General features: G+C 37.1%; 1 pseudogene; it reads left to right on the plus strand.

Annotated features, from left to right (window-relative positions):
- Nucleotides 1-3,817: 3,817 nt before the first annotated feature.
- Nucleotides 3,818-59,609, plus strand: LOC125153726 (triosephosphate isomerase-like; annotated as a pseudogene).
- Nucleotides 59,610-72,089: the final 12,480 nt, after the last annotated feature.

A 72,089-nucleotide genomic window follows, 5' to 3' on the forward strand; every position in this document is an offset into this window, starting at 1 on the left:
TTATCAAAAACAATTAAAATGCTCTGCATATAAATCCATGCTAGAAAAATGTATAAAAGCATTATTGTTGACTATATTATGAAGTTTGAATTTTAACATAAATTCTCACAACTGTCTAACGTCACAAATAAGCTTTTCCTTTCCTTGTTGATTCAGCTTTACTTCATTCATATGCAGGGTGGTATGGATTATAATTTGATAAGCAAGAAACCCACCTGGCTTTTAAAGAAAATATACTAACTTGAACATAACAAGCAGAGAGTCATCTTATGATGATAAGAGATCTCTGGGTCTTCTATCTTTCATAGACATGAAGCAGACAGAGAAAGTTATTCAGCTCTAAACACAGGCCAGAAGGCAAAGCCAATAGCCATGGTAAATCACTCTCAGGCAACTGATCTGGCTTTAATCAAGGAATTGATGAGTGTTTAGCTGTATTTCTGAGTTGTAATAGATCCTCGATTGCTATGAGCCTTCCTTACCCCTTCCTCCCCTTTTCTCCCTTTTTTTAGAGGTAAAATATACCTCACATAAAATTTACCATCTCACCCATTTTAACTGTACAGTTTAACGGTATTAAATACATTCATATTGTGCAACTATCACCACCATCCAGCTTTAGAACTTGTCTCGTCTTGTAAAACTGAAACACTATACCCATTAAACAATAACTCTTTAATCTCCCTTCCCTCAGCGCATGGCAGCCTCCATTCTACTTTGTGTCTCTATGATTTTTGACTATTCTGAGTACTTCACTTAATTGGAAGAATAAAATATTTGTCTTTTGTAACTGGCATATTTCACTTAGTACAGTGTTCTGTAGGTTCATCCATGTTGTAGCATGTTAGAATCTCCTTCCTGTTTGAGTCTAAATAATATTCCATTGTATTTATATATTATATTTTCTCTATTCATCCATTGATGAGTACTTGAGTTGCTTTCATGTTTAAGCTACTGTAACTAATGCTGCTATGAACATGGATGTACACATATCTCTTAAAGACCTTGCTTTGTATTCTTTTTGGTATATACTTGGAAGTGGAATTACTAGATCATATAGTAATTCTATTTTAAACTTTTTGAGGAACCATCATACTGTTTTCCACAGCAGCTATACATTTTCACCAACAGTGCACAAGGCCAGTTTCTCTACATCCTTGTCAACACTTGTTATTTTTTTGAGTTTTTTTTTGTTTGTTTTTAATGGTAGCTATCCTAAAGTGTATGAGGTGGTAGTATCTCATTGTAATTTTCATTTGTATTTCCCTAATGATTAGCGATGTTAATCATCTTTTCATGTCTTATAGTTCTTTGTGTATTTTCTTTAGAGAAATGTCTATTCAAGTTCTTTGCCTGTTTCCAAATTGGGTTTTTGTTGTTGTTGAGTTTTGGGAGTTATCTATATATTCTGGATATTAATAAATTATCAGATATATGTTTTGTAAATATTATATCCCATTCTTTGGGCTTCTTTTGTAATCTGATAGTGTCTTTAAATGTACATAATTTTTAAATTTTCATGAAGTCTAATTTTCTGTTTTTTATTTTGTTGCCTGTACCTTTGGTGTCATATTCAAGAAATCATTGCCAAATCCAATGCCGTGAAGTTTTTCCCCTGTGTTTTCTTCTAAGAGTTTCATAGGGCAAGGGCTTGCAACAGGGGGGTGGTACAGCAAAAATGGCCACCTGCCTCTTTGTCTACATCTTTGTGATTAGAAGCCGCAGTCAGCAATCAGAGCACAGATCCCTGATATTTGGAAGACAGGGTCCTTTTTACCCACTGTGGTTTTTGGAAACTGTGTATTAGCTGTTCCTGGAATGCCTGCATGGCTGCCTGTTATGTGGCTGGGGAATAGGCACCAGGTTCCTGTTATTGTGCCAAGAGCTGAAATTGACCAAAATTAACCACAGTTGACCTTCTAAGCCTTTTTGTAGATTGCAAACCCTCCTGGTCTCTAGGGTCCCAAAATAGTTGCATCAGACATATTTTGCTAGTGCTATTGTAGTCTAGGTGGGGACACAGGTTCCTGGTGCTTCCTATTCCACTATACTCCCAGAATCCTCTTGGAATTAATATGCCTTTATGATCAATCTCCTAAAGCAGTTGTTTGGACATAGGCCAACCTTAAAATATGCATGTTAACAGAGGCTGTTAACATGGGCTAGAAAAGTGTGAATAGATCTTGGGAGGTTTTAGCAAGTTCCCTTTTGGTTCGATATTAAAAATTATTTTGATATGACTGACTTTTATGTGTAATGATGTTATAATAGTTTCCTTTGTCCGATATGACATTTAACCAATAAGTAGTTGTATTTATCAATCTGCAGAAGAGAATCTATAATATCTAGTCATTTAAACCTAAAAATAGGTGATAGTAATTGGTTCATAATTTGCTTATTTGGTGACAAGGTCTAAATCAAGCATAACTTCTCACTTTGTAGCAAATCATGTCATTGGTCAGGGCAAATTTCCTCTGTTTAAAAAAATCATTTACCCCATTTTATCTTCAATTTCCATCCTATGTTCTCACCCTGTTTGAGAACATCCTACTGTTTGTATTTGTTCTTTTAAAAATTATGTGTATTGTTGTGGGGATTTTTAGCTTACATAAATTGTATCATTATATAGGTCTAATTTTCTTATTTTCTTCTATTTAGCATTACATTTTAAGATCTCTGTTACTTTTTAAATTCCTATTCAATATTTCCCCTGTTGCCAGACAGTGGTTTATAATAGGCATATGTACACTTTATCTGTCCTCTTCCCAGTGGTGGACTCACAGATCTCCTATTCCTTATCGTTGCAAACAGTCTTTGCATACCTTCTCTTGTGGATTGGATCATAAATTTTATTTAGCATAAAACAGTGCTGTTAAAACTGGATTTGAGATAATCTAACTTCATATATGTAACTCTAAAGACTCACATCCTATGCTTCTCCCTGGGAATTTAAATTAAAGGCCAGAGGAAGAAACCTTTTAGTCCCAAATTAAGGGGCCACTGATTTTCCCACAGACTTACTAATGAAGTGAATCAAGCCATTATAGTGTGGTTTAAATTCTGTGTGAATATCAAGTATTGTTTAAATAGTCATTAAAAAATACTTATGGAAAGAAAAATTCTCCCATGGAAGTGTATGAAAATTGTTGCTATCATTATAAAGTCATTCAAAAGGAGCATATTATTTGCTATGCAGTCTATCATAAATTCTGACTTTTCAAAATAATTTTAAGTACTATGAAAGAATTGCCATTTTCTTCCCTCTAATCTTGAATCTTGGCATCTTTGCCAATTCTTCTGAACTGAATCGAGGTTATAATCCCCAAATAACACCATCCATCAAATTTTCAGACTAGTGGCTAACATGAATATGTACACTTGAACTACTGGTCAACGTTTTGTACTAGTTTTAGGCTAATTCAAACTTAAATATCTAATACAATATAAATCACTTTCTTCCTATGAACAATGATTAAACATATTGAATTTCAATACTTTTTCTTTTTCTCCTTTTAGACATTTAGGAACTTAAAATTCTTTGAAATCAATTTTAAGATTTTTAAGATTAATTTTGAAATAATAATAATAATAATAATAATAATAAAATTAAGGCCTTATTTCAAGCCAAGAGTTTAGTATCACAGATTAAAAGTTGTCACAAATTACTTGAGCTTTTTTTTCATTGAGGTTTAGGGTCTTATCCCCACTCTGGAATCTAAGTGAGCTTGGTGACTTTTCTGATCAGTACAGTATGACAATGTGACCTTGTGTCTCTTTCCAAGCCTAGCTTTTAAGAAACTGGTAGTTTCCAATGATAATGTCGTGGAATGCTCGTTGTGAGTGCAAAAAGCTTCCATGTAAGAAGACTTTGCTGGAGATTCATGCTATGAAGAAACTCATTGGGCCACCTGGAGACCCGTATGGATGTCTGGTTAGCCCCTGGCTATCCCAGCCATTTCAGTACAGGTGTCAGACATGTGAGTGAAGAAACCTTGCCCTCTTTCCCTATAATCAAATGAGAGATCCCAAAGAAGAGCCACTTCAATTGAACTCAGTCAACTCACAGAACAATATGAGAGAAATAATTGTTTTAAGCTATTAAGTTTTGGAGATGACTCATATTCAGTACTGGATAATAGGAACACTTGATCTCCAAATAGTTGCTCAGGCTTATGGGATGTTATGGGTAATTGTATTAAAACAAAATGTGTCAATGGGACCATGTGGACTTTCTTCTTACTAAAATAGTTTATTTCTATCTATGATAACAGGGGCAAAAAGCAGGAAATAATAAGTAGTTGCTAAATGTTTAGGGATTGGACTGAGTTTGAAACTAATCATTGCAGGGACCTATTGGCCAAAGAATTCCAGAAATAGAGACAAATGTATTTGCAACTGTGGATGAATCTGATGAACCTGAAAATGATTCTGTTGTTATAATGCTGGAGAATGTATCTCTTAGGAATTCTTTCATCATTCCCCAGAAAACAGTTAGCATTTCTCTGTGGGACCATATATACCTGGGAAATTTTTGTTTTGTGAGATGAATCTTTATTCATTTCTCCATCTGGGACTGTGTATATATTATCAGAATGTATGAAAACTTACCATGCATATTTGTGTACTTTCATATGTCCTACCTTTGTGTCCTAAATCTGTATTGAACAGACCTGTGATCTACCTAGATAGCTGACACTCAGTATCTTACTCTGTAAAATGAAGATAATGACTGTAATGAGTTTATAAGTCTGTATTGTGAAGAACAAATAGAGAACGCATGAAAAACCCATGGCAATGTCTGGAAGATATTAGATGCCTGATGCCCAATTTATTAATATTAATTTAATTATCACCATATAAATCATAAGAATGGAAATAAAAGGTAGCAGCAAGAAAGATTGTTTACAAACAGATTAAGTCTCTATTTTCTCTATTTTTGAGCAAAGGGTCCAGTAGAATCCCAGTCCTTCCCAGTCCTTCCCACTGCTATTTGCAGATGATTAAAAAAATATTTTCTTGAGTACGTAGTAAATATTTGGATGCCAGTGTAAAATGTTCTCTGTGTATTTCTTTAATTTTAAATAGAATACTTTTGTATTTTGGAAGAATGTATGCCTTGCAGTTTGGGCCAGGTAGTGAAAGACTGTAAGTCCTCAGATGATACTTAAAGAATTTATTGCCTAAGGTTGAACTGAGTATGGAACAGTACAGGCTGAGTTGAGATGACTCCCTTCCTGGGGAAAAAAAGATGAAATAAGATACAAAATTCGTCATGATCTGGAGATTTTTTTTTTACCTCTTATTCATTAAGTCTCCCCATTGCTTGCCTTAGAGTCCTCATTTTCTGTGTGTGGTTACGTATATTTGTTGGGCTGCCTCATCTCTGGGAAGCTGCACGTCCCTTCCTCCTGCCAGGGTCCCTCACCCCTAACCCTTTATCTGACTAATGAGCAACATGTATTTTTCTAATCTGAGAATAGAAATCACTTTGGAAAGTCTGCTCAGATGCACTAAAAAGTTAGATGTCTCCTTTCTTAATGTTTGTGTGACTGCCTGAATTTTGCTCAATCTAACCCCTGTCCTACTCTACTGAAAAATGCAACGCCTTTGTCTCTTCCAGTAGATGGTAAGCTCCTTAAGGGAGCTTGTTTTCGCTGGTGTGTACCTTGTGTGGCATTAAAGAAAGAAAGTACTCAGTAAATATTTGTTGAGTTAAGGAATAAGAAGATGCTAAAGTCAGAGGGTCAATTCTTGAGGCTGATCAGGAGAAAAAGAGCATGGTGCCACAGAAATTATAACTTGTGGCTTCAGCCCTGTCTTGTTTAACCACCTTTTGGAGGCTAGTTGAGTTTTCAAAAAATTTTCTTCCCATTTACTTTGCTTTTGTGTTTCCATATATATCTAGTTTATATCATATTTTACTTATGGGCCTGAGCCCCCTCTTTGTTAAAACATTGACCTGTTTTTATTTTCTAACCCCAAAGATTGAATTTATTTTTGCAGTAATAGTGGTGGCATTTGGATCACCTTTGCAAATGTGGATGTTCCCTTAACACACATTAAGACCTTATCACACTCTATAGTATTCCAAAAAGGGAGGTGAACTGTTTTCAAAGGTAATAAATAGCTTTAACAACAAAGGATGTAAACACCTCATGAAACAAAAAATCTCTAGTCATATGAATGACTTGTGGCTAAACATTTCAACAGGATCAGCCTTTGTTTCTTTGATCTTTAGGTTTTTACTTTTGAATGTCCACACCTGGCAAATGCAGTAAAATACACAGCATCTGGATTACAGAATGCAAATAACATCCATTCAGGCAAACCTTTAAGAATAGCTGCCTTGGTATCTGCATCATGCTTTGGAAATAAATTGATTTGGACTGCAGTAGGAACTTTATATAATTTTATATGATTTTCAACTTTAACTTTTTTGGGGGGATAGACCTATTATGCCTCCCTCTTTGGTACTGAATAGGTCTTTTTACTATTCTCAATCTCATTTTAATACGAATGATATTAATCTAGTATTTTACTAAGAAGGACAAGTTTTCCTTCTTAAGTGTACCTTTTTGCTTTGCTTTAAACAGACTTCTGAAATGCAGGAGAGAATCATTCCCTGGCAAGATTCTTAGAAATTTCCTTTATATTATTTATTGTCTTTAAGTTTTAGGTAGCTTGGAAGAATGTAAAAATTTCAAACAAGATTTTTTTCCAATTGTACATCATCATGACTTCCTTTTTATCAAAACTTTTATGGAAGCAGGGATAGGAAATGTGTAGGGATTGGCAAAAAATAGAGGAAGGCAAACATTAATTATTGTGTATAATTGAGTAATATGCCTTAGAGGGGAAATGTTTCTGGGACAGGTTTTATGTTAAATAGACAGCCATGTGACTTAGTGCTCCAAGAAAACTTGTATATTATGTTCTCTTTAAGTGGATTGTTAAACTTGCTTTTAGATATAGTAAAAGTGATTCTAGGTTACTTAAGCAATTTATAATAATTTTAAGGTCTTTTTACTGAAAGCAATTTGGTTATTATATATTTATATGTGGCTGATGCAGTTGGGTTATGGTTTTTAATTTCTGTAACCTGGCCATTGTTCATAGAAGGTATGCTAAGAATATGTTGTATTCAAAGTGTATAAAATTAAATACAATTAATATCTATTCATTCAGACAATGCTTTCGTTCTTTTAATTTTTTTTCCCTATCCTATCCATCTAAATATCCAGATGTTTGGTGTTACATGTGATTGTATGAAAGCTCTGATCTGAAATCCTATGGCTTACTGGATTACCCTTTACCCACATGGTTTAAATTAATAATAAAAAAATGAACCAGGGCAATCTTGCAACAAAAGAACAAGACTTTATTGTATAACAGAATTGCAGATGTGGAAAGGTGCTCATAATAGAGACAGAATATTTCTGTTTCATAGAGCATCTGGAATGCCACAAGATCTCTATGTTATCAGGAGCTAATGTTAGACAGCCTTGGTTTGTGATTAATTTAATATTCAGAGAAACTTTTTTTTAAAGCTTTATGCCATTCATCATCATAATGTCATTTTTGCAATCCTAAAATGATTTACAAAGTCAACTCTCCCCCCTAATTTCTAAAACAATATTAAGACATCAAAAAGTTTCAGATAGAAACTTCAAAGGGCAGCCAAATCAGAGATTTCTGGCTAAGACAGTTTAGATCATTTAATATCCTCTGGTTTCCCTAGGATTAAATTACAGCTTATAGAATTCTTGGAATCTAGCTAAGGAAGTATTATATAATACTGCATGGCAATTTTGGGGAGGCTGGCAAAAGACTGTACAAAGAAGGAGATGCCATCTTTTCAATTTATCAACCTTTCAGTGAGTGCTTGTGAAATGTTAGAGGTATGAGAAGTTACCCCAGTGTGAATATGAAGCTCTAATAACCAAAGACATGTTTGTGTGTAAGCTTGGGATGACATTCGTGTGGCGACACTTACTTTCTTCTTTGTTGAGTTGTCACATTGCAATGGAGCTTAGGTTCAAGGAGTGAAATTATGAATCATGAATGGATATCTGAGGCAGGAACTGATAATAGGAATTCATTCTGGCACAGCCACAAAGACAGTGTTTCCAGTCACTGTGGTTTTCTAGGGACAGCAGTGACTGCCGGTTGCTTGTGTAGTGCCACGATGAGGCAGGCCAGAATCACACCACACATCATTCCGGCTGTAGGAACGATCCTGTACGTAACCACTAGGTCTCTCTGAGGAAATTTAGCATGTTCCAAAAGAACCGCATTCAGCTTGAAGTTGAGCTGGTAGAGGAGAAGGTCTGTGAAACAAATGTTAGTTCTCTGACTAAACCAAAATATAAGTGATTGTTACAGGAAATGACCTGTTACAAAGGACTTTTCCATCCCAAACACACACATGCTGCCAGAAAGATGAGCGTGTGGTACACTGTGATGTGCATAAAAGCAAGCTCAATCACTTTCAGGATAATGTATTTTTAAACAAATTTTGGCACCTTGGACTACCCTGTTGGCCTGATAGTAGGTTTGTTCCTATGCCTTGGCAACAAATTGTACAAACAAAATGAACTGAAGTTTTCATAATTGAGAGAGGGAAGCAACAACAGAAAAGATAGAAATTAGAGAACAATATTTACAGAAAAATTACTTTTCACAATCTTAAGTTGGTCTTCAAAATATAAATGTGTACCTGTGATTCCTAACTTCACTGTTTTGTCCATGTGCACAAGATCATCAGTACCCTTAAGCCACAAGCATATGATTTAAGTGCGAGATCTGCTTAAGCATTTAATGTATTGAAACCATAGTCTTAGGAAACCAGAGTTCACTTTGTAGATATATTTCAATTTAGCATAACTAAGTAGATCCAAACCCTTATTAGTTCAAGCTGCATTTTATACTGTTCCTAACATGTGTTGATCTTCCCAATGTATTTTATTTGCGCTTCACATTCTAAATTTAATAATGTATTCTATCAGAATGTGGTTACTCCATTGTGAAGAACAAAACTCTCTATTTGCTTAAGCGTAAAGTCTTGCACAAATTCCTTGATGTCATATTTTTGCAGCCATTTTCTTTCTTGGATTCTGCTAGGTAGTTACTTAGGATTTCTTTGTGTGTAATATGTCGAAAATAAAGGAAACCATAGCAGCACATTCAAAATTTCAGTAGCCATGACCATTACGTCAGTATCACTTCACACATTCATTGCATAATATTTGTTTGTCTATCCTCATTTAAAAATTTTTTTTAACTGTTTATTTATTTTTGAGAGAGAGAGAGGGAGAGACAGAATGTGAGCAGGGGAGGGGCAGAGAGCGAGGGAGACACAGAATCGGAAGCAGGCTCCAGGCTCCGAGCTGTCAGCACAGAGCCCGATGCGGGGCATGAACTCATGACTGTGAGATCATGACCTGTGCCGAAGTTGGACACTTTACCGTCAGAGCCACCCAGGGATCCCTGTCTATCTTCATTTTAAAGATAAATGAAAGTTGATAAAGAGGGAGTAGGTAAAGGATAAAAGGACAAATATGATTACAAAGCAGTGTTAGAGACACACAAAATATCAAAATGGGGTTAAAAGACTCAGTGCAGGAGAGATGGCTACTGAGCTATGCTTGGAGCTATGTGTTATGCTTTGCCTAAAAACATTAAAATTGGGGTAATAAATAATGGTGGATAGAAAAGAAGAGTGCATTTAAACTGCATGTGATTTCAGGGAGTTCGTGAATGATACAGTGGTATCCTTTTGCCTTTAGATTGATTATCCTGCCGTCATTTTTATTTATTTATTTATTTATTTTAAATTTTTTTTTCAATGTTTATTTATTTTTGGGACAGAGAGAGACAGAGCATGAACGGGGGAGGGGCAGAGAGAGAGGGAGACACAGAATCGGAAACAGGCTCCAGGCTCTGAGCCATCAGCCCAGAGCCCGACGCGGGGCTCGAACTCCCGGACCGCGAGATCGTGACCTGGCTGAAGTCGGACGCTTAACCGACTGCGCCACCCAGGCGCCCCACCTGCCGTCATTTTTAATGTATCTGCCAGGATCTGGATTATTTAGTATTATTTAAAAAATCCATTTTCCTCTCTGTTGAGGTCACACACTAATGGTCAATGGGGACCAAGCAGGTAGAGAAAGAGGTAAATGTGTCCTATTTGGGATTATATATATATATGTGTATGTGTATATATATGTATATGTATATATATATACATATATGTGTGTGTGTATATATATATATATATATTTATTTATTTAACATTTATTCATTTTTGAGAGACAGAGAATAAGTGGGAAAGGGGCAGAGAGAGGGAGACACAGATTCTGAATCAGGTTCCAGGCTCCCAGCTGCCAGCACAGAGCCCGACGCGGGGCTCGAACTCACGAACTGTGAGATCATGACCTGAGCTGAAGTCGGACGCTCAACCGACTAAACCACCCAGGTGCCCCATGGGATTATATATTTTTAAACAAGATTTTGGAATTCTTGGATTTGGAAAGACTCTTCCTTTTTAAAAGGTTCAATTGGTACCTCATTGCTATCCACTCACTGCTGTGAGGTCTCTCCAGGTGTAGCTAACTCCTCACCAGGTTAATAAGAAAACAAAAATTCTGTTTTCCTACTACTAAAAAAAGTGCAGTAGAAATAGTCAAAAGCAAATATAAAATTTTAGTAAGTAATTCATTTCAGGTATCGTCAAACAAGGGAATTAAATTAAATCACATAGTAACATAATTTTGTGCCTGGATATAGAGACCACATGATAAGATACACATTCCTTTCTTTGAAAATCAAGAACTGAGGAGGATGTGGTATCATATGGGATCCTAGATATCCAGAGGGGAAGAATCAAGGCTTTGTATTTTCTTTATTCTGTCAGTTCTCGCTTTGTCAGTTTTTTCCCCTTAAGAATGGCTCTCATGCAAAACTGAGGGACATTAGAGCACAGGTTGTATATGAACCATTCTGTCTTCCACTGTCTATTTTTTAAAAACATCTCATATATGTTGTTAAAGCAAAAAAAAAAATAGAAAAAAATAATTCCAATGATTACATTAAAGTGGTTTTGAAGGCACTGCTGTAAGTCCTCTGCACTTATACAGGTTCCCCATAGGCATATGTCATCAGTTGTCGGAATTCCATTTAGATTATGTTTCTGAGAACTGAACATTCACTGACAAGAACATGTGTGCTAAATGCAAATATTTGATTTAAAGGTAGGATTTAGCAGGATTTGCTGTGTCTATTATGCAGGAGATTGCTGTAGCCTTATTACTTGCAAGATGCTTTGGGGCATACCTTTTAAAAATCAATCAGGAGCCTTTTGATAAAGGACCTAGGTAATGTCAGCTGTTTTTCAGGTATTCAGTTGGTATGTGTATTTGCTGGACCCTATGAATTATGTGGTCTCTGTAAGACTACTTTTTATGAGTGAGAATTGTGCTATTTTTCAAATAAATAAAAGTACTTTATGCATTAGGAAAAACTATGGTGACATGTGAAATGTGGAAAGACCATAGCAAAGAATTACCTTTCAGACTAGTTAGGTCTCTTTGTAATTCTTCATCAAATACTAATTATAAAGTAAATGTATACCTCTAACCAGATGCTTTTAGGTTTTTCAAGTGGCAGGAATGAAATTTCTTTGTACCTATGTACCTTTTTTGGTTAAACATAAATATGGAGAGATATATATGGCTTAATACAAATGACTCAGAAGCTAGGAAATCTCTCTTTAAATAAAGTAAACAAATCTAAAGAGGCTAGATAACTTTAGGTATGCTTAGACTCCCCAGTCACTGTTCACAAAAGAAAATACAGGTATTGGTATATCAGTTCCCTCCACAGACATGTGCTATCCAAGATGACCTAACATCGAAGACCTTTCCTTTGTAGTTAGTTACTGATGTCTGGGTTCTTGTCTTGTGTTGGGAAATGGCAGAGACTGGTCTGGATCCTGTGCTTGTTTTGGGGGAGAAGGCAAGGGACACTGCACTGTACTCTTTTTTTCTGAATCACCAGAAAACTTTATTGAAAACAAAAAGAAACATTAAAAATCAATTTCAAATTTTGTTTTAATAATACAAGGGGTCTAAGACAGATGCTAACAGTGCAGCTTCTTAGATGATCTTAGACAAGTCAATACTGATGGAGTTGCCTTTAAGCACAGCTTTGCTGATGTTGATAGTCTTTTCCCTTCTTTTTGAACTTTCATCTGGCCTCCCTTTGCGATAAGATCTTCTCCTTTTTAAGAGTTATTGTCTTCCTTCTTTTCCAGGTGGCTTAGTGGTGAGTGATTACTTGAGGAAAGCATCATGGGTATCTGCATGTGTAATGCCTAGAAAATGCTTTAAGGATTTCACGAATCAGAACAGTGGAATTTTGACTTTATTCTTTGACATACTGAAGAGTTTCTGTGTAGAATTTATATTTCTTTAAAGTCAAATGTTCTAGGGGCGCCTGGGTAGCTCAGTTGGTTAAGCAGCCGACTTCTGCTCAGGTCATGATCTCACGGTCCGTGGGTTCGAGCCCCGTGTCGGGCTCTGTGCTGACAGCTCAGAGCCTGGAGTCTGTTTCAGATTCTGTGTCTCCCTCTCTCTGACCCTCCCCCGTTCATGCTCTGACTCTCTCTGTCTCAAAAATAAATAAATGTTAAAAAAAAATTTTAAAAAAATGCCTTGTCTTTAAAAAAATAAATAAATAAAATAAAGTCAAGTGTTCTATCCATCAAAAGCCCTAGTGCTTACTGTCAATGATTTTTGAAGACCAGCTTTTTATTTTAATTAAGCCCTTGCTTGGAAACATTAGATTTTTGTTTTTGTTTTTTTTTTTTTTTTAAATTTTTTTTTTTTTTCAACGTTTATTTATTTTTGGGACAGAGAGAGACAGAGCATGAACGGGGGAGGGGCAGCGAGAGAGGGAGTCACAGAATCGGAAACAGGCTCCAGGCTCTGAGCCATCAGCCCAGAGCCCGACGCGGGGCTCGAACTCACGGACCGCGAGATCGTGACCTGGCTGAAGTCGGACGCTTAACCGACTGCGCCACCCAGGCGCCCCTTGTTTTTGTTTTATGTCAATCTTTGTTTAGAATCTTTTGGAATGGTGATAACGTGGGTAAGTGGCATTGAATGCTAATTGATACTTAGTATTTTATTCTCCATCTACTTGGTGTGGCCAGATTTGTATATGCATGTGTGTATATATATAACAAATATACGTATGGAATCTTTTCCTACTTAGTCAAAAATATGTTTTCAAGGCATTTTTTTTCATTGAACAGTCTAAATGTCTTTGGGTCCACTAGACAATGCTTCTGATAGGTTGTTCAGGTTTCTGATTAAGTTGAAAACTAGAATGTAGTTGAATAAAGATAAGAGTGCTAAGCTGTGTTCCAGGAGTACTTTTGCTAAGGACAAATGAAAAGTAGAATCTGGTGGAGCAGAGTGACGTGGCAGGTAGGTGTTCAGTGGATGACAAACTGTTGCTAAAAGTAGGAATTGTGAATTAGGATAGAAAGATAAAAGGAGATGGACAAGACTCCACACGTTTATCCTTTGTGGATACTATTTACTCTCTATCCCTCTCCTGATTGATTTACAAATATTGATTTAGTGCTTTCTATGTTTTAGGCATTGTTCTCTCTGTTCTCTGGTCACCGTCTCACTTGTTCCTTCATAAACTTGATTTAATTTGTGCCTAAGTCACCCCTTGCCTTTCTATTTGATTTTTCTCATTCTCACTTTGTTAACATCAATACAGTACTGCTTTTATAGTTTCACTCTACGTGGTCCACGGTGGTCATTAAAAAATTATGCAGAAAACTTTGTGCAGTGGCGTGAGAACAGATACTCAAGTCTCTTTACAGGCACTTTGGAGGTTAGGAAGCTTGCCTTCAAGGTAGATCTGACAAAAGTAACAAATTTGTAGTTTCAGAGAAAGTGGCAAATGAGATATAGTGGCAAAAGCCATCGACTTGGAAACCAGGTTCCTGGGCTATACAGAATTAGTTACTACCACTATGTGGTATTGAAAAGGTCTAACATTTTCTAGCCTTATTTCCATCCTCTGTAGAATGAAAGGGTTTAGTTATTTGGTTACTTGGGTCCCTTCCATTATAAAATTAGTTCTATTATTTCTGTTCTATTAGGGAGTTGAACATGGGTTACCTATTCACTTGGTGGATCAGGAACTTACCTAAAGTAATTTATAAAAGGTGCATTAATAGTATTAGACAAGACTCCCTAAGGTTATCTGTTTAATTAATTTTTTAGAATCTGGGAATCACTGGGCAGTATAACTACTGAAGATTTCAGGACTCATTAGTGGAACGCACATGTATTTTTGAATACCATTAAGAAAAGTGTGTAACCATCCTCATTATTATATCTCAGTATCTATAAGAAATGAACTTTCCTGGAGTGAGTTAAGCTTACTTCCATATTTTGACTTTCTTAAAAGATATGGAGACTTATATATCAATTTCTCTTATATGACAATCATTTATTGTTATTGATAGCCTTCTTCACATTCCATGAAGTCGCACCTCTGGCTCTCTCTTCTCTAAAATAAATATCTTTTTTAAAAGTTGTGTTTGCCAACTTAAGGGATTTTCAGTGAAGCTAAATGATCTAAAATGAATGTTTTGAGTAATTGTTACTTGGTGAACTTCACTGTATCACAGGGCATAAAACAGAAATATGATCTCCTTAATCTTGATTCTATTTTCTACATGTTCCATAACTTCCTCCATCAATACAACCAAAGCAGCTGAAAGTTAGAAAACTGTGGTACTTGTCTTCAAATCCCTTTGCACTTAGGTAGTGGGTGTGAAAACAGAAATGTAAGAAACAGAACATGTGTGATATATGAATCAAAGTGTAGAGGCTATTTGGTGTGAAACAATGTGATCCTTGTAGCTCCTGCTAATGCATCATTCAGCAGATGCCTGAAGAAGACAGAGTTTTCAATGGCAAAAACAGTCTCCTGGAAATAGACCCTTCATTCAATCCCTTGCATGAAATGTTACTGCATGAAAACAAAGAAATATCTTTATCTTACGAACTTAAAATAGGTGTCTGTAATTGGATACATAACAAATACATGGAAATAAATTTGCTCACATCATTACCTGTTTTCTGCAAAACTAGCTGCCCTCCATTTCAGTTAAAATTCTTAATGAGTCAAGGTGTCACATGTAACACATGGAAACAAACAAATGTGGCTAAGGTATATTTTTTAAAGGGTGTAACTTAACTGGTTTTCCTGACCTTGGGCCCCAAAATATGATTGTAGTAATGAGGTAGAATTCACACAGCCCCAGACATCTGAATATCAGTACTTAGAAACATTCTTTAATCAAGAACTTCATGAAGGTGATATGCATAATCTTTGAGGATGACTGAATTATGGTAAGAACAATACAGATTTCTATTCAGTTAATCTAAATATTATTATATAACAACTTACAGGAGAAATACTGTAAACCTCAAGCCATTTTATTCAGGGACTTGGTGAAAATGGATATGGGTAAGAGAGTATGGATAAGAGAATTGTTCAGTTCTGGTCTTACACAGGTAGTTATGATCTTCTGTGTGTTCCCAATTTTGCTTATCTCATGTGCTTGTGTGCCTTTTTCCTTTGTTTCAGTGACCCTGTTTCTATTTGCAGAAGATACTTTATCTCTGCTACTGCAACTGGTCTAAGAGCTCTCAATATGGATCAATACCATTACTATGGAAGTTTTTATTTTTCCCCTTCATAAGCCCTGCAGAATATCTTATGAATTATTATTACTCAAGCATTGACTTCCCTCATTTGTTCAATACTGCAGGTCAACTTCTAACTGGAGAGTCTGTTCTGTGATCATATACCTCTGCTATGATTGGAAAGAGTGAGGTATGGGAATGTTTTACTTCTCCCGATTCCTGACTGGGGCCATAGTTGAAAATGCATCCTACTGTGGGTGGCCTCATGACACAAACTATGTAATTCAGTGAAACAAGCCCAAACTCTGTATCCTCTCACATCGTCATCCCCCACCTCTGGAATTTCAGAAGTTTCTACACACGGGTTTCACTACTGATCCCCTGACTTTGCAACCTCCTTCCCTTTTGCCAGGCTCATGAACTACCAAGTCTGTACCTGTTGACATCATTTTTGCATTTATTGTTTCACTTCCTTTTTCTGTGGATATTTTGCCTGTGTTTCCTCTAAGTATATCCTCTGCCCTTTCACAGATCCTTTTCAGTTTCCCCGTCATTGTTTTCTGTATCCACAGGCTGGTTTCAGGGGTGGACAGGTGGTGCAAACCCTGCTGGAATGTGTTTTATCTTTCTTCTAACTTAGGTATGATTTGAACTTGGAGTGTGGTCTATCTAATGCTCAAGCCATAGTTCTAGTGTGGATTAATTCTTAATGCTTGTCGATTTGGTTGTTTTGGAGAGGGTGAGGAGAATATTTGGAAATGGTCAGTCTTGTTCTCTAAACCCCAGTGTTTGTACTTTTAATCGAGGTATCATGTGAACTTGTAAATATCGTTGGACTACATGGTGTCATGGATGTAAACGTTCAAATACTCCATCTAGAATATAATTGCTCATTGGATGAACAAAGATTTGTTTTCTTCTATCTCGTGGGGGGCTTTCTCAGGACATGTGTTGTAAGCTGTGTGGTCTTTATTATTGGTATTTGTTATTATTACCTGTACATGTGTCTACCTCTACCAGGACCAGAATTCTGCTTTTCACTTTTGGCTATGTCCAAGCCCTAATCCCTTTTTATAAAGGTGTTGTTACATTAGGATTTTCAACAGTGATTAAAAACAAAATAACAGAGTAACACTTTTAGAGATAGCATATGATTGAGACTCGCTATCTTTTTTGAGCATCAGAAAAGTGCTTGACACTTTCGGAATGTCTCCAACTTTTAGTTTCAGCTTTACCTGAGTAATGTTGGAAAATATGTTTGTGTAAGCTTTTTTGAAATTTTTTGGAACAATATTATGTATAGCATGAGCAAAGAAGAAAAGAATAATTTACTAGGTGTTTCTTTTGTCATCTTGTGAATGAGAATTTATACTAACTGATGGCTAGCTAACCCTACTGAGATAAGATGCTATGACTCATACATGATAAAAGATTCATTGAAATGATCTGATGTCAAGGTGATTTTGTACATAATAGAAAAGTGGGAAGATTTAGAAGGGAAATGAGAATTCTCTTTAATTTTTACATATTCAATTTACTAAAATCTTACATTAAACTGAGAGTTCATTTTAAAAAAAATTGTTTGCTCTGGGGCACCTGGGTGGCTCAGTTGGTTAAGCATCCAACTTTGGCTTAGGTCATGATCTCACAGTGTGTGAGTTCGAACCCTGCATCGGGCTGTCTGCTGTTGGTACAGAGCCCACTTCGGATCCTCTGTCCCCTTCTCTCTCTGCCCCTCACCCCCTGCTCTTTCTCTCTCTCTTTCTCTCTCTCTCATGTGCGCGCGCGCACTCAAAAATAAATGAACATTAAAAAAAATTGTTTGCTCCTGTTACTCTCTCTCTGTGAGTTGGTTTTACCATAAGAGCCTCTAACTTTCAATAACATTTACGTTATATTAGTGTAATACTATTATATGATCACAATATTAATATTTTATGATAGATTGTAACAGTAAAGTACAGTAGTTATTAACATATTATACTAATATGTTTATACTAATATAACATTTATAGTAGTATACAAAATGTGTATATAAAATATATTTAAATATTTATAATAAATATAGCATGTTTCATCTTGGTCTTTTATCATAATATATATATATCTCATAGATAATATATCAGTCTTTACTGTGTGACTCTGAGCTCTTTGAGGATACAAATTGTATCTTTATTTTTGGGGTCAGTATGCTGCACTTACTGGGTAGTTCCTTAATTTCTAGTCCTTAGATACATTTCTTTATATATCAGCTCCCTGAAATATGAGTAGTCCCCCATCCAAAAAAGAAAAAGTGTTCTGTGCCAAATAAATTTTAAAAATTGTAGGTTAAAAAAGAAAGTAAATAGACTTCTTTTACAGCAGGACTTCTTAGGGACTTTGATTAGCACATGTGTGTTGTGAATCTCACAGGGAAGTTTTAGTATGAGTGATTGCATTCATTCATTCTTTCATTCATTCAGTATATTTTTAGTGTCTTAAATGTGGCAGACGTTATTCCCATTTATTCAGACTTAAACAGAGAACAAGAAGACAGGATCTCTTCTCCATGGAGTTTTCCACTGATAACAGTATTTTTTTCATTATTATTATTTAAAACATTTTTGAATTTGAGTGGAGTTGATATACACTATTAGTTTTAGTTGTGTAACATAGTGACTCAGTATCTTTGTATCTTTTGCTGTGCTGACCACAAGTGTAGCTGCTGCCTTTCACCATGCACACAGTATTTTTTCCAAGGAATATCTCCTCAGAAGAACTCTCTGCCCTAAATATTTTTAAATTCATATTATATGTAGTAGTATATATTTCTCTTTCTGCTTTTGTTTTCATTCCTGTTTAGAGATGCCTGAATCCTCAATCACTACTATAAATGCTAACAGCAAATATTTATTGAATACTTATATGCTAGTTATTGTGAATAAACACTGAGTTCACTAAATAAAACGGCAAGGCAAAATGCTACAACCCTACTTATCCCTGACATTACTTTTGTCCTAATTCAATTTTCCATTTTTTATCATTTGATTCCTAAACTTCCAATAAGCTTAAAATGTACATATTGTATTATTTCCCCAGGTATGTATTTTCTTTTGGGTTTCCAGTCACTGCAGAATTACAGGAATGCTAGACAATTAAGGGTTTGATTATTTTGGTGCCTGATCATCTTAAGAAATGGTTTTGTGTTCCAAAACCAAGTAGTGGCTGAGAGTAGAGACAAATTACATGGCTTGTTTGGAATCTTGAAAAGTCCCACAAAGACACGATTGCTTGAAAAGGATGTAGAAGTGAGAGTAGAGGCACCAGACCAAGATGTTTCATCACCAGAGAGAGAAACAGGTTCCAAACAGTGGCGTCCACAGAGGGCTGTTGATGGCCATCGTGTCAAAGTTCTCATTCTTACTTTTCATTGACAGGGAGCTGGCATGCATCTCAGCTGTGTCAGGAAGTGTGTTTTTGACATTTGAGAGGTGAGAAGAGAGCCAGGAAGTAGACATTGGGACCTTTGAAATGATTACACAACTTAAGCCGGGTTCTTATTCTGTGGAAATAGTCGTATCGAGTTATAAGTATGAAAATCGGGCTCCACTGCTTTGTAATGTCTAAAGAGCTTAACATTTCATCTTATTTTAAATAGCAACAATGATGTACTTCACCTGCATTTAGCCTTGTCAAGTAGATACTTAATGGAATTAAGTAACTGGAGCTTTATGCTCTGATACAGCCTTTAATAATTATAGAAAAAGTTTTGTGATTCCTATTTTGGAATTATTTTACTTTCATATCAGCAGTATTTGGCCAGTTCAAAAGACAAACTGTGCCCTTTCCCTTAATTTCTAGATTCAACACAGTGGTCTGGAATTAAAAAAAGTATTGTTATAATTCTGTTGAGATTGGGTGTGATTTCAAGTCTAGTTTATAAGTTAATTAAAACTGCTTCGGAATTAGGTCAGGCTCATGTGCATTTGCTTTTGTGCTGTAATTGCTGCCTTTTGCTCTGTGAAGGGTTATGGGGTTAGTACAAGTAATCCCTCCTGCTCTCTCTTCATGCTCTGTGCTCAGTCTATAAACAAGTAGGGTGTGCAGATTCAAGAAAAGTACTTTTGTCAAAAGGGCTGCTGCCTGCTCTGCCCCCGTATGGACCTCTCAAAATGGTGGGCACAACTTTGGTTGGTCACAACAGGCTGGGGAATTCTTCCTGACAAGACAGAGAGAGGCAGCCTCTCACAGCAGATTCATGCGTTCAACAAAAGACTGCTTAGAGATGAATTGAATTCATAGTAGACCATTTTTTAAACAACCAAATTTAGCTTTTAAGTTAAAACAAAACAAAACAAAACAAAACAAAACAGCAAACAGCCTGCCGTTGACCTGCTCACGCTGGAATAGTGTTGGAGAACATGATCATACAAGACCCCCTCCCGCCGTTTCCCTGGCTTTGGGTCTTCACTCCCATGATCTGTACTGCCCTGCACATCTTCCAGACCCACATGCTGATCACTTCCTTGAACCTGAGCCCATATCCTCATTGCAGAGTGCTTTGTTTATGTCTGCATTTGCTCAGATGCCATCTGTGAAGCATCGAGCTATTGTGCCTGTATTTCTACTGGCCCTGGTTATTTCTCTTCCTATTTTCTATGGCACAAATAAGTGCAATTTTGGGGAAGCAGATGTTTTTTCAATGTGAATGATTCTGCTAACACTTAGCAAAAATCTATCTGCTGCAACACGCCTTTTGCGCTTGGGGTAAGCAGGATTTCATTGACCTCACTCAATTTGGGCAGGAAAAGTTCGGTTTTCATTTGTATATTATCTGGAAAGAAATTTCTTTCTTATGTTGCTCACAAAATTTTGTTTCTCAGAATGTCTCCTCCCTCTTGGTACTAAATACCCTGACGACACTAGAGGGGATTAAAACTGTTCTGCTCGTTTTCTAGATGGTGGTTTTGCTAGGAGGGTGAAACTTGTATCTCTTTTAGGAGCTGCTTCAGAGTTTCCTAAAGATTATTGTTGTTATCTGAAGGGTAACAGTGGGCTACTTTTACAGATAGTGTTGGTGATATGTAGGGACAATGAGGTAATATAATACATAGGACAGTGTATGACACACAGTATATGCTGTGTAATTACAGGTATTATTACTGTTGTTGCTGTTTTTATCTCAGACTATAATGGAAATACTTATGTAGTAACCAGAGAAAATGTATTTTACCCTAAATAGGCGTATCACAGAACTCAAGGAAACAATTAGTGTTACCCCTGTCAGAACTTCAACTTGCTAATTATAAGGCTAAAGAGAAAAATACCTTTACCTAAATTTTTTCCTCTATGTAGTGCTTAGAAATGCTTTATTTGCCATTTTGCTTCACAGAAAGTTTTCTCATTGAGGCTTTTTAGATGTGGCTTGAATCTCTCAAGGTAACAGAAGTGTTAGTGGAAGGAATATGTGCCTGCTTTAGGTCACTATGTCGATCTGTTATGAAACAAGGTAATATTTCAAGTGGGCACAACAGATAAAGGAACAATGGCACAAATGGGCTGATGTGAAGGTTTTATCTGAGTCAGTGGCAACTTGAAAGGTTTATTGTGACATAGCTAATAAAGGCCTGAATTCAGAGTCTGAAGATCTAAAGATTGTTTCTAGCGTGAACTTTGTATAAGTCACTTAACCTTTGTTTCTCTCCCTTAAGAAGAGGATAAAATTACTAACCCAAACCAAAAATGGACAGAGGAATAGTTAATTATGTAGGGATTTTGAGTATCAAAATTCTCAGAAAGTACACTCTTTAATTACTAGAGTTTTCCCTGCAGCACTTGAAAAATGTTAATCTTTTCCTTGTTCTCCAAAGTTCTGGATTGTGTTCTGTTGGAGCCCATCAATTATGACCCTACATCTTCAACAACAACAACCAAAAAAAAGCTTCAACACGAATATTATGAGGTGACAAGGTAATGAAAGCAGATAAAGCCTGCTTCTAGTCAAGAATTTTTTTTTAAACTTAACTCTGTTTTGGTTTTGATTAGAGTTTAGTAATGCCATTTACAATTACACGTAGGGTAATAAATAACTGATATTTATGTGGCATTTTATTGTTTTGCAAATACTGGCACATGTTATCTCACTTAAACATCACAACAACTTTATGTGAAATTGCCCGAGGAATTTGGATTTCAGAGCTATTAAGTGGCTTGCCCAAGGACACACAGCTGGCAAGAAGTAGACCAAAACATAGACTTTCCAGATTCAAATCCAGCATTCTGTCCAAAATCCACCACGGCCTCCTTAAAGACAAAAAAGATATTTTCCCTCAGACTTGTACCCGATGAACATTCTGATCGATATGTAGTATGTACTAAGACAAAACCTACATAGTAATGTAATGATAAAATAATGGTTTGATCTTCCAGGCCGTCGCCCCAACCACCCTTACCCATAGTTCCCCCCACACCCAAACTAACAATTTATATTTAACAGGCAAATACCCTAATCTCAATTTACTTGAGCATATTGTGGGTAATATGTCTTCATGCAATATGAAAAATGAATTTGTGTGGTTTTTTTTTTTTAAATTCAGTCTAGAGTTGGCACTTGTTACATGAGGTTCTCATGTATCACAAAACAAATTCTCAAACATATTTCGGTGAAGAAGTGGAGGAGTGATTTGAATTATGATGCAGCTGGCAAAACTGTAGGCATCATTGGTAATTAAGTCCAATTTGACATGTTTATCCTTTACTGTAAACAGTGTCATCTGATCTAGTTTCTTTAGTTCTTGATATTTTACTATGTTTCACCTCTTCAGTCTGTTTCCTGGTATTGATTATTAAACACTTAGCTTTAAGCTGAGGGAAATTCTACATAGCTATCTCCTTTGTTTCAAATATTTACCTGTGAGTTACCACACAGTTTCTGTGAGCTCTGTTAATAGAAAGGAAAGAAATGACTGCCATGAAGTCATCTTTGCTCTGGGTTTGATGATTATTCTCTTTCCTTTGTCTGACCTTAGCCTTGTAGAGTGTCATCATAACAACATTAAGTGACTTTTAAGAAAACACACAAATTCCAGCACTGCCACCCTTCGTGCAATGGATTTTCCTTCCTTATTTGGCTTTATGTCTTTATTATACTTCACACATTTCTGAGTGGACAGGCAGTTCTCGCTTAGCCCTGATCAGCACACCAATTGTACTGCATTGTAATTGGCTATTCACTTACTGGTTTCTTTCTCTAGACCGCAGACTCTTGTGGGAAGAAGGCTTTACTTTGGTGGAATCCCCCACTCTGCCCCTTCTCTTAGTGTCGGACACATAGCGCAGGTTATTCATTAAACGTTTGATGGATATCGAACCAAGTGAATTACGATAGCATCCCTTTTCTTCCATCCCCTGGCTGTTTGCCTTGGATACGGTGCTCGGTATCCACCTAAAAAATGGAGGCAATCATCATATTATTCTCAGAGACTACTGGAAGAATTAGTTAGACCATTCACTTGAAAGTTTTTATACTGGGAAATACTCTTCAAAAGGTGGTTATGTTAATTACCACAACTTTGTATCTGCATATTTTACTTCCCATAATTATATCATAAATACTTTTTTTGCTTTAGTTTTGGTCTGGTGTATTGTAGTAGTAATGTAACTAGCCTCTATGCTTCAGTTCCTGCTCTTAATTCCACACTGCACCTAGACTAACCATAGAAAATATCAGATAGGATTGTCAGTTCTTCACTTTACACCCTTCAACAGAGGCTTGTCTGTCCTGTACACCACCACATCCCCAACCCCCAGGCCAATGCCTGATATTTGAGTTTATAGGCCTCTGTTACTTATGTGCCCAGTATCTGGAGGCCTCCACAGAAGGACATAAAAATCTTTCATCACATGCCTCCTGCATATCTCCCTAGCCTCGAATCTCACTCCAGCAAGACTTGGTTACATATCTAGGATTGTAGTAGTAAGGAACAGTGGGGAATTCCCACGATGTTCCCTTCACACCTCAGTGCCTTTGCATTTGTTTTCTTTTTCTTCCCAGAGGGCAGTCTCTCTCCTCTGCTGGGGCACTTGACAAACATATGTCCCTTACAACTCAGCCTACCTTTAGACTCCCCTTCAAAGCACTTCCCTTTCACCTGGCGCAGGTTTCTTGTCATCTGAGCTCTTATATCTTATAGCACATTGTGCGTAAGCATGTCTATACAGGATGCAAGGAATCTTTAATAATTGTTTGCATGTATTTTCTCTTAACTAGATGATGAGCTCTTTGTGTGGAGCCAAAATGTAATGTCTGTATTCCTTGCATCTAATGTGGCGCTTGGTCCTCCATAAGCACTCAATAGGTATTTCTGAAGTGAATTATTATACAACCTTTGTAACTGTAATTTTATTGGTAACAGTATGTTCTACCATACTGTTCTAGTAGAATTTACTTCACATTTCTGCTACTGTGGAAATTTTAGAGATTCTTGATGCTCTGCCTATAGATTCTCATTTCAATTGAATTTTTCACTTAGTGTAAATTCTCAGGTGATGTGAATATTGAAGAATAAAGTTTCTGATAAATAATGCCTTACAATTGTTAGGTTAAATTAGAAAGGAAAGAAAAGTGCTTTGCAAACCTATTCACAGTCAGGTGCTTTGTATACTTAGTAACATACTTAAAATACCCAGTTATCTATGTAAAATGTGAGGAGTTTATGTGCACCTGTGACTTTAATTTATATAATAAGTATATAAAACAGGAAACAAAGTTGCAAAATGGGTAACTAGCGTGACTAGGCAATTCATAGAAGGGGAGCTATGAATGGCTTTCAAGTATATGAAGAGATGCTCAAACTTACTAGTAATACAAGAGGTGAAAATTCATATATCAATAATCATCATTCAATTCACTCAGAATGGCAGAAATTAAGAAAGGGGGTTATTAGCAAATGCAGGCAAAAGTGTGGGAAGACATAATTTTTTTTGCACTGCTAATGAAAGTGCAGACCTAAGTGGTCATTCTGGAAAGCAATCCTACAGTACATAGCAAAATTAAGTCTATTTCTTACAGTATTATTTGTGGTAGCAGGGAGGTGAAGGAAGCCTAGATATCTAATGCACGCAAATTGCACAAGAAATGAAATAGATGTGACCTATTACAATGCAGCAGTTAGAAACGAAGGAACTGAATGACATACAATATAAATCATAACAACATAATATTGAATAAAGAAGGAAATATAGAGAATGTGATACTTACACTTTCTAATATGCTGTTTTCTTTCTTATGCTTTAATAGTAATGAAGTAATATGATTATAGTTTTGTCTTATGTTGTCCTATTAGCAAGGCAGCAGCTTTTATAGTAATATTACATAGTTAGTTATGTAACATGTTCCAAAGCTATAGTTATTTCTAAATTTTTTATTTTTAATATTTATTTATTTTTGAGAGAGAGGGATAGAGCATGAGTGGGAGAGAGGCAGAGAGAGAGGGAGACACAGAATCTGAAGTAGGATTCTGTCAGCATAGAGCCTGACATGGGGCTCGAACTCATGACTGTGAGGTCATGACCTGAGCCAAACGAAGTTGGGCGCTCAACCGACTGAGTCACCCAGGTGTCCCAAGCTATAGTTATTTCTTAACATACTACCTAATAAGATGAATTTATTAGAAAAAAACTGAGGTAGATTTTTTTCCCAATAATATGATTGTGAGTTGCTATTCTTTCCTTCATATTTAAAACTATATTTGTTGGATTGCTACATTTTCTTTTTTATTTGCAAGAGAGAGCACAAGCAGGGGAGAGGGGCAGAGGGAGAGAGAGAGAATCCCAAGTAGGCTCCATGCTTAGCCCGGAGCCTGACGCAGGGCTCAATCCCACGACCCTGGATCATGGCCTGAGCTGAAATCAAGAGTCAGATGCTCAACCAACTGGCTCACTCAGGCGGTCCAGATTGTTACATTTTTAAAGAGTTTTTCTTCTCTCTGAAAAGGAATGGCAGTCAAAGGATGAAGGAAAAATAATTATAACATATTTAAATCTCTTGGTTTATTTGAGAACTGAAGAGATCACTTGTTTATTTTTTTTTTTTGTGGTATTTTTTTACATAGACTATTTTGGTACGTGTTTTCCATTTTCAGTTAAATGTCAGAGAAGGTGTTAAACTAACTAATTTTAACTATAATGGTAAACTGGAGAGCAAAGATAGAGTGCATAGAGTGGAGAATACTACAAAATAGAGAAGTTGACACATAATTTTGAGGACAAATCTAGAATTTTATATATGACTCACTGTTTATACTTTTTATGTTTTTCCAGTTAGAAGTTATCACAGGTGAAGATGGTCAAAAGGTACAAACTTCCAGTTGTAAAATATATAAGCCATGGGGATGTTATATACAGCATGGTGACTATAGTTAATAATACTGTTGTCGTATATTTGAAAGTTACTAAAAGAGTAGATCTTAAAGAAAAGAAAGTTGTAACTGTGTGAGGTGATGGATGTTAATTATACTTACTGTGGTGATCATTATTCAATATATCCAAATATTGAATCATCATGTTGTACACATGAAACCAATATAATATTATATGTCAAGTATATACCAACAAAAAGAAGTTATCATGGTTATTTGTAACTAGTTTATTTTACTGACTCTTAGATGTATCCAAGGCAATTAACTCCTGTACAGTCTCCCTCCTAAATATCTTTCTAATTAATCTCCTCTATTTTACCATAACTTCTTTAACTTCTTCCTTGGTTTACTGTTCTACAGTCTCTCCTCACTGCAATCCATGTCCCCAGTTATCCTTTTAAAATTATCACCTATTTGCTAGTTCTCCCGTTTCCTGCTCACTTTCTGCTTCATCTTCTGCTTCTGGCACACTTCCTCCCCATGGCTCCCTGTGCCAAAATTCATGCCTTCCTCTGGTGAACACAGTGTTGGGTGTGTTTAACACCCAACAGAAAGCAATCCTCCCTCTTTGAAGCTGCTCCAGGAAGAGTTGGACCCATCCTATGTGATTCCATTGTGCTTTGTAAATGTGTCTATTATAGCACTTACCTCAGTAAATTATACATATTGAAGTTGGGGTCCATCTCCCAAGGAAGAGCCCTACATAGTCTGGTGGAGCTAGTGCACATATTGTCCTTAGAAAATAATTAGGGTAGCCATCTTCCTTGGAAATTCAACAACAACAACAACAACAACAGTCAATGATGGAAACCTCCTTTGTGAGAACTGGCATATCTGTCTACCTATCTATCATCATTTTATATCTTCATCAGTTCTTTTTTCTGAAAAAAAGAGATCAGAATAGATGATCCCTGTGTTTCTCCCCAAGTATATATATGAACCAAATCTCCAGATGTGCCTGTGTCCAAAACCTCAAATTACTGATTTACATTGAAGAATAATGTTATTTATGCCATGGGTCTTTCACCTTAAAATTTGTTTTATTATAGGAGAATGGGGCAGAGGACTTCTAAAGTCACAACCATAGATACACAGAATGGAAGTCAGATGTTTGAAAGTTCCATTGAGTTCTTTTTAAAATACTGTGCTTGTGTTACTTTATAATGAATTTAGATTAAAGATACAACTGTAGGCATGAAGGAATATCCTTACTATTACTATGATTTTGAAGTATAAACAACAAAATTGGGGATCAACCTATTAACTTCTTACACTTTGGTCTTTTTCTAGCTCCCTTTTGGGTATAAATAAGACATTGTTTTATGTAATTTGGAAAGTTCTCTATAACTTTAATGGAGGAGATTTTTTCCTATCATTTGTTTATACGAAAAGACAAAACTGGTAAATTTAGGATTCTTCTGTGGGAAGTCTCTGTAAATGAAACTAATGAATCTTGATTCAATAAACTTGAATGAATATGTATTTTGTCATAGTTGAATGATCTAAGTGCTCTGAAGTCAGATGTGCTTTCAAAATACCCCCATAAATGTAAATTCTTAATTATGACCATTTTTTAGGGTATTTATCTGTCTCTTGGTGGTTGTTGCTACTTTGGCCCCTTTTATATGTTTTGGATAGAGAAGGAAACACAATGCTTGCATTCCTGTGGTTGCTATAGTAATGGAAAAAAAAAACTACAGCTGTGATTGTAGACTTGAAGAAAAAGACTGAGGTAATTTCAGCCCTGGAGACTTAGTAAATATTAATTGTGAAGAAGAAAGCTCTTGGTCTCATTCTTTAATAGCATGTGTGTGTGTGTCTGTGTGTGTATGCGTGTATATATATATATATATATATGCTTATATATACATAAGTCAGAAATCGTTACACTGAGATAAATTGTGACTTCGTGTTACTGCCTCTAATTGCATTCCAGAGGTAGGTTGAAACATTAGCTAATATTCCAAGCAGTAGGGTTTTGCATTCAATTAAGTGCACTCCCTGGCTAGAGATGATACTCTGTGACCCACAAGAAAAAAACCATTGTTTGATTTTAAAAAGAAAAGGTATAGATTCTCTCACAGAGCAAGGAAGTACAGTGTTCTCTCTGGTGTTTCTTGATTTTTTTTTTTTTTAGAATAAGTATTTTTTTTTTAGAATAAGTATTCTATTCTAGAGTACCCTTTGGATGACAGTTGCATGGCCCATGCAGACCAGCCTTCGAGAAAACTCCTTTTTGTATCACATAGAGCCCAGTCACTGTGACAGTGATGGGTAACAGAGACTGAAATCATAGTTGATGCTCAATAAATATTAACTCCTATCCTTATTGTGGGTATTATTTTCATTAATAATAGGTGTTATATTGTTGCTGCTTTAGTTCTAGGGACAGGAATTTGAAAGCGGACCAGGGTTCAGAAGTTGAAAGTGAAAGTCAGGTGTCATAAAGACAGTGCAAATGCCAGCTGAGCAGGTAAGAAAACCCCATAGTAGCAAGCAGCTGTGATGTTTACATGGGTTTTCATTAGCAGATATTCATTAGGTGTTTATGGTATATTGATCACTATGTTAGGAATATGGGCACAAAGAGATGTGGAATAATTATCCTTTCTGCCCCAAATGGGCTCACAGTGGATTTTGGACTATATTACTAAAAATTACATAGTTATATAATATTAATATATTGTTACATGTTAATAATAATATATTATTATTTATATATCCCTAACAATATATCATTATTAATATTAATATGTTATATTACTATATTTCTATAAACATATAGTGTATATATATAAATAAAATATTACTGTATACACACACATATACTGTTATTTTACCATAGTTTGAAAAGCACCACCGTGGAGGCATTTATAGGGTGCTGTACAAGCACAGACAAGGGTGAAATGGAGTCAACACTTATAGAAGCACCATTGAAACTTGGTGATTGAGAATGGACTCTGGAGCCCAGCTACCTAGATTTAAATCTCAGCTTTGCCATTTTCTCCCTTTGTAATGTTGGTTATGTTATTTAGGGTCTATGTGTCTCTGTTTCCTCTTATGTAAATGTGAATAGTAAATACCTAGTTTATAGGATGTTATGAAGATTGTATTTATTATAGATGGAGATGAAATGAATATATCTATCAATCTATCATCTTCTGTGTTAGAATAGTACCTGGCGTATAGCAAGTGCCATGTGTATAGGTATGTGTGTGTGTGTGTGTGTATACACACACACACACACACATACATACATGAGCTATTGTTGTGATAAAATTTGGGCCAGTAATACTTGTACTGTCAAACAGTTTAGTTAACACGAAGTGCTGGGCCTTCTGCTTTCTTGGCTTCATTGGAACCGTTTAAGACTCCATGGGTCCCATAATGAACATCCTTTTAGCAACAGTGTGTTGAATACATATACATTCTAATCTCATTTGGGTTGCTTTGGAGAATCATTAAACATAGTTAAAAATAATACTGTTCTCACAATCCTGGGCAAACTATGTAGAGTTGTACAAATCACAAGCAGTTTAATTAAATACCATGTTTGCAACTAAGAGAGTATACTGCTGAGACTTTTTCAGTTTTAAGTATGAATTCATATTTATTTATGTCCAATGTACCTTTTAAAATATGTCATATCCTTTCCAGTTGGCAGACACATAAACATCTTGCTGTACCTTGGTACTTGAGGCCCCATAAGAAAATTTATGTCTGGTATAAATCTGTATTTTAATGGACATTCCCCCAATAAACCCTCTAAGAATGAGAGATCATACCTATCCATTTTCGGGGATGTAATTCAGGAAAGATAGATGTGCATGTGTATGTGTCATTATACTATTATTGCTGCTGTTTTATTACCCTTGTTAGTAGGAAGAATGGACTCGGGGTGGGCACTGTTTTCACATTCCTGCAAGACACATATGAGTTGATGTACATGTAGTATTCATAAGTACCCTTACACATTTCAGATTAAAAAAATAAGAAGTGATGTATAGAGGACTGAAGAATATTTGGCCAATGATTTCAGGGTCCAATAAAACTTAGTAGAGTTATTGCCACTCAGGATTTAATACTTTGTCTTTCAAGCCTCGTGAAATTATTTAGTTTTAATAGATTCTAGAGACATTTATGTCACACTTAATTGATTCCATAAATTCAATTTATGCGAGTCTAATTTATAAGGTAGAATGCAAATTTACTTCCCTCTGCAAAGAACTTCAATGGCTCCTAATTACTTGTTGGGTAAACTCCAAATTCTTTGCTCCATGATCTGACTTAAGCTACTTCTCAACCTCATTATTACTTTCCTTTTAAATTCAAGACCTTCAACTGGGGAAGAAAATAATACTTAAGCACTCAAGTCCTCCAGTTTTTTTTTTCAGTAAGGATTTTAAAGTCATTAGAAATGTACCCTTCATTTCTTTTGTATTAAATTCTCCTTTGTGAGTGAGGCAGGTGTCCTCCCAGGTGAGTCAGTCATCAACTGATAGCAGTTGGTGGGTTTGATTAACTAATGATTAACTTGTATTCACATCTCATATACTTGCTCCAGAAGTTTAAGCTCCCCTCCTAATGAGACACAGCACTTCTTCATTATGCTGGTCTTTGTATTTTTTTTTTTTTTTTATCAGGAAGCTGTCAACTGCTAATGTACATCTTTTCATTTTGGGATTAATAATTGTCTTCAGGTTTTTCAAGGACTCAGCATTTTTTTAAACCATTTCTTGAAGAAAAAGGTGTCATCTGTTCTCTTGCAAAAATTCTAGCTGTAGCCTCTGTGGAAAGCCTCAAATGTATTGATTGAGTTGCAATAGTACGGAATAGAATTTCTTCTCTTTTCCTAGTGTATGTCAAAGTATTACTTTTTTCTGTTGACCACCCCTTGAGACTAGCTTTGAATTATCTTCTTTCTAGAAACTTTCTTTTGTCTGAATAACTTTTTTTAATTTTTATTTTTTAATTAAAAAAAATTTTTTTAACGTTTATTTATTTTTGAGACAGGGAGAGACAGAGCATGAACGGGGGAGGGTCAGAGAGAGAGGGGACACAGAATCTGAAACAGGCTCCAGGCTCTGAGCTGTCAGCACAGAGCCTGATGCGGGGCTCGAACTCACGGACCGCGAGATCATGACCTGAGCCAGTCGGATGCTTAACTGACTGAGCCACCCAGGCGCCTCTGTCTGAATAATTCTTCTGTGCTCTCTAGCAAATCTTCAGTCTCCATAATGAAATGGAGAATATAGAAGCATTTTTAACTCATCTACTTTCTATAGTCGGTAAAACTATTATGTCATTGTGAGGGAGTCCTTTGCAGCCTTGGGTACTAAGAATGGCTTCCCAGACTAGATACCTGTGAAATAAGTCTTTAAGGATAAGTGGAAATATTTTTTAGTGAGAAAGGAAAGGAGGATTTGCAGATGGAGGGAACAGCATATTCAGAGGCAGCAGAGTTGAATAGTGACATGACATAGTTGGGTCCTCCAGAGTGCAGGTTTTGTCTGGAGCTTATGGAACAGAGATAGTGGTATGAGATGAAATAGGGGATGAAACATTTCTTTGGCAGGAAGGACCTTGTTTGTCACTTGAAGGACATTAAGCTTCATTTGACAGGGTTTGATTTTGACGGATTTCAGTCTTGGGACTCATGATCACAGGATGAAGAATCTTGTTGGACACAGGGAGATAAGACAGGAAGTGAATACAGAGGTTCCTGTGATGACAGCCTGGGATAAAGCAGGAGAAGTTGTGGTAAGGAGGAACAGATAGAAATAAAGGGTATTTGGGTGCCTGGGTGGCTTCATTTGGTTACGTCTGACTTCGGCTCAGGTCATATCTCATGGTTCATGAGTTTGAGCCCCACATAGGGCTCTCTGCTGTCAGCACAGACCTGGCTTCAGATCCTCTGTCTCTCTGTCCCTCCCTGCCTCAAAAATAAAAAAATTTAAAAAAAAAGAAAGGATATTTTATTGGTTTAATCAATAAGAATCAGTGGTTGACTAGATGTTGGTCATGAATTTATTTCCTTTAAAATTTTTGAAGTTATTTTTAAAAATATTAAAGCCATTTCAATATAGCATTGCAGTAAGACAAAATGTTTTTTAAAATAGTTTTTTTCTTTTTTTTTTTTTTATGTTCTTAATATATTTTGAGAGAGAGCACAGGCGGGGTAGGGGCAGAGAGAAAAGGAGGTACAGAATCTGAGGCAGGCTCCAGGCCCTGAGCTGTCGGCACAGAGCCAGAGATGGGGCTCGAACTCATGACGGTGAGATCACGCCCTGAGCCAAAGTAGGAGGCTTAACCTCCTGAACCACTCAGGTGTTCCATGGTAGTAACACAAAACTTCTAAGTGAAGTTAATATGTAATTTAGTATAAGTGAAGTTAATATGTTGTGACTTTGTATCTCACTTTGCATATCTTTTTAAAAATGTTTTTAAAATTGTGCTAAAATATACATTGCATAAAATTTACCATCTTAACTATTTTTAAATGTACAGTTTTTGCTAATTACCTTCAAGTTGCTTTTTTTTTTTTTTTTTTTTTTTTTTTTTTTTTAATTTTTTTTTCAACGTTTATTTATTTTTGGGACAGAGAGAGACAGAGCATGAACGGGGGAGGGGCAGAGAGAGAGGGAGACACAGAATCGGAAACAGGCTCCAGGCTCTGAGCCATCAGCCCAGAGCCCGACGTGGGGCTCGAACTCACGGACCGCGAGATCGTGACCTGGCTGAAGTCGGACGCTTAACCGACTGCGCCACCCAGGCGCCCCTCAAGTTGCTTTTCAATCAGTCTCCAAAACTCTTTTCATCTTGTAAAACTAAACCTCTATACTCCTTAAACAGCAACTCCCTCTCTCCTCCCTCCAGCCTCTGGCAGCACTTGTTCTACTTTCTGTTTCCATGAATTTGACTGTTCTAGGTACCTTATGTAAGTGGAATCATGCAGTATTATTATTATTATTATTATTATTATTATTATTTTGTAATTGGCTTATTTCCCATAGCATAATATTGTAAGTTTCATCCACATTGTAGCACATGTCAGAATTTTCTTCATTTTTAAGCTGGATTATATCTTTATCTACCTATCTATATCCATCCATCTATCTATATAGATACAGATATAGATATTCGTGTACACACACACACACACACATACACTACATTTTGTTTATCCCCTCATCTGTCAAGGCACCCTGGTTGCTTCTACCTTTGAGCTGTTGTGAATAAGGCTGCTGGAACCCTGGGTGAACCATTTGCTTATCTTTAAAGTGAAGATAACAATAAGGCCTACCTCCTGGGGGGTTTTGTGAGAAGTTAACATAATGATTTGTGTGAAATAATTACCTAATGAACTTTAGTTATTTACATTGCCTCTGGGTGAAAAAGAGAGAAATAAAGATTAGGCTTAGGGGAAGGAAGGAGGCCTTCTGTGCTCTTGGTGACCTGAACTAATACAGCCTGACTGGGGAAACAAGACTGAAGTCTTCTAGTTAGGGCACCCTTCCATCCACCTCCCCCACTTCTGCTCTGATCTATTTCCAGGCTTACCATACAGCAATTTCATTATTCATAGTGCTTTTGATGTAAACCAAAGTTTGATTTTTAAACTAAGAAGGGGATCACATTGCAAAGTATTTTGAATGCTGAGGAAAGGTTATCTTACATGAAATTTTAGGCTTTTTCATTTTATGATTCAAGCACATTAGTGGTTGCAAGACCCAAAATAGACACATTTTAGTGAAAAAGCAGCTTACATGGTAGTTGCTTTCTGACAGATGGAGGAATTTAGTTCATATCTAAATATGAGCTTTGTTTATTTTTATCAGATTACCAACTCTGCAAATTGGATTAATGTGTAATTTTAAGCACGGCGGGCATAAAACTTTATAGAAGGGTTTTATTTTTCTAGCATTTCCAACTTATTATTTTTTAATTTTTACAACTGATGTTCAGGCAGTAGCATATTTTTGCTCTGTTTTTTTTCAAAATTGACATATCAAATATGCTATCTCTCTGATAGACTCCTTGAAAGAAATGGTCTAGGATCACATCTGCCTAAGATCTTGCAGTTCACAGGGAGAGAGAAGCTCAAACTGCTGCTAGGAGTTTGTGAACGAAAATAAGGCCTTGGTGTTTTCCCATTCCCAAACCCACATGATTTTAGATCTGTGTTCAAGGTCACTGTTGGACCCTTTAACAAGCCTAGCTCTGGGCTTAAGGCCAGTGATTCCTGGGCCTCTGCCATCATTCTGTCTTTTTTTTTTTTTTTTTTTTTTTTTTTTTTTTCAACGTTTACTTATTTTTGGGACAGAGAGAGACAAAGCGTGAACGGGGGAGGGGCAGAGAGAGAGGGAGACACAGAATCGGAAACAGGCTCCAGGCTCTGAGCCATCAGCCCAGAGCCTGACGCGGGGCTCAAACTCACAGACCGCGAGATCGTGACCTGGCTGAAGTCGGACGCTTAACCGACTGCGCCACCCAGGCGCCCCCATCATTCTGTCTTTTAGAGTAGGGAATAGAAATCTGAATTCAACATCTATGTAATCCCTTCCTCTAGCTTCATGTGTCCCTATGTAACTTTTTAGTTTTTCTTGTCATCTAGATATCAAAGTGACAGGTTTTGGCACTTCTAGGTAGCGGTCGCTCAACTAATGGGGTGTAAAGGTGTAAGGACCACCACACTCCTGGCTCCTGCTCTCCAGCATCAGCAAAAAAGGAATTTTCTGGGGAAAAGGCAGAATATAGCATGAAAAAAATAGTTGCAGCTGAGTTTGAAAAACACAACTGAATGTGTCTTTCCATTAGATGAGTTCATAATTTTACTTTGGCTTCTAATTTGAAGGAAAACTAGCAGCATAGCACGGGCATAACGGATAGAACCCTGACATATTTCAGAAGGTACACAGATGATTTCATCCAGCTCCAGGCCCTATCCCATTTATTGGGGATGCTATATTTGAACACTAGGGTAGGTACACCCTGTGAGGAGGACCAAAGACTGAGTGGGCAATTCCCTGTGTTTTATACGTTCTACATCATCAGGGGAATTGTGTTTTCAGAGCCTGCTTTCTTTCCTCCTATTACTAACTCCAACTGTCCTAGGGAGAGGTTTTATTAGGTTGACTTTAGCCAAAACAACTGAAGTGTTTTTCTAAGGCAGTCACAGCCCTTAGATAATCTAAAAACTGTTCAAACATTTGTATGATCCCTGCTAACTCCAAGACCTAATTGTGCTGTTCTTTACTTGTGGATGCAAGTTACACCTGGCAGAATTTAATGTGCCCCTTCATAGTGGCAGACTTATCAAATCTGAGTGGCACAGGCATTCTGGATGCAACCGCAGGCTCTAGGGACAACTTAATGTCAGAGTTACATGGATGTTAAGAAGCAGCGTTGTATCAAGAGGGAAACCACAATAATTATAAGAGTATCAAAATGGCAGATTCACTGAATAGAGTTCAGTTATGATTCTCTTGATCAAGAAATTGAGTTTACATTCATATTTCTTGCAATTTGTTGGTATGAATATATGGAATAATATTTTATATTTTTGAAATCAATGAACAAAGATTATAAAAATAATGTTAAACCACTGAAATGATCTGGAGCTAGAGATCCCAACTAGTTTCCTATTCCCTGAATCAGTCTTCTTATTTTAGCTGACTTCTGGCTTCAATCTGTGTACTGATATTCAGTTACAGAACAATTAATTCAAGCGTTAATGGAAATTCATTAAAAATGCACAAACCTAGCTACAGTGCCATGCAAAAATTTTCCAGATAATAGTTTATATTTACTGTCTGTTTACTGGCTTTTAAGACCCTTTCAATGATATTCAAGGGAATATTATGTTTTGTTTAAAAAATATAGATAAAAATAACTTAAATGATTATCGCATTAATTTTTTAGGCATAGTAATTATTATAATCCTAGAAAAACATTCAGTACTTACATCTGTAAAGTGCTTCATTAACCAAATTTCTCTTTTGGCATGCTTTAGTAATTATTCTCAATAACGTTGACAATAATTTATTTATTTTTGAGAGAACGAGAGGGGTAGGGCATGAGCAGGGGATGGGCAGAGAGAGAAGGAGACACAGAATCTGAAGCAGGCTCCAGGTTCTGAGCAAGCTGTCAACACAGAGCCCAATGTAGGGCTCGAACCCACAAACCATAAGATCATGACCTGAGCTGAAGTCAGACGCTTAACCGACTGAGCCACCCAGGTTTCACAATAGATTAACATTATAAGTCTATAATCTATATCAGTAATTTATGTGTACTAAATTTAATATTTTACTGAGTGCGTACTTACTTTTCAAATGTCCTCCTATATTTTAGGCTGATTTAGTTTAAAACTTGCATGTACATCTTTGGAACATCTATTGATGAAACAATAAATGAAAATTAATGCAAGTCTTTGATAATTTATTATTCAACTTTATTTGACATATTTATTTTAATATATTTGTGTTTATTATAAAAGTAATTCATATTTATTGAGAAAATTTAAAAAATATATAGAAAAATAAAAAATGACAACTTATCACTAATAACCAGATAATATTTGGTTAGCATTTAGATGTGTTTTACATGTATTCCTAAATAGTATAATCTTTATTAATATCCATGGCTTTATGTGTCTATTCACCTAAATATATTATAGAAATGAAATTGCTGGGTGGCTAACCACAAATATATACATATATCTTTCCTACTCATGTGAGCAAGACTCCCTGTGTCTATAGCCATATTACATGGCTTTTCTCTCTTTCTCTCCTTTCCCCCAACTCCATACTCACACAGCTGATTGGGGGGGGGGGGTAAGTGGCCTAACCAGGGCCAATGAAACCTTTATCTAGGGGATTTGGAACTGGAATTAATAGATTCCAGCCTAACACTCCTTAGTCTGTTGGACACAAGGAAACCAAACATTTTCTGACATGTAGACCGGAAGTCAGAGAAAGTCAGGTTGCAGCAGGGGACGGAGGTAAGGCAAACCAGTGGAAAAGAACAGAATTCAGAAACAGGGAGGGGGTTCTAAATACCATGAAGGCCATGGTTAATGTTTCCAAGGCTCCAATAAATTCCTGTCTTTTTTTTTTTGTGATACGTTTCTTTTTTGCTTAACTGAGCTGGAGTGGGTTTTATTTATTTTAATAGCAGAATAACCTTAACTAACATAATGTTTCTATAAACTATTTTATTTAGCAACATATTGTGGACATTTCCCAATCTTATTAAATATTTTTTCTAAAAATTTATTTTTACTTTGTGATTATTTGCTTGTCCAAACTGCCAGAACTGTAGGTACTCCGTTAAAGAGTATGAATATATACACAGCTGTTTGTCAATATTTACTAATTCCTAGAAGGAGCTATGAATCAGTGAATTCTCTTTTACTTTTACCAGTACTGGGTATTATTAGTAACAAATATTTTAAATTGACATTTTCAACTTTGTGGGAAATCAAATAGCCATGTCCTGGGTTAGGAGATCATAAGGAACACATTGCAAAGCAGAACTCTGCTTTCTGGCCTTGCTGAAAACAGCTTTCACTTGTCTAGTTAATGTATACCTAAGGGGCATGCCTTGCCTGTTATCTAATGTATATCTAGGGGTTGGGTCCTGCCTGTGCTCATAAATTCCTTAGACCATGTTATCATATAGAATATCTTATCTTGTTTTCCACCCTGTTTTCTACATCTCCACTTTTGTAGTCTTGGGAATGTCTTAACTTGTTTTTCTGCAGGCTTTCAATACCTTCTTACTGGCACGTAGCCCACTGATGCATTGCGTACTCTTTTTCTAAATGGACACTTAATAAATAGGCAAGCTTGACAGCAGCTTGGAGAACTTCCCTTAGTATCCCTTTCACCTCTTTTGACTTCCATAGAGTCTTGAGTAATACTTTCTGCCATCCTTGGCTTTGCTGGACAAAGCCAAGAGCAGAACAGACACTTGGTGACCCCAATGTGATAGTGATAGCTTTGAGAGGAAGATTTTCAGGCAGCAGAATCAACATGTTCAGGAGACGAAAGTGAAACCATCTAGACTTCAAACAGACCTCATCTCGGTAAGGGACAGCAGTGCCTGCTTGGGATAGCTGCCAAAGTGTCTAGTATTCAGTGAGAGTATTTCTTTTCTCCTTCTTTACTATGGGTCAACAAATGATAACACAACAGCTATTGTATTTAAAAACTTTACAGCAGCTTTTAAAGGTGGTTCATTGTATTGTTACAGAAGATCAATTAATTAAATTGTTAGCAACAATATGAGACATCTACCCCTAGTTTCCCAACCATGGTACAATTGATTTAGATCTACAAGAACAAGAAGGAAGACATTTAAAAAGAAAACATAAAAAGGGAGAAAAGGTTCCTGCTCCCATTTTAGTGACCTGGAGTTTAGTCCCTACGGCATATTGTATGTTACATGTATCTCTAGAGAAGGAACAAATTAAGAAAGAAAACCTAACATCCGCCTTTCCTCTGTCACCTCCTACAACCGATGACCTTCCTCCACCATCTCCTCCTGTCCCTATTCCTCCCGATTGCTTAAAACCAATACCTGTATGGGAGGGACATAAACCATGGGTTATGCAGCAATGTTTACCAGAGGGATATGCTACTGGGAAGTTTCATACATTCCCTGTCATTACTACTGCTGGACATCAACCTAGGAATGATTCCCTCCCTTTTACTGTCTGTAGGGAATTGAAATGAAGTGTTGCTGAGAACAGTGTCCAAAGCTCCTTTACTAAGGAGATAATTGAAGCAATAGGAAATGGATATGAAATGACCTGTTGGGATTGGAAGGCATTAACAAAAATCATACGTCCCTCTGCTCAGCATGCTGTGTGGACTTTAGAAATCAAGAGGGTTGTGTCACACAGGCAATTCATAATCGAGATTTGGGTATCCCGATAAGAGTAGAAATACTACAGGGCTTCGAGTGCTTTTCATCTGGGCTCTGAGCTGGTACAAACTTGGTGAATACTCTCTCTTTTCTTTTTTTTTTTTCTTTTTTAATGTTTATTCATTTTTGAGAGACAGAGAGAGACAGAGCATGAGCGGGGAAGGGGCAGAGAGAAAGGGAGAGACAGAATCTGAAGCAGGCTCCAGGCTCTGAGCTGTCAGCACAGAGCCCGATGCGGGGCTTGAACTCATGAACTGCGAGATCATGACCTGAGCTGAAGTTGGACGCACAACCAACTGAGCCACCCAGGCACCCCAAATACTCTCTCTTTTCTTCCATTACTTTTATTTCAGGGGCTTTTCAAGGAGTACAGTCTTATTGGAACACTTTCATGTCCGTCGCTTGGGTTGCAGTCCTCTAGCCCGTGACTACTCTACGGGAGGAGAAAGCCTGCCTTTTGGCTGGAAGTTTGTACCCTGGCTAGAATGGAAATAAGACCCAGAAGCTTGATGCCCTCTCTTTATTCCTGTTCTTATACAAAGTTGTCTTTCTTGGGCAAGGGACGGCCACCTATGTGACCAGCACAGCTGCCAACCTTAAGACTCCTGTGTGAGGTTTCCTCCTCACTGGTCTAATGTGATCCCTTCCACATCCCTGGTCTAGCTGCTTCTGGCTGCATGACCTCCACTGGGAACCAGCCAAAACTGGTACCCAATTGAATTAAAACCCAACAGGGGACTGTTTACTAGGAAGTTGGCTGTAAAGACTATATGTGTTGGAATGTTGCTTAGATCATGATAGATTTCGTTCTTTACTGTTTTCTATCAATGTCCTCTGTCAACTACCTAAATTACAAAATTGGGTGCAAGTTAATGATACATATACTGGAAAGCATAATAATAATGCAAATAGTGCACCATACATAAATTTCTTAGCTTTTTAGAGTATTTATAGGTTAAAATTAAATTTTATTAAAATATTAAATATAAGCTTTTTTAAATTAAAGCCCCAAATATAAGATGCAAGCTAGACAACCAATAATTAAAAAAAAATTACAATCTTGCAAAGTATAAAAAGGGGAAGAATTTTTTTATGAAATATTGCATTAAAATGCTGAAATTCTGGGGGCGCCTGGGTGGCGCAGTCGGTTAAGCGTCCGACTTCAGCCAGGTCACGATCTCGCGGTCCGTGAGTTCGAGCCCCGTGTCAGGCTCTGGGCTGATGGCTCAGAGCCTGGAGCCTGTTTCCGATTCTGTGTCTCCCTCTCTCTCTGCCCCTCCCCCGTTCATGCTCTGTCTCTCTCTGTCCCAAAAAAAAAAAAAAAAAAAAAAGTTGAAAAAAAAATGCTGAAATTCTGGAATTCTGGACTTTTTCCTCTGAGTGGAGAAAAATCACACTTATAATTACCAGACTGTCATTGGTTATCCCATATTTCCTTAGATACTCATAAAGACCTCAAATGGAAGATTTTAAGTGATGTTCAGTGTTGAGCTTTTTAAAATCTAGACATTATTTGTTAAAATGTGAATAGTGGCTGAATAACTTATTTAGAAAAATCTGTTTTCTAAAAATAAAGACACTAGAATATAAGGATAAACCTAAAAGAATATTTATCAAAACTTAATTTTGGTACCAAATATCCTCATGAAAATGGGCAATATATGAATTTGTATTACTGATTGATTCAATTATGATATATCTCCGTATGGAATATGATGTTGCTATATAAAATCTACATATAGGGGTGCCTGGGTGGCTCAGTTGGTTGAGCATCCGACTGGATTTCAGCTCAGGTCATGATCCTGGGTTGGTGGGATTGAACCCCCCAAGGGACTCCACGCTGAGCATACAGCCTACTTAAGATTCTCTCTCTCTCTCTCTCTCTCTCTCTCTCTCTCTGTTTCTCTGTCTCTCCCTCTCCCTCTCTCCTTCTCTTCCTCTTTCCCTCTCCCCTGCTCATGCACACACTCTCTCTCTCTCTCTCTCTCTCTCTCTCTCTCTCTCTCTAAAAAAAAAGCTACATATAAGTACATATGTCTATGCTTCATGGAGAAGGTGTAAGAAGGATATATCTAAAAGTGTTTTTAAAAAGTATGAACACCTGTTTATTATTTGGGGACAGTGGGTTGGGAGAGAGGGAGGAAAAGATTATGAACATTGCTTTACACATTTCTTTATTGACTTATTATCTGTGTGTATGATTGTTCTTGTAATTAGAAAAAAAGCTTTGAAACATATTTAAAGAAATAAAAAAGAAAGAAGGAAATAAATGACTTAACATAAATCATGTAATTTAGGAAAAAACAAATGCTTTCTTTCTGATAGTTGCTGTTAACTACCCCTACCACCAATAATTAGATTTTTTAATTGAATTTTTATTTTGAGATAAATGCAGATTCACCTGAAGTTATAGAAATTATTCAGAGATCCTGTGAAGTCTTTACCCAATTTCCTCCCTTGATAACATACTAGAAAAACTGTAATACAGTATTGCACCAAGATACTAAGATCACAGGTCTTGTTTAAATTTCCCACCTTTATGTGTACTCATATGTGTGTGGGTGTATTTAATTCTACACAGTGTTATCATTTATGTAGGTTTGTGTATCCACTCCTGCAATCAAGACATAGAACAGTTCCAACACCGTGAAGATCCTTATTATGATTTTTTTATATCTGTATCTGTCTTCCTCCTCCACCCCATCCCTAACCCATGGCAACAACTACTCTCTTCTTTATTTCTCTGGTTTTGTCATTTCAAGAATATTATATAACTGGAATAATACATTAAGCAACCTTTTGGAATTGATCTTTTTTTATTCAGCATTATTCCCTTGAGATTCATCCAAGTTATAGATTATATCAATAGATTCCCCCCCCCCCTTTTTATTGATGAGTCATATTCTGTGGTATGGGTATGCCAGGGTGTTTAACCATTCACCCACTGAAGGACATGTGGGTTGTTTCCAGTTTTTGCCTATTATGAGTAAAGTGGCTATAAACTTTCATGTACGAGTTTTTGTATAAATACGTATCTTCACTTCTCTGTGATAAATGCCTAGGAGTGCAATTGCTAGGTTGTATGTTAGTTGCATATTTAGTTTTTTTAAAGAAAACTGCCAGACCGTTTTCCAGATAGGTTGCACCCAGTTTACATTCTTACCAGCAATGTATGAGCAATCTACTTCCTTTGCATCTTCATCAGCGTTTGATGTGCTTGTTATTTTATAGGAATTTTGATAGGTGTTCATTGTGTTTTAAGATGTTGCTTTGAGTATTCTTTATTCTAAGAGTCTAAGATCTCTAGGCTTATAAAGATAAAATGAACCTTAAAAAGCTTTTAATCCCAAAGGATATATAAATATCTAAAGTAGAACTTCAGTTCCTCATATTTTTTGAGTCTTTCCTTGAAAAACTGAAGGCATATATCATTGTTACTGCCTCAGGTAAAGTATGAAAATTATAAAATTCCAGTTATTTCAACAAATATAGCAAATATTTATTGAGTGCCTAATGTACAATAAGCACAATTCTAGGTGCTGACACTATGGGAATGAAAAAAATAAAATGCTTGCTCAAATGGGAAGTATATTATTATTGATGTCTAGGGACGCCTAATAAATAACACCCCCCCCACCTCCTACCCCAATTGATTTGAAAACAACCAGTAGGCACAGGAGTTGGGAAAACCAGAGATTAAACTGTGTCCTAAATTACTGACAAAACTATTTGGAGAATATACCTCAGGTTGGTGGAAATAATGGGCTTCAGATCACTGTATCTGATCTTCAGCAGAATTCCCTGCAAAGGCACAAGAAATTGTGGAAAGGCAGAGGCCACCACCCACAATGCTCCTTATTCGGGAACACCCAGTACAGATATTCTCTGAGGTAGGCTTGTCCCAAAGAAAGGATTCAGAAGGGCTGGGCCAGATATTCTCAGGTTTTCCCTCATAACTTGATCCTTTAGACAGAGTCAAGTATTTTACTCTAATAGAAGCTTCTTCACAGAGAAACCAAAGGACTGGGGAATGGAAATTCTCCCTTAATTATATTACTAATCATCTTCGGCTAAGATTTAAAGTAAAAAAGATCTTATAATGCTGCCTCACTTAACCTTCCAATTTATTGGGTAACTTTTATTCTGGAATATATTGGCTACTATTTGCAGACTCCCACATAGCTTTTCTTAATTGTAAATATGGAGTCTACTTGGAAGGTTGACAAAGAGGAATAGGAAATCCCAAGAAGAGTGGCCGTATGTTACAAATTAGACATATATTTACTTAAATTATATAATAGGTTTGGGGTTTGAAGGAATACAATAAATGTTACTTTTGTTTTCCTTCTGAGTTTAATACCAATTTAGAGATAGACACAAACCATTTAGACAGATGGCTATCAAAATATGAGCTTAACGCAGATGAGTGATACATCGCAGGATGTGGCAATGATGACATGTTGATCCTCAGAATTAGGTTTACCCACCAAGTTACAGACAGACTTAACCAGCCACAGACTTCCCTACATGGGCGTTCTTGTCTTGTAAAATGTATGCCTTGGAAGAGCAAACCAGAATGGATTCTCAATGTAGACAGGAAGGTTTTCAAAAGGAAGAAAAGTGAGGGGACTGAGGGTCAATTTCTTGTTGCACATCCTGTTAGTCAGGTACAGCTTTCCATCCTGTCCTCTCCTAGAGGATGGGGAGAGACTAGAAGTGTTCAGCAGAAATCTCACTTTAGGGAAATTTGAATAGTGAGGAATAAATATTTCTTTCTAATGGTACATAACTTAAAACTAAATTCTGGGGAGATATGCTGATGTGTGGCTTTTCAAAAGTAAAAAAAATAATTAAAACAAAAAGTAAATTAACAAAAATAAATAATTAAAGCTAATTAAACTTAAAAATGATGTTGGAGGAATATGGAAAATAAGGACAAAAAATGATTAAGGTAAGTTGTGTGTGGAGTGTGGGCAGATGCATCAAAAATTAAGAAACTTTTAGAAAAGTACAGCATAGAGAATGTAGTCAATAATATTGTGATAATGTTGTCTGGTGACAGATGATAACTATATTCATCATGGTGAGCTTTGCATAATGTGTAGAATTGTCAAACACTATGTTGTATACGTAAAAGTAATATAACATTGTCCACTATACCTCAATTAAAAAATAATTTAAACAACTGGGGCACCTGGATGGTTCATTCGATTAAGTGTCTGACTTTGGCTCAGGTCATGCTCTCACAGTTTGTGAGTTCGAGCCCCATGTCGGGCTCTGTGCTGACAGCTCAGAGCCTGGAGCCTGCTTCAGACTCTTTGTGTCCCTCTCTCTCTCTTTCTCTCTCAAAAATAAATAAATGTTAAAAAAATAATTAAAAAACAATAATTTAAAATACCTTAAAAATAAGGTAAAGTTGCTGGGGCCTTCTGTTGCCTGTTAACATGAAAGCAGATACGTTTGCCAATCAGTATATGAATTTGATAAATTGTGTGTTCATAAAACCTTAAATTATCAGTAGCTTCAAGAAGAGTCTTCATGATTAATGAAATATAATTCAATAGGTGATGAATCATTAGTGATGACTGAGGTTTGCTACATGCCAGAAGATAATGAATTGGGGATTTTTGGACATCATATAGTAAGTTTTGCATTGTGATGTTATTTGTATTATTATTTAGAATCCAATACATGTATCCCTTTTCTCTAATCTCTGCTAAGCAAACTACCAAAGGTTGGATCAGCATAGATCCAGTGGAGTGGAGTACAGGCTTAACGGATTTTCTAGAGAAGGGAGAATGTCTGTAGCCCTTCATGGGATACCAAAAGATGTATATATCAATTATCCCTGCAACTTGTTAAAATAGATAATATCAGCTTCCATTCTAAAATATTCTGATTCAGTAGATCTGGACTGTGGCTATGGAATCAGTCTTAGTAACAGGCTCCACATATGTTACTAATGAAAGTGATTCTTGAGAAGATCTGTAGGGACTGTGCACATTCTCTTTCATGCTTTGTACCATCATTAACTATGCTGTCAACACTTAGTCAGCATTAAATATGTAGTGTTTTCCTTCAAACAACTACATTAAATATGTAGTGTTTTCCTTCAAATGTCAATGCTGTGACATTCTGGAGCCGCTCATCCCATTTGTACCCCCAGAAGTGATAGAAAGATCATCTCTGGAAGACCATTTTTAAGGCTATTCTTATCTTTGAATTTGGGAAGTTTATCAGTACTGAGAAAGTAGATAGTACAAACTATTGCTTTGTTTCCTGGGGTGCAATTAGATATTTTTTCAGGTGCATTTTAATGTTATGAAATCCTGTTTTCTTTTGACTTCTTTCTCATTGAGTGGTTTTCTTCTGTTCAGAAATAAAGCAGATGTTACCTTGACTGAAGAGATGGTGAGGGAAGGTACTGATGCTTTTTTTTTTTGAGTCTATAGTGGAAAATACTATTAAGAGAGTTGAAGAGTTTTCAAAATCCCTTAAACTTTTATCAACACATCCAGGTTGCTAAATATCATAGAACAGAACAGTTGGGAGACGGTCAGATGCAAAAAGTTCTTGTACTAGGGTGAAACCTTAAAGGGCATGGGCAAACATGTATGTTGTTTGGAGATTATGTATTGGCATTAGAAGTCTGCTCATTTAGGCATAGTCCAGAGAAGCTTGAGACTCCAGCAGAAACATAGCTTTCTGCTCAAGCCTTGGCCACAGTTAGAATAGGTTAATTAGACAGATGAACCAAAAACTATACTCCTGGTCATAGCCTGTTCATGCCATGTGGAAGATCCACAAATTTCTGGTTGCTTGTGGGGGAGAAAAAGGAACCATTGAGGAGGCTGATGCTAGAGGGTCACATACAGTCCCTTGATTCCCAGTTGCATCAGGAAGAAAGGTAGGAAAGGAGAGAAATTAGAAAGACTAGGATGTTCACATGAAAGAGACTAAATAACTAGTTAGCCAGCTAACTAAACCAGAAGACAGGAAGAAACCATTGATTGAATGTTTAAACACATTTCCCCCCTAAAATTTTGTTAGGCATGAGTGGGAATATACAGTGATAATCTACCTCTAAATCTGAATATTCATTATGAGGTTCTGTCTTTCTGTTCAGTCTACCCTGAGATGCAGTCTACCAAGCATGAGGTGGGAAATTCACATGGATTAGCCCTCAGAGTTCTCAGTTATTTGTGAAAAGTGCCAATGTTGAGTACCAGCAGAATGTTGGCATTTAAAGAATGCTATCACCACCATACCACGAAAATAGTTGCCAGGAATAAAGTAGCTTCATAAAAATACATGTTTCATCCACAAAGATTTTCCATCAGCTTTCCACTATTTTTAATTTCAGCAATTTTTAAAATAACATATGAGGTTGTGAGTAAAACTGAATTGAATTCCTGGAATCCTAAGATATAAGATAGAGCCCTTGAAATAAAAGATGAAGTCCCAAATTTTCTGTCTCTGTCCTGGTGGCTTTAGAGCCAATGGTAAGATTGTGTGGTGATAGCTATCTCTTTTTCAAACACTTATTTTCTCCCATTCACTAAAAAACAAAACAAAACAAAACAAAACACCAATAGAGAGTCTAAGTTGTGGCCAAATTATCCATATCACTAATGTAATTTTCATTTCACTTTGAGATGATTTTTATAATTAAAATCTCTTGCTGTTTTTGACCAATTACAAATAAATGGGGACCACAAATCTAACTATACCATAAATTTACCAGAACCTGTGGTGCAGTTTTAAAGATTGTTGCTTGTGGAAATAATGACTGTTATTATTTCCACATCTAGATGTGTTCCCAACTAGACCATGGCACAGATTGTAAGTCATTCATTCTTTTCTCAAGGTGGCAGTAATTACTTTCACATGATTCTGTAGTGATCTTGATTGCCCTGCCTTTGTAGGCTGTGGCCCATTCATTTAGTAAATATGGGGGGAAACAAGGTATTTGGAGAATTTCATCCTTTTATTCTCTTTTCAAAAGAGAGAGCATGAGATTTTCTTAATATGTCTCCTTCACAGATCTTCTCTTTGTGGCAAAAGTACTAAAATAACCTGAAAGAGTGGTAAGTATTCAGGTATCCATATTTTTAATAGCCATGCCATGAAATGTCATGTTTTAACTTTCTTTTCCTCTAAACAATCTAGTGAGCTAAGTCTGAGCATCATCAGACTCTGTCACATCTTACAGTAATAGACCTTGCATACTGCTATTTGCTGAACAAAAAACTTTCTTTTATTTATCTTATAATTATGTTTATTGTGTTGCAAAAAGTTTCTGTTTCCATCATGTCACTGTTAAAACAGGTCAGTGCATACTTAATTCATTATATAAACTCTTCCTATAAAGACACCTGTCATATGATTGAGCCCCCCCCCCCCCCCCCCCCCCGCCAATCTATCATGACCTGATCTTGAGATTTTTAATTATATCTGCAAAGATCCTTTTTCCAGTAAGGTCATACTCATAGGTATTGGGGATTAAGACTTGGACATATTTTTTTTTTATTGGCAGTGGTGGTGCCAATCAACTCACTACATATCAACTCACTATCTTGACTTAATATTAGTTTATTTGTTTGTGCTCATTTTCACTCCCCCCTCCCATTAGAATGTCAAGACCATGAGAACAAGGATTAAATATGTTTTGTTTATATTAGTGCCTTGAGCAATTTCTGGCATACAGTGGAGCTGAATAAATATACAGTATGTTGAATGAATAAAAGGGGAAACTGGACAAGATATAGGAGTCATAATTGGAGTCAAAAGAAAAACTAGGGAAAGAGAATTTTGAAATTGGGTCAGACTTGTGTGAAGAAATACACAAGTGTCTATTCGTGTCTTCTGCCCATTTCTTCACTGGATTATTTGTTTTTTGGGTGTTGAGTTTGATAAGTTCTTTATAGATTTTGGATATTAACCCTTTATCAGATATGTCACTTGCAAATATCTTCTCCCATTCTGTCAGTTGCCTTTTAGTTTTGCTGATTGTTTCCTTCGCTGTGCAGAAGCTTTTTATTTTGATGAGGTCCCAGTAGTTCATTTTTGCTTTTGTTTCCCTTGCCTCCAGAGATGCGTTACTGGGCAATCAAAAAGAATGAAATCTTGCCATTTGTAACTACGTGGATGGAACTGGAGGGTATTATGCTAAGTGAAATTAGTCAGCCAGAGAAAGACAAAAATCATATGACTTCACTCATATGAGGACTGTAAGAGACAAAAAAGATGAACCTAAGGGAAGGGAAACAAAAATAATATAAAAACAGGGAGGGGGACAAAACAGAAGAGACTCACAAATATGGAGAACAAACTGAGGGTTACTGGAGGGGTTGTGGGAGGAGGGATGGACTAAATGGGTAAGGGGCAGTAAGGAATCTACTGAAATCACTGTTGCACTATATGCTAACTAATTTGAATGTAAGTTTAAAAAAATAAAAAAAAACAAGTTATTAAAAAAAAATAAATACAGAAAAGAATGGTGCCCTGAAGTAAAGAGTGTTTGCATAATTAGGGAGTGATTGCTAATATCAAATGTCAAGTTGAAAGAGGCATGAAAAAAGGCCTCCTAATAATTGTATGTTAGAATTCTTTTGGTTCCAGTGAAGATCTTCATATCATGTGGAAATATGTCCAAAGCTGAGACAGGTTTTGCTTATGTATTCTGGTATGTTTGTGGCTCTTTCACCACCTTGTTAGAGTAAGATAAAACAGATCAAGAAGGAATTATTTCCTGTCACTGGATTAGAAATCATTGACTTTCTTTTTTTTAGTAGTATTCTTATGGAATCTCTTACCTTCTGGACCCATTGAATTATCAGTCTACCTCTCCTGTGTAGATTGGGTGTTTGATAATTATTGGAGCCTATCAGTATGTGTATTATTTCCCAACTCTACTTTTTGAACTGAACAAATGTTTTTACCCTCGTTAGTTCTTTTCTGCTAATTCCAATGCACATATTCTGTTATGATGTTTTGTAACATTTCTTTTCCATTGATCATATCTAAACAGCAGAATTTAAAATAATTAAAAAAATAAATTGAGCCTATTCTTAATAGAAACGTGAAAGTTGTTTCTAGTATATAAATAGTAGCACTTAGATGTGAAAAGTAAATATGTAGAGGTATGTGTTTGATTCGGTAATTATAAGAATTTATTAAGTTTTGGATGATAGTGCAACATGCCTATAACATGTCATTTGCAGTTCTGTGGCTGCTTTGTTGATGAAGAGAAACATGTACAAAATAATGTAAGCACTTCAATATTAACTACATTGGAAATAAGATGAGTTTATCATGTGCCAGTGTTCCAAGTGTTACTATCTTACAACATTTTGATTGTTCTAGCTTAATTTTTGAAGGTATGTGTGCTATATAATTTATATAATCCACATTTTGCCTGGTACAACTTAACAAATGTAAGACTGTCCAATTTTTTAAAATAATTCCAGCCTATATCATGTGGACATTACATATTTAGGAAAACAAATTACTTTCTTTAAATAAATAAATAGATGCAATTATTCTTTAGTTTCTAGAAAATCTAAATAATTGCTTTATAAATTTTAATCAAAATAATTCACTCAGATTTTTAAAAAAAATTGTTTGAAATTAATGTTTTCCTTGGAATTATAGCATGTAATTTTCTTCCTTTTTTTAAAAAAAATTAATGTTTATTTATTTTTGAGAGAGAGAGAGAGAGACAGAATGTGAATGGGGGAGGGGCAAAGAGACAGGGAGACAGAGAATCTGATCCAGGCTCTAGCTGGTCCGAGCTGTCAGCACAGAGCCTGATGCGGGGCTCGAACTCATAAACCATGAGATTATGACCTGAGCCAAAGTCAGGTCAGACGCTCAACCAACTGAGCCATCAGGTGACCCAGATTTAATTTTCTATTAGCATCTTCAAATAGGACTACATTCATTTATGCAATTTAGAGTAACATTATTTCTTAATTATTTTATAGATATATAGTAGTAACTATAGGGAAACACTGTTATATAAACTATATTATGTTATGCCCAGAATTCGTGATCCCCCAGAGACCACCAGGGAGCCGAATCTGATGCAAAAGCAAAGAGCCTTTATTCAAGCTAGCTCGAGCTCAATCTTCTACCTGCACCGATGCAGCCGTGAGATATCGGAGAGAGAGCGAGTTTCAAAAGCACAAAGGTTTTATTGGGGTCTAGGGGCAGTTGGTGAGGTAATGGCTGTGGCCTTAGCCAATTGGCTGGGGAAGGGTCGGAGTCCTCTTACGCAGGTCGACGTGTGTGTTTTGATCAGGAAGTTTGAACAGGTGAGCGGCAGGTTACTCAAGGGGAGGAGGTGTGGTCAAGGTGGAGGACACAGAACAAGATGGAGTCCGCTGGTGTAGGCCCGCCCTTTCATATTGTATAGTATATAATTATATAATATGCTATTATAATTAAAGATATGTACATAATTTTTATTCTGTGATCATTTTTTTTCTTTTTTCAAATTCTGGAAGCTAGCTCTTTTTTTTTTTACATCAGAATGTTTATTGAAGCACTACTTTTATTTTTTAATTTTAATTTTGTTTGTTTTCTAAGTAGGCGTCGCACGCAACTTGGGACTCAAACTCATGACCTAGAAATCAAGAGTCACATGCTCCTCTGACTGAGGCAGCCAGGTGCACAGGAAGCTAGCTCTTTTACATCTATTTTTTGTTAAGTCAGTTAAACAATTTCTCCACTGTGCATCAGTTACCATCTTTGGAGACTTCATAAAGTCTATCAGTGAGCTTTCTAGCATTCTGATCTTACAGGTTTTTGCCTACCTGAACCCTTTTCCTTCATTCCACTTCAGCCCCTTTAGAGCATAGAAAAGTTTTTGTTGAGTCTACTTTGCCTCTTTGGTAGGCCTCCCTTCCTGCTGTGGTGCAACTGACTCTTCCTCCAAGTGTGTCCCCAGGAATGCTTCTTACCCATTAGGGTTTTACTTCACTGGCTTGCTGAATGCTGGCTCATTCCTTTGCATTCACTATTTGCTTTTGGTATCCTCAGTTTGGGCCATCTCTTTCACCCTATATCCAGTTTGTCAGTTGGTCTTCTCTCCAATCACTTGATGTTAGCATCTCCCTGAGGCCTCAGCTGAGAAGAATGTCACCATCAACTGTAAATCTTCCAATTGTGTTAATGCTCTCACCCCTCCAGCAAGGGAGGGCCCAACCAAAATTGAAAACTCTTAGATCCAGTCTTTGGACTCTAAATCATCTTTTCCCATGGATATTGTAAGACGTCATTCCACCAACTCAGAATCCTTTTGGTCAATCACCTTTGTTCTGTCTCCATGTGTTTTGTTGACACCCCATAATCTGTCATTTTCAAGGCCTTTCACTAGTACTTGGAGACTCTTAGCTATTGATAACATCCTACTTCCAGGGTATCAAGCATTCATAAGAGTCACTCCTGGAATCCTACTCAGAAGGTGGACACTTTTAGTATGACCTTTCTTGGCTGTCATCTTCTCCCTCTCAAGAAATTTGTGTGTCTCAGGGTGCCTGGGTGGCTCAGTTGGTTGAGTGTCCAACTTCAGCTCAGCTCATGATCTCACAGCTCATGGATTCGAAGCCTACATTGGGCTCTGTGCTGACAGCTCAGAGCCTGGAGCCTGCTTTGGATTCTGTGTCTCCCTCTCTCTCTGCCCCTCCATTGCTCATCCCCTGTCATTCTCTCTTCCTTGAAATAAACAAACATTAACAACAACAAAAAAAGAAATTTGTGTCTCCACCAAACACAACACCTGTGACTCAAGAGGAGATGTATCTCCTTCTGAAGACTAACAATGTACTAGATTCAATTTGCCACCATGAAACATGCCTTTTATTTTGCCTTCATCCTGTACCTCTTCTTTCTATTTTCTTTTTGGTTTCATTTTATCCATTCCATAAAAATAAATACCTAAATAAATTTAATAGGATTCACTTAACCTTAACTCCCATGCATGTTAAACTATTTTTAAATCTTTGCTTTAATACCCCGACATGAGGTAGGAACACACTAAATGGACCTTACCACCGATTTAATGTTTTCAATTTATAATCTATTTTTCCCACCTAAACCCTCTACTGAAACTGAAATCTTAGGATAAATGGTAAGCCTATGCAATAACCCTCACAACATTTCTTATTCTGTCTCCTCTTCTATTCCATTAGAGCCACTGTCATGCCCTTATTTCTGTTTTTTTTTTTCTTTAAATTTGTTCTTTTTCCTTTCTGTAAGGGAGGCAAGTAAGAAAGTGAGGAGGGGTCTAATAGTTATAGATGGTTAGCTATGTACAAGGCATGGTGTTAGGTGATTTTTATATACATCCTATCTCTTTCATTCTTCAGGACAATTCTGTGGGGAAGATATTTTTCCACTCAAAAAGTTCTAGCAATTTTTTCAAAGTTACACAGACTTTGGTAGAACCAAAATCTGGACCTTTGTTCTATCCTTATTCCATTGCATGGTGACCTCATATGTCATTTTGTCTTTCCACCCAGAAAAGGTAAGTATCCCTGTACTTCTGTCCTCTGCCTTGTTTAGTTTGTGACATTTGTCTTCATGTCTTGGGTTTATATACGAATTGCTCCAAAGTATCTATCTTAAGCCCAAATGTCTCAAAACATTTTCCCTCCTTCCTCTTTATCTCTTTCCTACTCTTCCTTTCTTCCCACTCTCCCTCCTTCCATCTCTTTCCTTATTTGTTTTAAACATTTTTTAAGTATTCGCTATATATTCAAATGATAAGTGTTTCACATGCATGGTCTTCCTCACAAGGCACACATACTGGTAGCTCAGTTTTAAATAGGAGGAAACAGAGACTTAGAGAAGTTATGCAACTTGCCAGAGGTCAAACAGCTAGCAAGTGTAGAATCGGGCTGGGAGCCCATTTTCCTCTGAAATCTTTGTTCACTGTCTCATGCTGCTGAGAGATTACTTATTGTTTTCTAGACATGCACACTCCTTTCCTACTGTTGCCCTTGCTTATACTATTCTCTCCTATTCTGTTAGAATTCTACCCATTCTTCACGGTGATCTCCAGTGGACCTTTTCTGGAACCCTTGATTGGATGTGATTTTTTTCCCGTTCTCAGCTCATAGCACTTTCCATCTTGTGTATTTATTTTCCTGTGTGCACATATATATTTTCCTTCTGTGATTGTGTAAGTTCCTTGAGGTAGAAACTGTCTTTTATGCACAGTAGGTGCTTTCAATAAATCTTATTGTATTGAGGTGAATTGCAAACTGGCAGTGCATTTTTTTAAAACAAACAAATACAGCAACCATATATTGCAAATGCAGTATTAGTAAAAAGGCAATGAGAGGCAGAATTATTTTTATCACAATTTAGAGATTAATGAAATATAGTCTGCATTAGTATTTATTTATTTCATGGCTTTGTAATTTGCTAAATTTCTTTTCCCTTTTACTCAAATGATTATTCTCTCATCGATAGGATATGAACTCCTGGAAAATATTCATTGTTAACATCTACAGCTTGTTGATTAGAAACAATTTCCAGATGGCAGTGAGCTCATTATATATGATAGTATTTTAATATCTTTTTAATTTTTTGGTAATTCCCTCCAAATCCAATGAAAGAATTCCAAGCCTGTTGTCAAACTTACCTAATATAATTAAGCAAGGCACCCACAAGGGTCTGATCAAACAGGGTTGTTTTGCATTTCCTGTTTGTTTTATTTTTCGATTCTCTGATTTCCAGTTTTGGAGGTCAGGCTTAAAGCATTTTCATGGATGCAATTCCCACAGAGAACGATGGGAGATTGGTGTAGGAGGGATTGCAGCCTGGGTATAAAGGAATTGTGTTTTGCCTTTCTTTTCTTTATTCTCCAGCTGCTGTTCCTTAAATAAAACTTTAAAAATAACTTTTATAGGGTGGTTAATACATTCCTACCCTGTGGGGACAGGCTACATTCTCAGCTGCCCAACATTTTAAGCAGGCTGTAGTAATTTGGGTAAAGAAACAGGCTCTTGTCTTAAGTCTTGAAGAATTGCCACAGGGTCAAGGCCAGAGCAAGGGAAGTGTGGGCGCTGGTGAACTTGCATTCTGCATATACTTCCCTAGAGGCTGCAGAAAAAGGGAGGGGCCCAATTTAGGTGGTCAGGAGTGGGGCAGAGTCATAGGGATAGGCTGAATTTTATGACAAAAGAGGGAATGTCACAGTTTTTAAATTTAGAAGGTCCTATGGCTTTCTCAAGTAGTTTCTTTTATCATTCCTTGGCCCACTTCTTACTGAGTTAAACTTGAATATTTGGCAATGTGCGCAGGTAGTGTATACGCTCACTATGACTCCATATGAAATCCATTGTGTTTAAGTTTCCCAATTTTCTTAGGGGAGCCAGTTGGAAAGAGGTATGTTGGAGGCTCTAAAGTCCCACTGGTCCTTTATGGATGCCTAACTACCTTCTGAGCCACAGGTGGAGCAGTACTGTGTGCTGTCACACCTGCCCAGCTTGCCCCAGGTAGTAAGCACTGGATCTGTGAAGCTACTGGTTTGGCTCTTTGTACTGCATAATCTGCTGCCTTGCTCTGTGAAAGAGATTTGGCTTTCATGGAAAAATGAAAACTGGAAGGAAGGAGGGATTCAACTCTCCTCTCTACTCTATTTATGCCATGCACATTTTACAAATGAGGGAATAGGTAGGGTATAAGAAGAAAAGTGGGCAGAGAATTTACATTTAAGTGCCTTGTATGTATCAGGCACTAGTAGCTATCAGTATTTTTAGCACTTTATAATTTAAAAAGTGCTTTGACTTATGCTGTTTGCTTTTCATAATAATATGTGAAGTTTGCGAAGCAGATGTAATTTATTCCCACTTTTGCTGATGTAGATAGTAAAGTTCAAAGTCTTCAAGCAATGCTCAGGTTTAGGTAGTACAGAGGTTAACTAGCATGTGGGCATTTAATGACTTCAGGCTGCCTAGGCACAGTAGGTACTGAGCACCTACATAATTAGCTAACAAGTTTTGGCATTTTGTAACTGTTTAACAGAGTTTTTACCTGATAAAAGCTAGTATATGTGTCTATAGAAAATTCCCCAAATTCTACCACACTAGATTGTCATTATGGTCTGTTTCCTTTCAGTTTTTCTTCCCCTGGGAAAATACAAATATGTACAAAACTGGTATTATATTCTGTATATAGATTTTTATTCTACTTTTTTATACTATTGTGTTTGCCCCATGGTTGCCCTGTCTACATTATACTTTACATAAAATCAATACATACATAAAGTAAATAAATACATAAAGTACATAAAGTAAATAAAAAGTATTTTTTATAAAACTAGATAGAGTTATATATTTAAATAATACATCTATTGTATTGTCTTGTCTTCATGTCTTGGGTTTATATACGAATTGCTCCAAAATATCTATCTTAAGCCCAAATGTCTCAAAACCCTTGGCGTTCCTTCCTTCCCTCCCTATTAGATGTGATAGCTATATGTAACTTTATCTCTTTTGTATGATAACATACTTATACTGTAATTTATGTAGTCATTTTTCTACTATAAGAAATACAGCTGTTATTTAAAAATGCCTAACACAATCTTCTCTTTCTTTCTCATTATGTTTTTAGACTAGATTAGTAGAAGTTAAAATTGTATGTATGGGGTATGTATTGACATCTGTTATCATGTGTCTACAACATCCATCTTGCTTCTCTTAGAAATAGCATCTGGATTTTCCTTTGTAAACTACCTTTCCTAATCTCTATCCCTGCCAGTCAAGCCCTGATTCACACAGGGTGAATCCCATATCCAGCCCTTGTCCCAAGAAGTTGAACCTGTTTCCTCATCAAAGTGATTGTTTCACAGGGGGAGCATGGGGCCCAAGTCATGCCAGTAAAATATAGTGAGGTGTAATCTTGGGATTTTACAGTAAACTATTGGGAAGTTCAGGTCCTCTTTCTGCCAGCTCAGTGAGGCAGCACAACATGGAGTCTCAAGGGCAGGTTGCCATCTTTCACCTTGAGGGAAGGCCTGCCTCAGGAAAAAAAAAAGAAAAGCCATAACAGTTGAAAGCAGACTGGACATGGAAAGAGATTCATAATGCATGTTTGAGCAGGGGGATTCCATATGAGCACTGCTGGGATTTTTACCTATGTGAGCCAATCCATCCGTTTTCTCATGACAGCATTTTGAGTTGGGTTTCTGCTTTTGTAAGCAGACGTGCTGATTTATGACTTAGTACACTGGCTTCATATGTGAAGGTCTTTAGTACATCTTGCGATTTACTTTCTGACAGCACTGTGAGCCATGGAGTACTTATTTCTGTGTATCAATATTGACACAAGTAATATGCATTTTAAGTGTGAAAACATTCCTTTTCACTTTTAGAATATTTTTCACGTGTTTAATGATCTTTTATATTTCTCCTGTGATTTGTCTGTTCTCTGATTTGCCTGCTTTTAATTTAGGGTGTTATTATATTTCTTCATATTTTAAAGCGCTTTTTACATGAAAATATTAATAAATCATTTGTATATTTGTGCCATATATGTTGCAGATGTTTTCATTATTTGATTGTAATCATACTAATGCTACATATGTATGAAATACTAAGTATGTAGTTTTTTTTTGTTGTTATGGAGCTTTTACGTTTAGAATGTTCTTTACCTTCTAAAGATGAACACTTTTATAGTTGCCTTATGCTTCATTTTAAAATTTAGTGTATATTTCATTTGGGATTTATTTTGGTAGATAAAGTAATTTTATTTAGGAATAGTTTGGATGAAAGTCACAAGAATTGTGAAGCTTTCAAAGGTTAGGTTGCTTCTAATGAATACAGGGATGTTTCACGGAACCATGTTTGGGATGCAGTCACACTTTGGGGAGAGACAGGGAACCAGGATGGGCATGCTGTTGGGATTCCATTCTTTTTCATCTCTGGCCTATGCCCTCATTCCATTTCCTCATCCTTCCCATTTGTTTTCTCTACTTCCTTGTCCCAGTGGGAACCATCCAACAATACAGAGAAAGACTAAATCTTCACTTACAGTCCAAATTCCACTAAAACGGCCCTGTTTTTCTAGTTTGGATATGGTGCTTAATGTTGCCCTGAAATGAGGTCACATTGGATGAACCCTGGCTTTTAAGAGTCCATTCTCTGGATTAAATTCGTTATCAAAGAATCAGGGGAAGGGTAGTTACCGGGGAAGGGGTAATATTTTGAGCTGCAGACACAACCAGTAGGCATGTGGTCATTACATAGATGAAGACCTAACTCGATTATTTCCCAAATAGCTTTCCTAACAAGTATTGGTGTTCTATCCTTTCACTATTGATTTACAATGTTTTCTTTGTCCTATATTAAACTCATAAGTGTGTTTGAATGTGTGTATTTCCAGACAAAGATTTTCTGACATATTGGTTTCTGTCAGTTCTCATGACAACTTTTATCAATTTCCCTTTCTTCTTCTTTCCAAATTTGTTGTATATATATTCTTCCATTTATTCTTCCAGGAAAATTTTGTTGCATATACAAGTGAAATATATTTTTTAATGTTTGTTTATTTTTTGAAAGAGAGAGAGAGTGCATGAGCAGAGGCAGGGCAGAGAGGGAGGGAAAAAGAGAGGGAGAGAGAGGTAGGTAGAGGGAGAGAGAGGGAGAGAGAAGGAGAGAGAGAGAGAGAGAGAGAGAGAGAGAGAGAGAGAGAGGTAGAGGGAGAGGGAGAGAGAGGGAGAGAGAGAGAATCCCAAGCAGGCTCTGTGCAGAGCCCCATGGGGGGCTCATACTCACAAACAATGAGATCATGACCTGAGCTGAAATCAAGAGTCAGAATCTTAACCAACTGAGCCACCCAGGTACCCCACAAATGAAATACTTTTATAATAATTATTCTGACTTATTAAGGAAACCTATTGTTTTTATTTATTTGTCTTATACCTGGCTACTTTTCTAATCTATGATAATTCTAAGAAATTTGCAGTTCTCTTGGAATTCCAGTTATGTAAATTGTGCACTGGTTAATAATAATAGTCACTTAACCTTTTCTACTTATACCTTTTATTTCCATTCTGTGTCTTTTAGAATTGTTCAGAATATCCAATAAAGCAATAATTATGTTTATGAGTATTGTTATGAGCAATAATATTATTTGATATCTAATGACATTTACCATACGTCAGGTGCTATTAGAAATCCATTATTGCTATTATTCTAATTCTGCTGATGAAGAGACTGTGACTTGGAGAGGTCAATTAAATTGACCAAAGTTACACATCTTATACACGGTAGAGCTGGCATGCAAAAACAGGTCTGACTCCAGTAACCCTATTTTTAATGATTATCTAGACTACCTTTTTTAAAAAGGAAAATCCAATTTAATATTTGAAGGTATGCTTATATACTGAGAAAGCCTAAGAGAATTTTATGACAAAACATGAAAGGTTTCTTGCATTTCTGAAGAGGTCACTAGTAAAACTATCTGTCTTTGAAGTCTTTTGTAAAAATGATTAGTCAATACGTTTTGCAAATTTCTCCATGGTTGATGGTCTATTCAAGTTTTCTGTTTTTCTCCGGGTTAGTGTTGATAGCTACTTTTTTTCTTCCTAGAAAATTCTCAGTATAATTAAGAATTTCGTAATTACATGGAATAGTCCATGCAGATTTTGTTTCAAGAAAGAGCTTTAATGTACATAGCTCTGCCTTTGGAGTGAAGTGCATAGGTGATAGATCTCAAAAGTTATTTTTTAGGGTGATACACCTTCCATGTGTCAATTCCAGCGCCACGGTGCCCTCGAGGAAGTTCTTCGTGGGGAGGGGAGCATGTGGAGGGGGACAGGAAGATGTATGGGCGGAAGAAGAACCTGGAGGAACTCATCACCACTCCGAACACGACCATGGTGCTGGCTGACATGACATCGAAGTGGTTTGTGCACCACGCCCCCCCCTCCCCCCAACTGCCTAATCGACTTTGTCCGACAGAAGCTAGATCCCAAGATTGCTGTGGCTGTGCAGAACTGCTACAAAGTGCCTAACGCAGCCTTTACTGGGGAGATCAGCCCTGCCATGATCAAAGACTGTGGAGCCACGTGGGTAGTCCCGGGGCACTGGGAAAGAAGGCGTGTCTTTGGGAAGTCAGATGAGCTGATTGGACAGAAAGTGGTCCCTGCCCTGGCAGAGGGACTTGGAGTAAACCCCTGCATGGGGGAGAAACTAGATGAGAGGGAAGCTGGCATCACTGAGAAGGTCGTTTTTGAGCAAACCAAGATCATCACAGATAATGTGAAGGACTGACTGGAGCCTATGAGCCTGTATGTGTCATTGGTATTGTCAAGACTGCAACGCCCCAACAAGCTCAGGAAGTACAAGAAAAGCTCCAGGGATGGCTGACGTCTAATGTCTCTGACGAAGTGGCTCAGAGTACCCGTAGCATCTATGGAGGTTCTGTGACTGGGGCAACCTGCAAGGAGCTAGCAAGCCAGCCTGATGGCTTCCTCGTGGGTGGGGCTTTCCTCAAGCCCAAGTTTGTGGATATCATCAATGCCAAACAATAAGCCCATCCATCTCCCCTCCTTTTCCTGATAATCCAGGGAGTAGGTAGCTCAGAAGCCCAGTGACTGTGCTCCTACCTCCCACACATCTCCACCCCGCACATGCTTCTGATGGTGTCACCTGCCCCCTTCGTGGCCAAACTATACCCCTTCCTTATCATTTACATCTTACCCTATAATGGTTGGGACCAGGCCAGTCCCTTTTCCACCTACTGTCATGTTTGGAACTAAACATGTCACCAAGGTGGCTCCTTCTTGGCTGAGAGGTGGAAGGTGTGGAATTTGTTCATGGGTCTCCTCAGTCCCCAGTGAGGGTAGGAGAGAGAAGCCATTCTCCTCCCCCATCTTGTGCCATGAGACAAAGAGCTGAGAGAAAGTCCTGTTCTCCCCACAGAGGCCAGGGGTGCTCTTCTCTCCCATGGTGCCAGTGCCTGTGTGTGTTGTATATGTGAGCAATCTCACTGTGTGGGGAAAATAAACACCTGGCACTAAAAAACCAATAAACAAACTTTTTTTTTTATTTTTTATTTTTTATTTTTTTATTTTTTTAATTTTAATTTTAATTTTATTTTTTATTTTTTTTTCTGAAATTTATTGACAAATTGGTTTCCATACAACACCCAGTGCTCATCCCAAAAGGTGCCCTCCTCAATACCCATCACCCACCCTCTCCTCCCTCCCACCCCCCATCAACCCTCAGTTTGTTCTCAGTTTTTAACAGTCTCTTATGCTTTGGCTCTCTCCCATTCTAACCTCTTTTTTTTTTTTTTCCTTCCCTCCCCCATGGGTTCCTGTTAAGTTTCTCAGGATCCACATAAGAGTGAAACCATATGGTATCTGTCTTTCTCTGTATGGCTTATTTCACTTAGCATCACACTCTCCAGTTCCATCCACATTGCTACAAAAGGCCATATTTCATTTTTTCTCATTGCCACGTAATATTCCATTGTGTATATAAACCACAATTTCTTTATCCATTCATCAGTTGATGGACATTTAGGCTCTTTCCATAATTTGGCTATTGTTGAGAGTGCTGCTAAGAACATTGGGGTACAAGTGGCCCTATGCATCAGTGCTCCTGTATCCCTTGGATAAATTCCTAGCAGTGCTATTGCTGGGTCATAGGGTAGGTCTATTTTTAATTTTCTGAGGAACCTCCACACTGCTTTCCAGAGCGGCTGCACCAATTTGCATTCCCACCAACAGTGCAAGAGGGTTCCCGTTTCTCCACATCCTCTCCAGCATCTCTAGTCTCCTGATTTGTTCATTTTGGCCACTCTGACTGGCGTGAGGTGATACCTGAGTGTGGTTTTGATTTGTATTTCCCTGATAAGGAGCGACGCTGAACATCTTTTCATGTGCCTGTTGGCCATCCGGATGTCTTCTTTAGAGAAGTGTCTATTCATGTTTTCTGCCCATTTCTTCACTGGGTTATTTGTTTTTCGGGTGTGGAGTTTGGTGAGCTCTTTATAGATTTTGGATACTAGCCCTTTGTCCGATATGTCATTTGCGAATATCTTTTCCCATTCCGTTGGTTGCCTTTTAGTTTTGTTGGTTGTTTCCTTTGCTGTGCAGAAGCTTTTTATCTTCATAAGGTCCCAGTAATTCACTTTTGCTTTTAATTCCCTTGCCTTTGGGGATGTGTCGAGTAAGAGATTGCTACGGCTGAGGTCAGAGAGGTCTTTTCCTGCTTTCTCCTCTAAGGTTTTGATGGTTTCCTGTCTCACATTTAGGTCCTTTATCCATTTTGAGTTTATTTTTGTGAATGGTGTGAGAAAGTGGTCTAGTTTCAACCTTCTGCATGTTGCTGTCCAGTTCTCCCAGCACCATTTGTTAAAGAGGCTGTCTTTTTTCCATTGGATGTTCTTTCCTGCTTTGTCAAAGATGAGTTGGCCATATGTTTGTGGGTCTAGTTCTGGGGTTTCTATTCTATTCCATTGGTCTATGTGTCTGTTTTGGTGCCAATACCATGCTGTCTTGATGATGACAGCTTTGTAGTAGAGGCTAAAGTCTGGGATTGTGATGCCTCCTGCTTTGGTCTTCTTCTTCAAAATTCCTTTGGCTATTCGGGGCCTTTTGTGGTTCCATATGAATTTTAGGATTGCTTGTTCTAGTTTCGAGAAGAATGCTGGTGCAATTTTGATTGGGATTGCATTGAATGTGTAGCTAGCTTTGGGTAGTATTGACATTTTGACAATATTTATTTTTCCAATCCATGAGCAGGGAATGTCTTTCCATTTCTTTAAATCTTCTTCAATTTCCTTCATAAGCTTTCTATAGTTTTCAGCATACAGATCCTTTACATCTTTGGTTAGATTTATTCCTAGGTATTTTATGCTTCTTGGTGCAATTGTGAATGGGATCAGTTTCTTTATTTGTCTTTCTGTTGCTTCATTATTAGTGTATAAGAATGCAACTGATTTCTGTACATTGATTTTGTATCCTGCAACTTTGCTGAATTCCTGTATCAGTTCTAGCAGACTTTTGGTGGAGTCTTTCGGATTTTCCATGTATAATATCATGTCATCTGCAAAAAGCGAAAGCTTGACTTCATCTTTGCCAATTTTGATGCCTTTGATTTCCTTTTGTTGTCTGATTGCTGATGCTAGAACTTCCAGCACTATGTTAAACAGCAGCGGTGAGAGTGGGCATCCTTGTCGTGTTCCTGATCTCAGGGAAAAAGCTTTCAGTTTTTCCCCGTTGAGGATGATGTTAGCTGTGGGCTTTTCATAAATGGCTTTTATGATCTTTAAGTATGTTCCTTCTATCCCGACTTTCTCAAGGGTTTTTATTAAGAAAGGGTGCTGGATTTTGTCGAAGGCCTTTTCTGCATCGATTGACAGGATCATATGGTTCTTCTCTCTTTTTTTGTTAATGTGATGTATCACGTTGATTGATTTGCGAATGTTGAACCAGCCCTGCATCCCAGGAATGAATCCCACTTGATCATGGTGAATAATTCTTTTTATATGCCGTTGAATTCGATTTGCTAGTATCTTATTGAGAATTTTTGCATCCATATTCATCAGGGATATTGGCCTGTAGTTCTCTTTTTTTACTGGGTCTCTGTCTGGTTTAGGAATCAAAGTAATACTGGCTTCATAGAATGAGTCTGGAAGTTTTCCTTCCCTTTCTATTTCTTGGAATAGCTTGAGAAGGATAGGTATTATCTCTGCTTTAAACGTCTGGTAGAACTCCCCTGGGAAGCCATCTGGTCCTGGACTCTTATTTGTTGGGAGAATTTTGATAACCGATTCAATTTCTTCGCTGGTTATGGGTCTGTTCAAGCTTTCTATTTCCTCCTGATTGAGTTTTGGAAGAGTGTGGGTGTTCAGGAATTTGTCCATTTCTTCCAGGTTGTCCAATTTGTTGGCATATAATTTTTCATAGTATTCCTGATAATTGTTTGTATCTCTGAGGGATTGGTTGTAATAATTCCATTTTCATTCATGATTTTATCTATTTGGGTCATCTCCCTTTTCTTTTTGAGAAGCCTGGCTAGAGGTTTGTCAATTTTGTTTATTTTTTCAAAAAACCAACTCTTGGTTTCGTTGATCTGCTCTACAGTTTTTTTAGTTTCTATATTGTTTATTTCTGCTCTGATCTTTATTATTTCTCTTCTTCTGCTGGGCTTAGGCTGCCTTTGCTGTTCTGCTTCTAGTTCCTTTAGGTGTGCTGTTAGATTTTGTATTTGGGATTTTTCTTGTTTCTTGAGATAGGCCTGGATTGCAATGTATTTTCCTCTCAGGACTGCCTTTGCTGCGTCCCAAAGCGTTTGGATTGTTGTATTTTCATTTTCGTTTGTTTCCATATATTTTTTAATTTCTTCTCTAATTGCCTGGTTGACCCACTCATTTGTTAGTAGGGTGTTCTTTAACCTCCATGCTTTTGGAGGTTTTCCAGACTTTTTTCTGTGGTTGATTTCAAGCTTCATAGCATTGTGGTCTGAAAGTAAGCATGGTATAATTTCAATTCTTGTAAACTTATGAAGGGCTGTTTTGTGACCCAGTATATGATCTATCTTGGAGAATGTTCCATGTGCACTCGAGAAGAAAGTATATTCTGTTGCTTTGGGATGCAGAGTTCTAAATAGATCTGTCAAGTCCATCTGATCCAATGTCTCATTCAGGGCCCTTGTTTCTTTATTGACCGTGTGTCTAGATGATCTATCCATTTCTGTAAGTGGTGTATTAAAGTCCCCTGCAATTACCACATTCTTATCAATAAGGTTGCTTATGTTTATGAGTAACTGTTTTATATATTTGGGGGCTCCGGTATTCGGTGCATAGACATTTATAATTGTTAGCTCTTCCTGATGGATAGACCCTGTAACTATTATATAATGTCCTTCTTCATCTCTTGTTACAGCCTTTAATTTAAAGTCTAGTTTGTCTGATATAAGTATGGCTACTCCAGCTTTCTTTTGGCTTCCAGTCGCATGATAAATAGTTCTCCATCCCCTCACTCTCAATCTAAAGGTGTCCTCAGGTCTAAAATGAGTCTCTTGTAGACAGCAAATAGATGGGTCTTGTTTTTTTATCCATTCTGATACCCTATGTCTTTTGGTTGGCGCATTTAATCCATTTACATTCAGTGTTATTATAGAAAGATACGGGTTTAGAGTCATTGTGATGTCTGTATGTTTTATGCTTATAGTGATGTCTCTGGGACTTTGTCTCACAGGGTCCCCCTTAGGATCTCTTGTAGGGCTGGTTTAGTGGTGACAAATTCCTTCAGTTTTTGTTTGTTTGGGAAGACCTTTATCTCTCCTTCTATTCTAAATGACAGACTTGCTGGATAAAGGATTCTCGGCTGCATATTTTTTCTGTCTAGCACCCTGAAAATCTCGTGCCAATTCTTTCTGGCCTGCCAAGTTTCAAAAGAGAGATCAGTCACGAGTCTTATAGGTCTCCCTTTATATGTGAGGGCACGTTTACCCCTTGCTGCTTTCAGAATTTTCTCTTTATCCTTGTATTTTGCCAGTTTCACTATGATATGTCGTGCAGAAGATCGATTCAAGTTACGTCTGAAGGGAGTTCTCTGTGCCTCTTGGATTTCAATGCCTTTTTCCTTCCCCAGTTCAGGGAAGTTCTCAGCTATTATTTCTTCAAGTACCCCTTCAGCACCTTTCCCTCTCTCTTCCTCCTCTGGGATACCAATTATGCGTATATTATTTCTTTTTAGTGTATCACTTAATTCTCTAATTTTCCCCTCATACTCCTGGATTTTTTTATCTCTCTTTTTCTCAGCTTCCTCTTTTTCCATAACTTTATCTTCTAGTTCACCTATTCTCTCCTCTGCCTCTTCAAGCCGAGCTGTGGTGGTTTCCATTTTGTTATGCATTTCGTTTGAAGCGTTTTTCAGCTCCTCGTGACTGTTCCTTAGTCCCTTGATGTCTGTAGCAAGAGATTCTCTGCTGTCCTGTATACTGTTTTCAAGCCCAGCGATTAATTTTATGACTATTATTCTAAATTCACTTTCTGTTATATTATTTAAATCCTTTTTGATCAGCTCATTAGCTGTTGTTATTTCCTGGAGATTCTTCTGAGGGGAGTTCTTCCGCTTGGTCATTTTGGATAGTCCCTGGCGTGGTGAGGACCTGCAGGGCACTTCCCCTGTGCTGTGGTGTATAACTGGAGTTGGTGGGCGGGGCCGCAGTCAGACCTGATGTCTGCCCCCAGCCCACCGCTGGGGCCACAGTCAGACTGGTGTGTGCCTTCTCTTCCCCTCTCCTAGGGGTGGGATTCACTGTGGGGTGGTGTGGCTCGTCTGGGCTACTTGCACCCTGCCAGGCTTGTGATGCTGGGGATCTGGCGTATTACCTGGGGTGGGTAGGCAAGGTGCTCGGGGGCAGGAGGGGCAGGCTTAGATTGCTTCTCCTTAGGTGATCCACTTCAGGAGGGGCCCTGTGGCAGTGGGAGGGAGTCAGATCCGCTGCCGGAGGTTTGGCTCCGCGGAAGCGCAGAGTTGGGTGTTTGCGCGGAGCGAGCAAGTTCCCTGGCAGGAACCGGTTCCCTTTGGGATTTCGGCTGGGGGATGGGCGGGGGAGATGGCGCTGGCGAGCGCCTTTGTTCCCCACCAAACTGAGCTCTGTTGTCAGGGGGCTCAGCAGCTCTCCCTCCCTTTGTCCTCCAGCCTTCCCGCTTTCTGAGCAGAGCTGTTAACTTATGACCTCCCAGACGCTAAGTCGCGCTTGTTGTCGGAACACAGACAGTCAGGCCCCTCCGCTTTTGCAAGCCAGACTCGGGGGCTCTGCTTGGCCGGCGAGCCGCCCCTCCGCCCCGGCTCCCTCCCGCCAGTCCGTGGAGCGCGCACCGCCTCGCCGCCCTTCCTACCCTCTTCCGTGGGCCTCTCGTCTGCGTTTGGCTCCAGCGACTCTGTTCTGCTAATCCTCTGGCGGTTTTCTGGGTTATTTAGGCAGGTGTAGATGGAATCTAAGTGATCAGCAGGACGTGCGGTGAGCCCAGCGTCCTCCTAAGCCGCCATCTTGCCGCAACTCCCAAACTTTTTTTTTTAAATAAGAAGGAAAGAAATAGTGTGCAATGCAATTGTTAAATCATATCCAAAGGGTTTCCCTTCTCATTCTTGATTTAAGAAAGCCAATGTATCAGAAGTTGCCAGATGCATGCAAACTTGTTACCTTTTTGGCATTTGAGCATATTTTTACATTGTGTATTAGTACGTCATCATCTAAATATGTTAACATAATAAATGCAATTAGTACACTCTGTAAACAAATGTGCATTACTCTCAGACTATGGGTATGAACAGATTAAATGTACAGGTAGAGCAGCCATTGGAGTGTGTCCAAAATACAATAGGGTGGATTGTGTCAGTCTAGTTTGGCATATACAAAGACAGATGTGTCTGCTGGCATTCTTTAGACACAAATCTTGGCAAATTCAGATGAGAAAAATTGGCCTGAGTTGACTGTATTTTCAGTATGGTTGAAATGTAGTAATTAGTGACTTTATCAATAAAGCAGATGGAAAATTGCGTTCAATTTTGTAGCCACTCTAATTTTATTCTAGATATAATAATGCATTCACCTGTTGGTATTTTGTTGTATTGATCAAGTAGGTTGCATGGTTGGGAGTAGTGAACTTAGAACTCAGTTTTGGTCTTAACTTTGACAGTGATTTTCAATTTTGGACAGATACTTTATCTCTTAGAGCTTTATTGGATCATCTATAAAAGATATAATGATAGCTATATGCAGTCAAGGAAAGAGAAAACATTATAAATTTATTTAAAAAAACATTTTATTGAGGCTCAAACCAAAAGGGCCAGAAAGTTTAAACACCTTCCTCAGGGCACAGAGTTTACAGGGGGATTTAGACCATTATCCTCTTCTAATAGAATCTAATTCTAGATTCTATACACTTAGTGGCATTGACATGCTTTTAATTAAAGCTGTAGCAGCTGAATTAGTCTTACCCTGTAGACAGGTTAATGATACAATTAATTTTGTAAAATACACGCATTTTTGTTTGTTTTACAGATCTTTAAACATTCCATTAGTGACTGAAAGAACAGTACTCATAATAGTAAGAAAACGTTAGATTAATGCATTTATATGTAACTGTTACTTTTCGTACTGTATGTTAAAAAGAACTGGGTAAGAATTGAGGATAAATAATTAAACATATGTGGCAGACTTGTGTTTTCTAAACATGGCCACAGTATGTCCTATCCCATGCTTTGATTTTATATGTGATTTTGAGAAGGGAGGCTTTTACTTGATCTTGAGCTTAGATGGACTTGTGACAACATGGAAGTGACCCTCTGTGACTTCTGAGACTAGTCTTAAAAGGCAGTGCAGGTTCTGCCTTGATGTCTTGAATGTTCACTGTGAAAGCCTGAGCTACTATGTAAGCAGTTCAGTTTCTCAGAGGCTGCCATGCTGTGAGGAAGTACAAACTGGCCTGTGTGGAGAGGTCACATGGGGAAACCCTGAGACTACATGAAGAGAGAAATGTATAGCCAGTCCCCACCTGTTGCAGCCCTAGTTACTGTCTACTTGAAACCACAGCCCAATGCAGAATCACTCTGGTGAACTCTTCCCAAATCTCCCAATTTCCTATGGTTGGGAAAAGATACATGCATTTAATGGGGTGATTTCTGAGAAATAGGCAGATGGAGCCTTTAAAAAAAGTTTGTGTCTAATTTTCTCTTTGAAGTCATCTACATGGTTGTAATAGAAAATCTTCCCTCCCTTGAGGCAAACTGCTTCATTATCTTCAGAAAAGTTTACAGGACAGACCCATATTTTGAATGAGTGGCTTTTGTTTTGACTTGTTAGAAATTACAGAATGTTCTGGATTCTCCATCTGGGTTGAAGCATTGTAGGCAGGTACAGAGCACTCTGAATATTCAGATAATCCAAAAGTGAGTTCATTCAGTGGAAGCAGCTGCTCAGAAAGACCAGAGGTTTGGGAAGGTATTACTCATCTAAAGGACATGGAATGAATGAGCAGTCAAATAATCTAGTTGAGATCTTAAGACATAAGCAGACGCCAGTTGACATCTGGGCTACATGTGTTCTACAACTGATGTTCATCAACAAGCTATGATTTAACATCATGCTGGATGGCTGTCTAGGTGTTAATCCATCTTAGATATTGAGACTGAGATAGCAGTTTTTCTGCCAACTTTATGTAAAACATCATATTTGAATGGAATTGTCTTTATTTTGGTTGTTATTATATTCCTTCAAAACTGTGAATTTAATTGTAGAAATGAAATCTTGATACACATTTTTAAAATTCTACATATGAAGTCTAGCACTTGAATACATAATGTGTAACATAGCTACAAATATTCAAATCTTAATCACCAATTTTATTTAACAATTGTTTTTACACCTTAAGTGTTCCATAAATCCTAGCTATTTCTACAAAATTTATCCCATCATCTTTAGTAAATAAAAATCTGAAAATACCACTCTACCTTATAATTACCTCCATAAAAAATCAGCAACATAAAACTGAGAAATATAAGGAACCTCCCCAGATGTGTAATGATAGTATAAATAAACCACTGAAGTCCTTTATAAATGCTTTTACAATAAATGCCAATAAAATACACTCCACACTACACCATTTCTAAGGAAACATTAACCATGGACTTACCTGAATATGCATAATTAAAATAGTAACTCTGGATGGTGTTGATAGTTCATGGGTTAAGCACTGGAGAGGTTCATGTGAGCAAAAACATTTTATTTCTATATCAGCTAATCTTGACTCTAAGGAACAGCCTCTAATTCTTTACATCTCTAAAACAAACAAGCCTTATGCCACCTGTTACTTTATGGGGTACTTATATAGGCTTCTGGCTTTTTCCTCAATTACATTTCCATTTAGAATTATGTGTGGCCTATGTGTAACCTCACACCACAAGTTTTCTTTTAAAGTTTTATCTCATTTAATGATCACTTCTTGTACTGTAAGAAGTAATTGCTAAAGTAGTTTCCTTAGTTATATTTTCTTTTTTTTTCTTTTTTGTACTTAATGCACATAGTGTGTGGTGAACTTATTCATACAACCATCACATTTGAATTGTTTATTCTAATTTATCTATAACTTCTGTTTACTGGCTAAGGAACTCTTACTTTTTTAGACCACTCCATTTTCTTTTTGTTTCTATCAACAAGGCTAGCTCTTGATATTTTGGGGGATTTTCTGTAGAGACAATGCTTTATCCATTTCACGAGACTTATTAAAAACATTGGGGAAAGGAGATAAATGAAACCATGAAATCAGAACATTAAAGTGAGGTATAGATACTTTGGGTGGACACCAAGGCTCACTACTACACCAGCCTCTAAGTCCACTTGATTCAAATTGTAACTCAGAAAATTATACTTTAGTTTCATAGCATTTTGAAATTTTTTGAAATTGTATTTTTCATGTTTTCTTTATTCTTTTATTTTCTTTTTCTTTTTTTTTTACAATATTTTAAATTGGAGATGTCAATTGCTTAAATGCCATGGGTCTCTTATAATTTTAGTTAAGACTCATATCAGAGGACTTGACAATAACTGGGAGTAGCAGCTAACAGTTTTGTGACCATTCTCCATAGGCAATATCTAAGGTCTGTCCTAATTGAGAAGTTGTTTCCCTTTCCTGTCATTTAAAGAGGAAGAAAAAAAATTGTTTGTGCCCTCTAATTTAATCCCAAATCTTGGAAGAGTCACTCTAACCACTTTCAAGATCTGGTCTGGGAGTAAAAATGAAAGTATTTTAAATTTCACACTGCACTAATTTTAGGTGCAACTTTGAAATTTCTCCTTCTCTTAGATTTGACAAATGTTGCCTAGTGTTTTCATAACGACATAACAGTTTTGTGTAGTACACAATCAAAATGTCATTATAGCATATTACCCAACCACTGAACACGGCACTCTTTGCCAAACAATCTTTTCTTAGTACATGTGTTTCAAAAGCACTTACTCTGTAAATGAAAGATTGAGGCTTAGCTGACCTAGATTGAGCTGTGGGGATTTAAAATCCAGGGATCAATCATTTTGGGTCTACCTCAGTTCAATTCCTTTTTTCAATTTTTTGGATGACTCAGTGGATTCATTCCAGTTTTCTGGACAAAGACAATCTTTCATTCTTGCTTTAAAAAAAGCCTTAAAAATGAAAACAAACAAACATGGTAAAATAAGCAAGGATGATTAGATGAACCTCTTTTGAATAGGATACCACAAGTAGCTTCTGTTTTATATTCAGTTGAGAGAAACTGGAAATTGTATTTTCAGTGTCTCCGTATTTTCAGTGGAGATTGACTGAGAAGCCCAAGCAGATACATAGTTTTATTTGGCAATAAACCTATCTTCACAAAGACATCTCCTTTTCAGCTATGATGTTTGATAACATTTAACTTCTTTCCTTCTAAGCCCCGAGATGAATGAAAAATTCTTTTATCCCTTACTTATGAAGAACCAACAATAGAGAGACCCAACGCTATGGCTCTTCTACTTTTAGTCCTATAATGAATGAAAAAGCAAAGGTGAAAACTTTGAAGAGTCCACAGTAAATACAGAATTTTTGAAATGTAATTCTACAAGGAGGAGTTCTTTTTTAAAAGTTGGCATTATTTCTGGTTCTGCTTGCTTTTTAGGAATTTAGCAACCCAATATTTACTGGAAATGGAAAATACAATTGAACTTAACACTTTTGACTCTAAAAGAAAACCAATCTTATGTAGCAATTTGATTACATATTCAGACATGATTTAAATATACAATGATAATAAGTTTCAAAATACACTTATTTTCTAGCATATCGTATTTGAAAATTTATTGTATATTGAGAAGAACTTAGAATAGAAATAAAAGAATTAAAATTTAATGTTATACTTTAAAAATATTGAAATAGAGTTGACACACAATGTTACATTAATTTTAGGTGTGCAACTCAGTGATTCAACAAGTTTATATGTTATACTATTTATGCTCACAAGTGTAGCTACCACCTGTCACCATACAAAATTATTACAGTACCATTGTCTATATTCCCTATGCTGTACCTTTTATTCGTTTTATTAGAAGGTTCTCTTCTTTAAAACATTCAATAACTTACACAGAAAAAGAAACAGTATAGACTTCTTTTTTTCACTCTGATGGAATAGTGGGATCAAATTTACTCTCTCACATTAAACAACTGTAAATCCAAACAAAATAAGTGGAACATTTCATTTTCAGGAAGTGGCCAAAAGGTAGCACAGAATGTTGATCCTTAAGAGAAGGAGAACAAAGTATGTGAATCTCATAACTGCCTCAACTCATGGCCTTAAGTTTCCAGGAGGTGGTGTAGTTAAGAGAAATCTCAACAATACTTAGAAGCCTTGTGAAGTTGGTGAGAGAGAGTTTGGGGAGACCAGGTCACCTAGAATTTGTGGAGCAAAATAGCAATATGAGGGAGCAACACATACACAGAATTCCAAATATCTGCATGGTATCCTTTTGAGGTTTTAGCTGAGCCCTGCGGTGCACATACATGTGAGGAAAATACACGAAACTAAGTAACCAACAGGAAGGAGTAGACAAGGCAATCTCTGGAGCTCACATGAGGCTGGAAATAATCTACATTGCCACCAGCCAAAGTGGTAATATTTTCTAATATATAGGGCATTGGGTGGAATCCTCAGAAGTGTATTGCCCTAGTGGCAAAACAAAATTATACTCAATCAGAGGCTTTTCTGAAATTGTTCTTAAAAGATAAAAAGCAGGTCTCAAAGTATAAAATGATTCTGTTGAAATTAGCTGCATCCCTAAGTTAAAATCAAACAATATTTGGTGTGCCTGGGTGGCTCAGTTGGTTAAGTGTCCAACTTTGTCTCAGGTCGTGATCTCACGGTTTGTGGGTTCGAGCCTGTGTTGGGCTCTGTGCTGACAGCTCAGAGTCTGCTTCTGATTCTGTGTCTCCCTCTCTCTGTCTTCTCCTCCCCTGGTCACACTCTGTCTCTCTCTGTCTC

Source organism: Prionailurus viverrinus, chromosome A2 (assembly GCF_022837055.1).
Source record: "Prionailurus viverrinus isolate Anna chromosome A2, UM_Priviv_1.0, whole genome shotgun sequence".
NCBI classification, from domain to species: Eukaryota; Metazoa; Chordata; class Mammalia; order Carnivora; family Felidae; genus Prionailurus; species Prionailurus viverrinus.